General features: G+C 34.2%; 7 protein-coding genes across 9 annotated transcripts in view; 5 read left to right on the forward strand and 2 right to left on the reverse strand.

The window, feature by feature from the left end:
- The window catches only part of LOC112528604 (E3 ubiquitin-protein ligase At1g12760), a 2,668-nt gene extending 1,530 nt beyond the window's left edge, over positions 1 to 1,138 (reverse strand). Inside the window, exon 1 of the mRNA XM_025139626.1 lies at positions 669 to 1,138. Within this exon, the coding sequence (XP_024995394.1) occupies positions 669 to 1,138 (470 nt within the window). The remainder of the gene's footprint in view (positions 1 to 668) is intronic.
- A 2,801-nt stretch (positions 1,139 to 3,939) lies between these two features.
- On the forward strand, positions 3,940 to 8,635 carry LOC112527708 (replication factor C subunit 2). Its single transcript, XM_025138482.1, has 7 exons — positions 3,940 to 4,158; positions 5,856 to 5,962; positions 6,052 to 6,153; positions 6,358 to 6,553; positions 7,437 to 7,565; positions 7,656 to 7,850; positions 8,428 to 8,635. The coding sequence occupies exons 1-7, from the start codon at positions 3,997 to 3,999 to the stop codon at positions 8,536 to 8,538; spliced, it is 1,002 nt and encodes a 333-aa protein (XP_024994250.1). The 5' UTR covers positions 3,940 to 3,996; the 3' UTR covers positions 8,539 to 8,635.
- A 2,208-nt stretch (positions 8,636 to 10,843) lies between these two features.
- Positions 10,844 to 14,772, forward strand: LOC112527724 (RHOMBOID-like protein 2). The gene is made up of 5 exons (XM_025138502.1): positions 10,844 to 11,438; positions 12,735 to 12,898; positions 13,025 to 13,188; positions 14,083 to 14,333; positions 14,428 to 14,772. The coding sequence occupies exons 1-5, from the start codon at positions 11,128 to 11,130 to the stop codon at positions 14,540 to 14,542; spliced, it is 1,005 nt and encodes a 334-aa protein (XP_024994270.1). The 5' UTR covers positions 10,844 to 11,127; the 3' UTR covers positions 14,543 to 14,772.
- A 2,324-nt stretch (positions 14,773 to 17,096) lies between these two features.
- Positions 17,097 to 30,544, forward strand: LOC112527806 (protein HAPLESS 2). Its single transcript, XM_025138616.1, has 18 exons — positions 17,097 to 17,282; positions 17,364 to 17,507; positions 18,506 to 18,594; positions 19,342 to 19,381; positions 20,709 to 20,766; positions 20,876 to 20,936; positions 21,588 to 21,666; positions 22,868 to 23,002; positions 24,110 to 24,304; positions 25,021 to 25,101; positions 25,195 to 25,295; positions 26,362 to 26,479; positions 27,362 to 27,394; positions 27,500 to 27,593; positions 27,701 to 27,789; positions 28,553 to 28,665; positions 29,602 to 29,702; positions 29,951 to 30,544. The coding sequence occupies exons 1-18, from the start codon at positions 17,100 to 17,102 to the stop codon at positions 30,493 to 30,495; spliced, it is 2,259 nt and encodes a 752-aa protein (XP_024994384.1). The 5' UTR covers positions 17,097 to 17,099; the 3' UTR covers positions 30,496 to 30,544.
- Positions 30,545 to 30,645: 101 nt separating this feature from the next.
- LOC112527807 (cytochrome P450 87A3-like) lies at positions 30,646 to 33,221 on the reverse strand. Its single transcript, XM_025138617.1, has 9 exons — positions 32,943 to 33,221; positions 32,519 to 32,840; positions 32,287 to 32,436; positions 31,924 to 32,175; positions 31,742 to 31,831; positions 31,564 to 31,642; positions 31,367 to 31,473; positions 31,153 to 31,280; positions 30,646 to 31,062 (listed from the first exon to the last, which is right to left on the reverse strand). Exons 1-9 carry the CDS (start codon positions 33,140 to 33,142, stop codon positions 30,879 to 30,881), a joined length of 1,512 nt encoding a protein of 503 aa, XP_024994385.1. The 5' UTR covers positions 33,143 to 33,221; the 3' UTR covers positions 30,646 to 30,878.
- Positions 33,222 to 53,589: 20,368 nt separating this feature from the next.
- On the forward strand, positions 53,590 to 60,950 carry LOC112527133 (plant UBX domain-containing protein 8). 3 transcript variants are annotated; one of them, XM_025137570.1, is made up of 10 exons: positions 53,590 to 53,765; positions 55,884 to 55,945; positions 56,055 to 56,688; positions 57,073 to 57,188; positions 57,283 to 57,493; positions 57,595 to 57,801; positions 57,914 to 58,045; positions 58,747 to 58,890; positions 59,260 to 59,316; positions 60,602 to 60,950. In XM_025137570.1, the coding sequence occupies exons 1-10, from the start codon at positions 53,682 to 53,684 to the stop codon at positions 60,707 to 60,709; spliced, it is 1,755 nt and encodes a 584-aa protein (XP_024993338.1). In that variant the 5' UTR covers positions 53,590 to 53,681; the 3' UTR covers positions 60,710 to 60,950. The 3 variants fall into 3 exon arrangements, with proteins under 3 accessions (XP_024993338.1, XP_024993339.1, XP_024993340.1); XM_025137571.1 differs by having other exon boundaries at positions 53,596 to 53,765; positions 56,058 to 56,688; positions 60,602 to 60,709; XM_025137572.1 differs by lacking the exon at positions 53,590 to 53,765 and having other exon boundaries at positions 55,890 to 55,945; positions 56,086 to 56,688; positions 60,602 to 60,709.
- A 1,236-nt stretch (positions 60,951 to 62,186) lies between these two features.
- LOC112528713 (lysophospholipid acyltransferase 1-like) lies at positions 62,187 to 69,263 on the forward strand. The gene is made up of 8 exons (XM_025139739.1): positions 62,187 to 62,518; positions 63,975 to 64,030; positions 64,956 to 65,176; positions 65,310 to 65,715; positions 66,610 to 66,695; positions 67,770 to 67,833; positions 67,931 to 68,049; positions 69,123 to 69,263. The coding sequence occupies exons 1-8, from the start codon at positions 62,187 to 62,189 to the stop codon at positions 69,261 to 69,263; spliced, it is 1,425 nt and encodes a 474-aa protein (XP_024995507.1).
- The last annotated feature ends 1,958 nt before the right edge of the window (positions 69,264 to 71,221 follow it).

The raw sequence follows: 71,221 nt of genomic DNA on the forward strand, positions 1-71,221 counted from the left end.
AAAATTCAATCAAGATAGCAACAAGGTCATGTGATAATCAGATACATTCCAAATTTTTTTACAAACAGTACAAACCTCATTCAATCAATCATAAATTTTTATTTTATTCATTTTTTTTTGTAATTATGAGATGATGATTAATCATTTTTATTATGTAGAGTGTTAGTCATGGATATTATCATCTTCATTATGAAATCGACGGATGAGGGTGGCTTGCACGGTTTGTACAAAATTGGGTGGTTTGCATTTGATCGCTCCTCTATATATACACACACAAAAATTACAGAGAGGCGATGATGAGACATTGTTTATGAAAAACTGTAAAATAGGACCCATAATTTTGAAGGCATGTTCAAAATCAAACGTTTAACATGCTAAAAAAACGGCCCTAGGTTTTTTTTTTGTACGACAATATAAGAATCACTACAAAATAATTAACTTTTTCCCCATGAAATGAAAATTTGCCCTACCCATAAAATACTAACGGTTCTGGTAGAATCCGATATTTTGCAATAAAATACCAACAGATCACCTAAAAAATACTTGGGTAATTTGTATATGATTTGAATTTACCACCAACAATTTACCTATCAACTTTTATAACCGTTATGTGACAAATCACCTATTTAGTGACATATTTTCTAGAGAAAAATCCATAGGTAACATACCGGCTGATACTTGTACTTGACCCTTCTCCGCTCTCACTAGCTTCACCCGCTTCCCCGCCCCCGTTCCACCTATGACCATGCGTGTTCTTATACTCGCTCCAAACACACACCATATGAACAACACACTGCACCGCATACCCTACAATCCACAACCTCAACCACGTTGTCGGTGTCTCGTCCCGGCTCAAAACCAAAACGACAACAACCGCAACAACAAAACCCAAATTCCATATGAGATCAAGTATCACCACGGGTTTTGAATGCGCCCAGTCGCTTTGCCGCTCCTCAAGCTGCTCGGCGGCCGTTTCCCTCACAAGCATCGACGGCTCCCTCATCATCCGCCGACTACTCGCTCTCCGTAGAAACCGCGCCACATCACGTACGCTCTGTCGCCTGAGTGACCGTCGAGCTCGATCATATTCCTCCGAGTAAAGCAACGGGTTGTTGCCGGATGAACTCTGAGACAACATTTTCAACCAATAAAACCTTATTTTGTTAATGAGATTAATTCATAATTTATGAAAAATCTTGGGGAAGTTGTCAGCAGATTTGAGCGATTTTTGCAACTGATTTGGGGATTTTGGGGTGGGATTAGATTCGAAATTGATGGGATTTTGAATGTTTTGACTAATTGTTGGTGAAGAGTTTGATATTTGAGGGTGAAAAGAAAACCCATTATGCAACAAACACATGAACAACATGTGCCACGTGAATATGGTTGGGGAAATACTTTTCGGAGTCACCGATCTAAAAATAATTAAACTTTTTTTCTTTTTTTTTATTTGAAAAAAGTATATTTATAATTTGATGTGTATTTATGAAACTGAAATAGACATTATTTGAATACTTGTATAATGTGTGTTACGGTTAAAACATGATATAAACAAGCAAAATTTATGGGAAAATGTTTATATTTTATAAATTTTTGATAAGTTACTTCATTCTAACAGTGGTGGATGCAGGATTTTGGTGTAGGAGAAACAACAATTATAAATAAAAAAAATTATTAGAATTATACTTATCTGACATAGATGATGAATCATCGATAGTTTTTCTCTTTATTAAATACTTATCCATGATTATTGAATGTTTAACTAGTTGGTACATAAAAAAAACTAAAATTAATAGCAGTTAGTAATTAACAGTTAATAACAACTACTGACATTTTATAATTAACAATGACATATTCATTTTCAACAAGCCCAAACTTAAAAAAAATGTTGACATATAATAGAAACAAGTCTATTTTTAACAAAATCCAATTACAATCAACAATTTTCTATTTAAATGGGAAGTCATTTAAAATGTGCCACACCTAAAATCCATTCAATAAACCAAAAGGGTGGTGTCTGATTGGTTTGAGCTTCGCTCCAAAGGTCAAAAATAACAGGAGGTCTTAGGTTCAAATTCAATGAGAAATAAAAATTCTCTTGTGGCCACGAAGATTCAAATACGGTGACTCTGGGTTATCTGCAAAGCAGGTGACCGTCCTGGGATTAGTCGGCTTGTATAACAGGTTTGATATCCATGCTAATAAAAAAAAAACCCATTGAATAAAAAACTTTCCAGCATAAAAAATGTTATATATTATTATAGCAAAAGAAATTGGAAGTTTGAGGGTTAGCAATCGATAATTATCGTGATGTCAGTAGCTTCATTCTTGTCATATAATTTATTAACTTATTCTGATGTGTTATCAGTATTAATAAGTTTTTAATGATTATATGAAAAATATATGTTTATCAGCTTATTATGCTTTGATACTGTCATAAGACAATTTCACTTAAAAAAAAAACCATAAGCTGTTATAAATAACAATCACACCCCCCCCCCCCCAAAAAAATAATTTAGGGAAAATTCAATTGACCAGCAACTGTAACAACCCGTCCCACATCGGTTGGTGAGGAGAACTAAGCACTCCTTATAAGGGTGTGGATACCTCAGCCTAGTRTGACSSGTTTTGGGGYTTGYGTTGTGCGGCTGTCAGAAACAAAACCGTGCGACTACTGCTTTGTGGTTGAGCGGGCAGGTTAGTCAAAGCGGACAATATAATGCTACGGGGTTCTGGGGGCGTTACAAATGGTATCAAAGCCAGACCCGGATCGATGTGGCCCAACGAGGACGTTGTGTCCTAACGGGGGGATGGTGTAACAACCCGTCCCACATCGGTTGGTGAGGAGAACTAAGCACTCCTTATAAGGGTGTGGATACCTCAGCCTAGTRTGACSSGTTTTGGGGYTTGYGTTGTGCGGCTGTCAGAAACAAAACCGTGCGACTACTGCTTTGTGGTTGAGCGGGCAGGTTAGTCAAAGCGGACAATATCATGATACGGGGTTCTGGGGGCGTTGCAGCAACCATCACTAAACACACGTCCAATGATGGTCGACTTTCAACTATAGGCCATATTCAATGATAAACTGAAAGTTCACTTTCAGCCATAGATGAATACCTTCAGCGACAACTTAACAGAACGATTTCATATGACGTTTGAGGGAGGATCAAATTCATGCAAAAAAAAAACAATACAATAATCAAAACCATAATTAATGTAACGTATAAAACAAAAACAGAAAACCTGTAACCCATAGGTCCTAAAATATAATTTACTGTAATATTTCATTTGATGCTACTGTTGCCATTGGGATTAGAGGTGTACAGAAACCGAGCTTTTGACAAGGTACTTGAGCTCGAGCTTGATAAATCTTGAGCTCGAGTCGATCTCAAACACAAAATAAAATTCGTTTAATTTAACAAGTCGAGCTTCATACCATTAATGTTCGACTCGACTCGTTTGAAAAGTCGATTAAATATTTTTGGATCGAACCGAGCCATTCAAACGTATACTTTTTTCGAATAAAACATACTGATATAAAAAAATTAAAATTATCAACCTGAAGCTCATAAACGAATTAATCGATCACGAGTTTGAGCCCATAAACGAACATCAAACTCAAACTCGATAATTCACATAATATTCGAGCTCGAGCTCTATATTAGAAAAGTTATCGAGCTCGAGGAAAGTATTGCTTTCTCGAACCAAGTATTATTTTCTCAAACCAAGCTCGAATAACCTACCACGACTCAGTTCAACTCGTTTTCACCCCTAATCGTAATTTCAAGTTAGGACTAAAAAAAGAAATAAGAAAGAATCATGGGGTGAAGCCGAACAAAACCGGAATTCGAGAGCCAAAAACGAAAAATCTTCAATTAAAAAGGGGGAAAATTGGGGTCCATTTTGTCCCGTCAATTTCCATTTTCCCTCCAATTTGAAATAGCCCTAGGGTTTCTTACAGTCTCGAAGTCGGATTTCCAACGACGACAACTTTCTATGGCTTCTTCATCATCTTCTCTATCTAGCCATGGATACGAGATTCCGTGGGTTGAGAAGTTCCGACCGACAAAGGTGGCAGACATTGTCGGAAACGAAGATGCCGTCTCCAGGCTCCAAGTAATCGCACACGATGGTAACATGCCGAATCTCATCTTAGCTGTAAGTAATCAACCCTAATTTCATGACCAAAACGATGATCAATGTGAACTCATGTAAAGCGGCAAAGGAACACAATATGAGATTGGTATTATTATTTTGGTTTATTAACTAAAAATTAACGCCATAGCAAGTTAAGCAGAGAAACGAGGTGGAGTGAGGAATATAATCTGGTTTTTACATTTAATATGAATCCAAATTTTGCAATAGCAAACTTGCTGTTGCTGCCGCAAAAAGGTCTTCCCCATTTAGCTTAGATGCGTGACACTGCTTGTTTTTATCGTACCGTGAAACGAGGTTGTGCTTGTAACTGTTGAAGAACATGGTGGATGAATCAAAGGAAATTTTGATAATCTAAAGCCACTAAGGGCCTGAACATTAATGGGACTCACAACTTATTATGCCAGCAATACATGATTGTTTGGTAGTGGCTTAATGATATAGAAAGCGACTTATTAATTTTTTAGGGTGGAGTTTTATGTAAAAAACCAAGTTTTTCCATACCTGCTCTCTCCTTCCATCTATGAAAAATCCTCCCAAACAAAAACCTTCCCAATATATACACATAGATTAATCCACACAGGCAGTTTTATTAATACATGACTTAATGGAAAACCAGCCAAACAACCCCTAAATCACGAGGAGATGAGGATTATGCCTGTTGATTGAAATTCTGATGCACGTAGGAGAAAATTTTCAGGAGCATTTGACTTGACTCTGATTTCTTTTTGGGTGAGCCTAAACAAACTCGTCTCTACAAGGATGTTTTTTCTCTGGTGTCATTTAAGTTGATCTACACTTATTTTGTGGTTTCTACGGCGCTACCAATATCGAATTCTCTCACCCTAACTTATAAGAAACATAATTTAGTATGGCCTCCTCAACAAGCTTTACTGAACATGGTAATAGTATTCACTTTTCGGGTATTTACTGGAAGCTCTAGCATCACTAACTTATTGTGTTTTATCGCATTCAACCTTCCAAATTATCTTTAGCTTCTTTAAGGTCCATTTGACAGTAAGCAGATGTTTGGATGTGACAATCACTCAATCAGAATGGAGAAACCAGCTATATTCAGAGTTATAATCATTATGTGGTTGTCTTCTCTTATGTGTTCATTTAAAAAGCTGTCTATCAGATCCTAGTAATGCATCGTTCAGAAATTTGTATGCATCTGAGGTGCCTTCCAGGCTATTATTGTTTCTTCTTTTAAATAATCAACTGCAATATATCAAGAAGCATGCTGCGCTATGAAGTATACTGTGATCGACTTCTCTGTCATGTGTTTCCTAACCAAAAATTAGAGATTGAAAGTAGAGTGATTTGGTACATAGTGTCAACCAGACACTTGCAAAGTTGTTTGTCTGTATTGTGTAATATACTTGAGGCATATATGAGACAGGGTCCGTTTACTAAATGCTTACCGGGTCACTTTACCTTATTGGATGAACATGACAAGGATTGAAAATCTTATCCAGTAAGCGCGGTGACAAAGAACGAAAGTCTTACTTGGTAAGTGAGAGTGACGGCTCTAACCCAATAAGCACTCACCGGATAAATATGTTGCATATGATGCCGTTTTTAATAAACTAAAATCTTACTCGGTAAGTTAAATAAAAGTATTTGACTCTTACCGACAAACGGCCCATTAGTGTCGTTACTATTCTGTCTTGGTTATAATTTTGTCTTTGCTATTTCAGGGTCCTCCTGGAACTGGTAAGACCACAAGCATATTAGCTCTTGCACATGAGCTACTAGGACAAAATTACAAGGAGGCTGTTTTGGAGCTGAATGCATCAGATGATAGGTCTGCAGACTGCTAATTGTGTTTCTATCTCTATCTTTTAAGTCGTTTTGTTTTGGAATCTCACCATGTTTTGCACTTTCCCCTCCCAGAGGCATTGATGTCGTGAGAAACAAAATTAAGATGTTTGCACAGAAAAAAGTCACATTACCCCCCGGCAGGCACAAAGTAATTATTTTGGATGAAGCCGACAGGTGACCGGCAACTACTAGTTTCACTCTTTATATATCATTTTATCACATAAACAAGCTAATCATCATCAAACCATATTCAACTGTGATATTTTTACCTTTTTTTCTTAATCCCCTTTTCTCTGGTGTTTGATCTGTCATCTCCTTTTACTGAACTTCCAGTTTGGGACTAATTGGATTATACTTGCTGTATTGGACGTAATTCAGCATGACATCTGGAGCACAACAAGCATTGAGGAGGACAATGGAAATATATTCAAACTCTACCCGTTTTGCTCTTGCATGCAACACATCTGCAAAAATAATTGAACCCATCCAGAGTAGATGTGCCCTTGTTCGGTTTTCCAGGTTGTCTGACCAGGAGATCCTTGGTCGTCTCATGATTGTTGTCGATGCAGAGAAGGTAATTTTTGTGTTACTTTTATTAAAATAGTATCTAACATTTGAAATGATACTGCTACTGATAGTGTCACCCTTTCTGATCGGTGAACTTATTGGTCATTATATGTTGCCTGACAATCTTGAGCCATAATCTCTAGGACATCATTGACTCAGGCGGCTTCCATTGCTTCCCAAAAGGGGTTCATTTCCATTTCTGATTTTACGACTATCATAATCAAACTGTCACTTGAGTTATGCCTGTCTCTTATAAGTTTCTTAACTTCCTATACCGTTGCTTAATTACTCTAGTCTTATACCATATAATTTATCTTCCAATCTCACCTGTTGTATTCATTTGCCCATTGATTGCATAATACTCCCTATGCACTTCTCTATTCACCCAACCTGATCGTTGAGATATGACCGATTACAAACATCTTCTCCACTCACTCCCAGACTGATGATTAATGAACAACCTAAATAACATCATCACTTGCTTCGTGGCTTGGTACAACTGTAATTCCCTCTTCCATGTTCTCCTTGTTTATTGCTCCATCTTGCTGAATTTTGAAGGTTTTCATCATGTTTTTGCCAAGTATTTTTTCAATTAGACTGATGCTCAGAACCAGCAGGCTGCTTCTTGGCATCAATTATCTTTCAAAGTTAAGCTTTTACCTTTCCGCTATGTATATTTCATCACCATCTTGATTAGAAGAGAGAGATAATCAATTACCCACTTCATGTCTATGAATTATTTTTGGAATTCTTTCTGGATAAAAGGAGCTTTAATGGGCACCAATCGTCTAACGAGAAACGACTCTCAAGAACAAACTTGCATCCGCCGTTCATGTGTATAAAGACTTCTCATAGATACATAATTGGTTCATGTTTTATAACTGATGTAGGTGCCATATGTCCCAGAAGGGCTCGAAGCTATAATTTTCACTGCTGATGGCGATATGCGACAGGCGTTGAATAATTTACAAGCTACTTATACTGGATTTCGGTTCGTCAATCAAGAAAATGTTTTCAAGGTGACAAAGTTACCCATGTTATTTGAATTTGCCACAATCATGTATTCCATCCAAAGTCTATTAGACCATGTTATTTGGTTGGGTTTTCAGGTGTGCGACCAGCCTCATCCCTTGCATGTGAAGAATATGGTTCGCAATGTCCTCGAGGGAAAATTCGATGATGCTTGTTCTGGTCTAAAGCAACTTTATGATCTGGGCTATTCCCCAACTGATATCATCACAACTCTTTTCCGAATCATAAAGAACTATGACATGGCAGAGTATCTGAAATTGGAGTTCATGAAGGTAACATCTACAATTTTGCAATGTTTTAAAAACCGTTGACGTTGAATAACAGTCAGACGGGGTACCAGGTCAACCATGATCGGACTACTATTGACTTGTGATTCAAACTTTTAATAAGTACTAATACAACACTACAATTTGGATAGTTTCTACAAAGTGAGAGAAAAAGTCTCCAATCTTTTCACAGGTTTCGAACATGGTTTTTAAGACCGGGTTTTCAGGATAGATACATGCCAGTGTTCTTGTGGCATACAGTGCTTTCAGGCCTTTTTTGAGTCTGTTGGTTTGGTGTTTAGTTTTTTGTTCTGTGGACCACAATAACAATGACGGGGATAACTATTGAAATGGGGGTGAAGGTAGTGGTTGTGGGTTGAAAGATGTTACGACAAAGGGAATGAGCAAGTTCGTGGTAGTAAGGTTGGTCATAAATTACCAGCCCCTTAATCATTTCTTGGCTGATGATAAATTTCCTCCTCAAAAGAAGTCATTGTTCCATTCTCTAGCCGATGCAAAAGTTTTGTCTCGTATCTCCAAATCTTTCACTCACAAGTAAAACTTTGTTGCGGTTTATCTGCAGGAAACTGGATTTGCCCATATGAGGATCTGTGATGGAGTTGGTTCGTATCTTCAACTATGTGGTTTGCTTTCTAAACTCTCTCTAGCTTGTCTGACTGCTAAAGCAGCATAAACTTTAGCCTTTTGTAGAAAAATATCTATGCTTTTGAAACTTGTTAGAAAATTTGACACGGGCTTTTTCTTCTGTAAGATAATTTAATTTATATTTTGTTTTATTTTGGTAATCATGGTTGGCCCAATTAGCTAATGGGTAAAGTTCTGATTATAGATGGCCAAATGGACCTTGCCCGGCCTGGACCGGGACTAGCCGGCCTGAGACCGATTTGTGTCATCTCTACTTGTGATATATTTACATGGAGCATACGTTAGGTCTATCCTTCTATGTAGATCTTACCTTTTTTAGACCCTGCCTTTAGTATCCAGATACAGGGGCAGATCCACATAGGTAGATGCCATGGTTTCGTCGTAAGGGGAAAAATTACATTTCCGAGGGGTGCCACCATACCATTTGAAGTTTTTCCTGGATCTGCATCTCTCCAGATGAGTTATATTGGGTTTGTTTAGTTAATCACTGTTTACTCATCTAAAACCTTCCAAACAATGAGAGGGTATTTTTCTAAAGAAAAATAAACTTGAGTATAGTTTTAAAATTGTAGGAGACGACGGTATAAAAATGTATTCCGGATAAATTGTTTAAGAGGTGTTGGTTTTACATTGGATGTTATCCATGTTTTTTTTTTTGAATAAAATATGATTGAAATAAATTAATGGGCTCCAAAGGTCAAACATCGTTTATATAACAAGAAATAGAAGATGATAAATTAGAGAACGTAAAAAGACAAGATGAAAAACGAGACACTTGGGCAAGAGCATGAGTTATCTCATTCGTTTGATGAGTTGATAAACCAAATGAAAGTTGGGGGCTGTTTTTTTTATACAGTTATTAATTAAGCATTTATTGATAAGATTTAATACTATTACTTATCTTATTGGGCAAAATTTTAGTCTATCAAAATGATATCGTATGCAACACATACCCGGTAAGCGTTAATAGGATAAAAATTGTTACACTTAATGTATAAGGGTTTTTTTTCATCACTCTTAACGGGTAGGTTTATTGATTATTGTCATGTTCATCTGATAAGATAATGTGACTTAACAAACATGCATTTCGTAATCTGACCCTTGCTTGATGCAAACACCTTTCTTAAACTTGCAAGCTTTTATCTTACCAAATACATGACGTAATCAATGTGTACAAATTTAAATAAACAAATAATAAATTTTATTCGATATCAAATCCAAGTCGGCACATGCGAAGCCGCATAAGCACCCCATTCGTCGTTAAAAAGGAGAAAAATGATATATCATATGTTTCAATTTAAGTCTTCGAGTAATAATAAAAATATCTAAAAATATATTCATCATAATAAATTTAAGATGTTAGGATAAATCAAAAAATTCTAACTGATTGAAAAATTAAAATTTAGCCTTCAGAAATTATATAGAAAACAAACCTTTCGCTTTTTGTGATACACATATAGGTCTGGGTTCTTAGGTTAGCACCAAGTGGAAGATGAACGTGTGCTCGTGTGTGAATCAGGCGATCGGCTATAGAGGAAACTGTTGTTTGTTTTGTAGTGTCATGTCATATACTTGCTAAATCTATAAAGATATAATTCTAAACACCTTATTATGTGTGATTTAATTAAAATGTATCATTGAATACGATTGAGTTTTAATTAAAAAAAAATTATGATTCATTTGTAACCAAAATAATTTAATTTTACATTGAGAATAGATGTAATAAATTTGAATTAAGATGCACATTTTAACTAAAAATCCATGAATATTTTGATATTTGGTTGATATTTTATGTGGTTGACATTATAATAAGACCCATTTGAAAGTCAAAGGGTTTGTCGCTCAACTTGAATTTATTGTGCTATTAAAATAATATGTTAACATATAATTCAAAGAGAAATAATCATTGTGTCGTTAAATTTAAAGATGTAGTATCTCATTTATGTAATAATATATTAAAATTTATATATTAAAAACAAAAAAAAAGTGTCGATTTTGACGTGTATGACAAGTATTCAATGGTTGTTTATCAAACGCTTACTTAGATAAACACTTATCATGTTAAATTATCTTACCGAATGCATTTGATAAGGATCAAAGGTCTTACCCGATAAGAGTGGAGACCATGATTGAGAGTTTTACTTGGTAAGTGAAGGCGATATCTTTTATTATAATTAATGCTTACCAAATAAATTATTACATTCATTACTGTTTTGATGAACTAAAATTTTACTGGATAAATAAATAATAATATTAAATTTTATCGGTAAACATTTATTGGATAAAGATGTAATACCAAATATGTGGCAGATGCCTTAACCTGTTTCTAATCCCCAAATACGGCAAAACATATCATATTCTATCCAAATTACATCACCTTTCACTTTACTCTATAAAACGAAAATGGTGTTAGCAAATGGACAATTAGGTATTGATTTACGCGGATTACCAGCGGATCACCTAACGTGAAATCGACAGATAAGCAACCGACTCCATCCACCATTTCCATTTGCCTTCGTTTCCGCGTATTCATACTCTTCTATATTTACTTCCAACTTCTTACTTCATAACAAGATCATTTCAAGGAAAGAAATTGGGTTCTACACAAGAAAAAACCATGGGTAATGGAGATCTAGAGAGCAGGGGAAGCATAAAGAGCAGAGGTGCACAACCACCGGGGCCGCCGCCGGCGTATTACACGTCGTCTTCTCCGTTCCACACTGAATCGTCGGAGAAACAATGGACCTCGTGGCTGGTTCCGATGATTGTTGTTGCAAATGTGGCCATGTTTATTGTCGTCATGATTGTTAACGATTGTCCTAAGAACCATAATTCGAGTCTCGAGGGGGATTGTGTTGCTAAATTTCTTGGTAGATTCTCGTTTCAGCCTCTTAAAGAGAATCCCCTTTTTGGTCCTTCTTCTTCTACGTAAGTTTCTCTACTCATTTATTAGGGTTTCTCTTATGTTAATTGGAAATTAAAGCTATAATGTGTTTGCCAATGTAGTTAATTTTGTGAAGGTTGATTATTGATTGATTTAGGGTTTTCCTGTAATAGATGCTCCACACCCATCTAGTTAATCTTCGATTTGGGGATTTTCTACTTTGTGGTGGTTTTGTCTTATGAACCCATTTAGGGTTTGTTTTAATTGATGATTTGGAGCTGTTCAGTTGTTCAGTTGATATGGGAATTTTTTTCTTACATACCCAATAGTCAATTTATGTAAGAAGGTGATTCTTTATCATGATTTAGGGTTTTTCCTGTCAAACGATGATTTTAATATTTTATTTTATTTCAGTCGAAATAGTAGAATCTCATGTGATTTTGAAAAAAACAATGATGTTTTTATTTTTAAATAAAATATAAATTTGAGGATATTATAAAATTTTGATAAAAATATATTGATATTAATATCGAATTAAATATTTAAATTTTTTATTTTTTGTATACTTTTTAATTCAATTTTTTTTGTTATAATTTAATTTAGGTTTAATAACGAAATAATTTAAATTTGGTTTAATAATATACTTTTCTTATAAAGATAATAATTAATTATTTTGTTGAAACTCGATAATTATTCTAATTATATTTTATATTTTTTACATTTTAAAATAAGATGTTTATTCTCTATTTGATTATGTTTATCCGTAGTTAGTTACACGAATTTAAACATGGATCTTTAATAAGTTGTACTTACGTATAATTTACTTGTAATTTTGAATTTTAAGTAATATGCATCAATATACAATACTTCATGCATAAAAATGGTTTTTAAGAGTTTTTGTCAAATGTTTTATAATATAGTATAGATTAGGGCCTTTTGTGCACATTAAAAGGAGCTCACATATATAATTTTCTGTTGATATGGAGCGGTTTTTTTAAATTGTAACAACTCGTCCCACATAGATAGAAAACGGGATTATGAGCTTCATATAAGCCTCAAGCTGTGGGCTACAAATAACTTCCATCATGGTTTTAAGTTGGATTCGAAGTTATTGGGCCAGACTGTTGCTTCGGGTTCAGGGTTTTACATAAAAGGAGTAGTTTTATGAATATATGAAATTATTAGTGTAGACTTCAAAATAAGCAATCTTAAGCAGATCTTCAAAAGTAGATAACAAGTTAGAAAAATAATTATGTGCTACTTGATGACAAATTAGTAGTTGACACGATGAATCTAAATTATGGAATGCTGGGTTTTACGAACCCTTTTTTGGATTGTAGATTGGAGAAGTTGGGAGCTCTAGAGCGGAATAAGGTGGTCGATGATCATCAAGCATGGAGACTAGTTTCGTGTATTTGGTTGCACGCCGGAGTTGTTCATTTACTTGCAAACATGTTGAGCTTGGTTTTCATTGGGATTCGCCTCGAGCAACAATTCGGTTTTGGTACGTTTTTTTTTACATAGTTGTTTTGGTGTAAACAACGAAACTTGAACATATTGATAGGTATAGCACGTAACCATGTCGTTAAATGAGTTTTTGATGGCTGATAATTTTTTAAACATACAACAGTTCGAGTTGGGTTGCTGTACATGGTGGCCGGGATCGGTGGGAGCATATTATCAGCACTTTTTATAACAAGTAATATTTCCGTTGGCGCTTCTGGTGCACTTTTCGGACTTCTTGGAGCAATGTTATCGGAACTTCTTACCAATTGGACTATTTATGCTAACAAGGTGAGTGTTCTCCCAACCTCATTATATTTAAGATTTGGTATAACCATGTTCATGGAAACAACTGTTATGCTCTTTGGGGTAAAAGATAGGTTTGCATACATCTCACTTTCAAAGCCTATATCCTAGTTTTGAGTTGATATACTGTGTTCCTTTAGGGTGCGTTTGGTACACTAGACAGAACAAAACAAGAATCACCATTCCATGTTTGGCAAGACTTTTATGTGGAAAAGATGGGAACAGAGTGGAACAGCTGTGTACCACCCCCATCCCACAAGGTGGAACAAATCTATATTTTATCATTATAACCTCAAAATAAAATCTAATTCTCTTCTAAAACATTAAATATGCCTCGCTCTTTAAATTTTATTTATTGTATTTTATGCTTTTTAAACTTTCATTTTACGGTTCTTCAAATATTATTTTCTTCGGTTTCTATATTTTGATTAATTTATTAAATATTAATAAACAATAATATAGAGAAGGTATAATGAAAATTGGGAAGTAAACAAACTTTATCTTCTTGTCTTTTTAATCTTGTTGATGAAAACATTACAATGATATATTTTGTTATAAGAAATATTTATTTTATTATAATTTAGTAAATTACATAAATTAATTAAAATGTATAAACAACTCGTTAGGGGTAAATTGGTCATTTTATATGTTATGTTCTGTCCATTTTTGTATTACCAAACGCTAAACAGTTGTCTTGTTGGATAACAAACGCACCTATAATAAGTAGTTCACAAATCTATTTTTTATTAACGTGAGAGGAGTTGTTACAATCAGCCGTTTTGGGTAGATAACAAGTCTGTATACATCTCACCCTTTGGCTCTGACCGTGCTGGTTAGCTTGGTTAACGATTCCTAATGAGTAAACCATCGATCTTGTAGGCCGCAGCGTTGTTTACACTCGTGATCATCATCTTGGTGAACTTGGCTGTCGGAATGCTTCCACACGTTGACAATTTTGCACATATCGGAGGCTTTTTATCGGGTTTCCTTCTTGGGTTTGTACTGCTTATCCGTCCCCAATTCTCTTGGCAAGAACGCCGCAATCTTCCTGTTGATGCTCGTGGCAAATCCAAGTTCACCGTCTATCAATACGTTTTTTGGCTCGTATCCATGATTTTATTGATTGTCGGGTACGCTTTCTTTAACAACAATTGCAATTTATACCACCGATTCGACAGTTAACCGATTATAATTGATAAAAAAATCGACTAAATCATTTTGCAGATTTACCGTGGGACTGGTAATGCTTTTTAGGGGAGAAAATGGCAACGATCATTGCAGCTGGTGCCATTACTTAAGCTGTGTTCCGACTTCGAGATGGCGATGCGATAACCGGTGAAGAGCAATCGACGATATTGATTGTTAATATGTTTAAAACTTTGATTTGTACTTTTTATTTTATTTTTGGTTGTGTAAATTGGTATTTTTGAGATGTAGTTAGGATATGATATTTGGTTGTACATTTATAAACTCTGAAAATACGGAATTGTAATCACCGGTATATATATTTGGGATCGGGTTTTGTAACGTTTTATAGAAATTTTAAGGTCTGTTTGGTTTGCAGGATTATTTTTGAGGGATTTGGATTTAAATAGATTTGGTTTTGTTTGGTTCATAAGATTTTGAATGAAATTGGATTTTATCATCTATAAAATAATTTATAGAAAAAAATTATAAAAAATTATAAAAATAAGTGAATTACATTTTTATTAATCGATTATTATAAAACAAATATTTTTAACATTTTTTAAAATTTTATTGCATACATTCTTACAAAATTCGGTGAAATTTCGAGCATTTCTTAAGGATTTCAAAATCTTATATTTGAAGAATTTCAATTAAATCTAAACATTTCAAATCCGGACAATCCGACAAAACAAACATGATATTGAAATAGATTTGAAATGCAAATTCCTTCAAATCCATTTCATTCTTTCAAACCAAACGGAACCTAAATGTTGTATATAAAAACGATAATTTTTAAGGTCGTTTGAGGTCCGGTTTATAACCAAAATCACAAACTAAACTGCATGCACGATTTGATATTTTCCCAAACCGTAAGAAGTGCATCACAAGATACAATATGGATTATTTCTGAATATAATAGTGTAAAGAAAGCTTACAGTCTACGCTATTTATTTGTACATCAAGGTAAAATACTTTAATTTGTATATGAAAATACAAAAAATGAAGTTGATAATAAATAATCTATATTATATTGTAAAATATTTAACAAAAACTCTTGAAAACCAATTTTTATGCATAAAATATTGTTTATTGATGTATATTACTTAAAATTCAAGATTACAGGTAAATTGTACGTAAGTATAATTCTTTTTAAATTCGTGTAATTAACTGTAGATAAACATGATCAAATACAAGATAAACATCTCATTTAAAATATTAAAAAATTAAAATAAAATTAGAAAAATTATTGAGTTATAATATAATACTTAATTATTATCTTTATAAAAAAAATATATTATTAAACCAATATCAAATTACTTTGTTATTAATCTAAATTAAATTATAATAAATATTTTGAAGTAAATAAATTATACAAAAAAATGAAAACTTTTAAATAGTTGATAATATATTTTTTTCAATTTTTTATGATATCTTCAAATTCATATTTTTATCTAAAAATAAATTTCTCAAAACCACATAAAAACCATATTATATCGACAGAGACAAAAATATAAAACGAAACATTGACAATCGAGATTAAACAAGTACCTTTCTAGTTTTAAAAATAAATACATTACAATAATAAATGATATTTTCAATATTTTTATAAAATTGCAAATTACTTTAGGAATTGGTCACTGCTATTAGGAGATAAGCGAACAGGGGGACTCATGTTCTTGCCTAGCTGTCCCGTTCTCTATCTTGTCCTGTTACGTTCTCTAATTTACCGTCTTCTATTTTCATTGAATGAACGGTGTTTGCTTCTTGGAAGACCATTAATATTAATTAAGATGCAAGGCACATAAAAGAGAGAGACATATCTTAATGTCACTTACATATATAAAAATTATAATTGAGTTGTTAACAATCTCAACCGTAAGGAATTTGCTGGTGGGTTGTATTAATATCCTTGTATTTCTTTGCAAGACCAGAGTCACTGATGTAAACCTGCATGATAGCAGAATGAATATTACAAGGTTATCATGACGAAGGCTCCAAATTGATAACAAAAATGTATGATCAGCATCTGCTACCTGATTTGCACGTTGTTCCAAACCCATATGAAAATAGGCTGGTTTGATATAACTGTGTATAAATAATTTATAAAGAACAAATTCAATAAGGTTGATATGAAAGGAGTATCATGATCTGTCAACATGGATGTGAAGAGCTAAAACAAATGCTTTACAAGTTGGAGGTTTTAAATTTCATAAATTTTAGGAGCTTAACCTTTAATATGCGTTGGATGACATATCAAGCAAGTATAAGGGGTCGTTTGTAAAAACGCTTACTTGGTAAGTGCTTACCAAAAATTTTCTTATTGGATGAATATATTTGTGGAGTCGTTTAAATATGTTAGATTTTAAATTGTTATACAAATTTTTCATCAATAGACTGTAATAGGAACCATAACTCTTATTTATTCAAATCATATTAATATGTAAAGATCAAGTGTAACTTATATCATCGTTAAATCTTCTCTAATAAAATCAATGAAATTTCAAAATGGTTAAAATTCACGACTCCTGCGTAGTTGCAAGGTCCACAACCAGTAACTCGTTATAAAAATCTCGTAACTTATTTTGTATTAATCTGATTGGTGGTTTCCCGCTCAGATATTCGGAGAACTCAACCGCTCAAACCAGCGGCAGTTACCCCCAACATAAATCTCTCCTTCACACCCAAAATTCACACACAAAGTCGCCGAAATGAAACACTGCATACGGGTCGTCATCATCTCTCTTATTGTATCTCATCGTATCGTCAATGGAGGCGTCCAACTCCTCTCCAAATCGAAGCTCGAAAAATGCGAAAAGGTTTCTGATAAGAACGAGGTTCCTCTTAACTGCACCAGAAAAATCCTCATCAACATGGCTGTTCCTAGTGAATCAGTAAGTTGTTCGTGTGTGTGATTCTGTGATGTGTGTGTTTGATGCGGACTAATTCTTATTTTTTGTTTTTGTTTGTTATAGAGCGGCAAAGAAGCATCGATTGTGGCCCAAGTGGTGGAGGTGGAGGAAAATTCGACTGATAACATGAGAACGCTCCGGGTTCCGCCGGTGATTACTGTTAATAAGTCCGCCATCTATGCGCAATATAAGTTGACGTACATTAGAGTATGTATCTCAGAACTTGCTTAGGGTTTTTCCCATTGCATCTGTTCAACAGTCCAAGTTATTCTACCTCATGTGCTAATTACACACACATATTCTTCTTTCACGTGGTGACTTTATGTGGTATGATTATTATCCTTATAGCCATACAGTTCCAACTTCCAAGTATACAAACTCTCCTGTTTATGTAGTTATCTTGTGATTATGCTTTTTTCGGTTACGATTTGTTTTCTCTTATTCCAAGGCTCTCTATTCTATGTATTAGAGCTTGTATCAGGTCTTGCTTTCAATTAATTTAGGTTTTCTGTTTTTGTCATGTTGTTCGAATTTCACTTTTACTTGTATGTTTTCTATGACTGGTATTTTTGTCTTCTTTTTGTGGTGATTATATTAAAATTTTCCTTATGTCAGCATGTTCTCTGATTTTTTGGATAAGATGTTCTGTGATTCTGTTACTTTGTGATTATACTTTGATGGAGACCTTTACAAGGTCTTATGTGTACACACCTCAGGGTATCAGCTTGTTTTGTTCTTCCCCAGCCCCCTCAACGTTTTTAAAATTTTAATCAAATTATTGTTGTTAATAAATTTCTGTAGGTCAAACTGAGATTTTGGCATCTACATAATAGCCACAATTCAAAATAACTTATCCAAATCCATCAATTTCTACTTTGATGCACACTAGCAAAACCATTTCATTAATTCATACCATAATCATTACATTCTGTCTGAACTCTGAAGCAACAACTGATGCGGAGCTCTGTGTATTTTGGAAAGCCCTACCCTTCCCATCATCACCAAAGAGAACCTGTCAAACCCACAACGTTCAGGATCGGTTAAACTGCTGTACTTCAGCTTTTAATTTTAATGGGGATGGGATAAAACATATCTGGCAATTGATAATGTTTCATCTGCTTTATCAACCTTAAATTCTGGATCCCCTTGCCATCCCACTTTGTAGATTTTTGACATTTAAGATTTGAATCTCGTTCTCTTTGCAGGATGTTCCTTATAAACCTAATGAGCTATATGTTAAGACACGCAAGTGTGAGCCCGATGCTGGTGCTAATGTTGTGCAGTTTTGTGAGAGGCAAGTAATACCATGTTTCTAGCAAACAGAAACTTCACTTATTAGTGCATAGCTGGAAAGATACACTCATCTGCAATGGAGATAATATATATATATATATATATATATATATATATATATATATATATATATATATAGGAGGGTTCAAATGAGAAAGACAAAAAAGTTGAGAAGGTGAGAAAGTCAAAAAAATGGATAAAAAAATATAGCAACATGGATGTCAAATTGAACATAATAAAATGCTCGTTTTTGGGTATCATTTGTTTGGTTCCAACCTTTGTAATATTTAACCCATTTCAATAAAAAATAGAGCGTGTGTGTTTTTATTTAAAAAAGGGTGGTTGCAACCATCTTTCTTTAATCTGGTCTGCTGGATTGTCTCATCTGACGGTTGAGATCTTTTCTTACCTTCTCAACTTTTTTGCCTCTCATTTGAATCTCCGCGCGCGTGTGTGTATATATGTACTTGTTAGGAACAAGGTTCAAGTCTACGGGTCTGTTAGGATGCCTCGGCTGCTTTTTTTTTTGGAATTGAGAGAATACCCCAAATGAATTATTGTTGGTAGACATATACATACACACATACATATTTATGTATGTGTGTGTATTCTTAGTAAAGACCATAGAACATATCCTAAGTGATATAGTGTGTTATCTTTTGGCAGTTCAATGCTGTATTTTTCATGTTATAGCTGCAGTGTATGTAATATTGACTGGAACTCTAACCAAGTTAAGGTGTGATCATAGGTTACGAGATGAGGAGGGACACATTATTGAGCGCACTCAGGTAATATTTCAGAGATATTAGCTTTGTTGTAACCTTTTCTTATTTCCAGAACATATATGAGCATCATGTTCATCATACATGATTTTTTTTCCGATGTTGAGATGAGCAAATTAAATCCAAAACTCCAAATACATCATATGTGCATGACTCTTGCATCATCATTAGATTTTGAATGTCATAACAGGTTGCTTCAAGGCCCTTATGCAACCTTCTTTGGTTGATTCCTGTTATGTACTTGACTTTTTCATAGTTGGATGTAATTATAAAATCTATCTGATAGAGCATTAGTAAATACATGCAGCTGACTGTTACACTTGTCTCTTGATGTTAAAGCATGCCTCTTTCTGACCAGTAAATACTTAGAGATGGCGACATAGTTTGCCAACTCAAGACCTTGTTCATTAAGGGTCACCGTACGATTATTCTTTTCCCATTGGCAAACGCAACAAACTGAAAATAACAATGATTACGTATTTCCAAATAAGCATCATTATATGTAGTGGTTGTCTTCCATATGATAGCAATAACTTTCTAGTTATGATTACGTCTTACAGTTGGAGTTAAAGCCTAGAAAGGTGTGAACAGACTGCATATAGTCATATGTGACCTGTCTTGTTCTATTTTCTGGGGCACTTTCACCTTCTCTGCCAAATTCAAATTTGAATGTCACTTAGTTGGGAAATATTTGTAGAAGTAAAATTATAGCCTTTATAACGACAATATGTAAACCCATAACAGCAATCAGTTTGCACTGATCAGCAAATTAAGAACATCTTTTCTATGTGTACACACTTAAGAACCATTTCTCTCCTATTCCTTGAGTACTTTCCATTCTATTTATTTTTGGTGTGTTTGGGAATTTAAATTGATCCACAAAAAAATAAATGAACATGATACTTCATGAGTGTATCTTACTGATAAGATGAATGAGTCCTCATACCTGCTTCACCTTGTAGCTGTCCTGGTTCATGTCTTGACCCATATCCAACTATTGACTAGCATCTGAAAGGTTGACTTTGGTGCATCTGTAAGGTTTCTGGACAGTGGCTTGGGATCACATGATAAACTTATCAAAACGACTGCTTTGCGATACCCTTTTTGACCATCCAATGGTGGCAGCCTTGAGCACTAGACTACCTTTTTGTTAACATCAAATCATCAATCAGTCACCTAAAAGATATTATGCCACTGTGCCAATGTGTGTTATGTATTATATAAATGTGCATTGTTTTAAGCGTTGATTATAATATTTCTTATCTTCACTGACATCATTTCTAATAGAACTTTCATGTTCATTTATTTTTTATTTCTTGAATCCTCGGGATAGCCAGTTTGTTGTCCTTGTGGCAACCAGCGTAGGGTGCCTTCATCGTGTGGAAATTTTTGTAAGTGCTGTCAATGTAGTTGTTTACCTTGCTTTATTACTGTATATTCTCCCTATATGTTGCAGCTTACATATGCCTAATATTGAATCCTATTTTTTATTCAAATCAGTTGATAAGATGGTGAAAGGAAAGGTCAATACAGCACATTGCCTCCGTTTTCCAGGTGATTGGTATGGACTCTGGTATTGTTTCAGCATCTGTTTTTAATTTCTGTTTCTTCTGATATCATGAGTTAGATGTAGAGAATCAGCCCACATAGGAAAGAGTAACCAATGATGTGTTTCAAGCCTTGGTGATGGCATCTAATACTCTACAATTTAATGTTCTTGTTGTGAGCGATTACTGCTGCCTGCTAACTTTGACATGCAATCATATCAAGTACCAAGGAAGCTTGACATTATATGAAAACTTAATGCTCGATTTTTTGAAGTTTCATGACTTCTAAGGCTCCAGAAGATTTAGATGTAGCTTTAAATTCATTGTAATTTGCCCTGATGGGCTTTTCAAAGTGGTTTAGACTTCCTCATGATAACCTGGAGGTCATGATTTCGGATCCCACCCTTGGCAGGTATGGTGGATTACCAGGGGTGCATCAATGGGAGCAGAAAGCGTTTCACCACCTGGGGAGTTGTTTCCCAAGAAGTTCAGCTTTCATATTAGTAGCATACTAACATGTATAGATGCTTATATACTGTGAGGAACAGACAGAGTTCAAATATATGCATATACTCATGCATCAATGTCTTTCTTTTCTTGCATATTTGCTTGTCTTACAGTTTTGCTTAAATTGTTACTAACTGAAACTAGTTTCTGGCGCTTAGGTTCCATGTGTTCGGCATTGGGCAGTACTCAGTTGGGTTCAGTATACGGGTCGAAGTCAAGACAGGATCTAGAATCTCTGTATGTGGTTTCCAACAGCTTTCCACTTAGCATGCAAATTTGTTGTAGCCGCTTGCAAATTTGTTATAACCAGGATGGGATGTTTGAAGCTGCCTGTTGTTTAATTTCAGTAATTTCTTATAGCCGCTTGCAATTTTGCTGCACACCAAATATCAATTTCCATAAAAACATGCAATTCAAGAAGGGTCAATTTCCTATGATATTTAGACACATACAAATCAGCTTGAACCGAAGATGGCATGTTCAACTGAAATTAAACAACTGACAGCTTTAAGCATCCCATTCTGGTTATTACTGTAACTGTGCTGTGTCTCTCACTGATTGAATCATGAAAGGTGGTGAATTTGTCCTTCCGCTTGCTCATTCTTTTGGGTTGTAATGATCTTCTTGAGTCGCCCCAACTACTTTGGATGGATGTAAAGTAGTTTTCCGCAATTCTGCTTTATCATCCAATAAATAATAACTGATTTCATGTTCACTCCACACTACATCTCATAAAGCTGTTTCTGAGCTTTGGTACTGCATGTGTAAAAGGATAAGACAAGATTTCTATCAATTTTTTCTGAGAGCTATACGCTAATACGGTTTTCCCTCCTTGCTTAAATATTATATTATGGTTGTATTCTGTATTTAAGGGTCTGTTTGAAATCAAAAGGGGAAAAAGGGTTTCACCGCCGAATGGGGCAAGAGAGTTTCACGTGCTGACCGAATCAGCACTGATAAGGAGGCCAAATGCATGGCCAGAGGCTCATTAAGAACTTATCAAACAGTGAGTCAGAGACTCTTAGTGAAAATGCTTGTTAAAAGCTTATCAAACATCCCCTAATTCAAGCTTTGTAAAGCATACGCTCGTCGGGTCTCATACCTACAAGCCTATGGATACCAACATTTACTATTTCTCTATCTTAATGCTACTTTATGTTAGCTTAAACATTTAAGTGCCTCCCTGTCTGTGTTAAGTTCCTATTCTCAAATGTGACTATTTTTTACATCATCAGTGGTGTACTAGTAAGACAGTTGTCTAATTATTTTTACTTTTGTTTACAATAACTATAGTCCTTGAAGATGTTAAGCAGTTTATTATTGGTTTAAACAATACTGATGTTTCCATTTGATATATTAGCTGTGAAGACCACTCTTGAATAACCTTCTTTTTTCTTTTTATTTGTTTTGCTTATTTTGGTCGGTTATGCTCTAACAGGAAGTAATCATCAGTCCTGGGAATAGAACCGCCACGTCAACTGATAACTTTTTACGAGTGAATCTCATTGGGGACTATGTTGGATACAGTGACATACCATCTTTTGAAAATTACTTTCTTGTTGTTCCAAGACAGGTTGTTAGATGCAATGTTTCTGTAGCTTATTGATATTAAATTCAGTGTTGTTGGTCATCATATAATATCTTGCAACTGATGAGATTCCCCCTTGTTAGTTAGTTCTCTTGTTTTTTGAACCATTAAATACATTTGACTTTTAAAGCACCAGACTGGTGCAATATCCTTGAGCTTGCAAACATCCTTCTGATTGAAGTTTTAACTAGTAAGCCAGAAACCATTGAACCAGTATAATGTTTTCATGGTAGTCACTTTTCTTGGTTTTTCCATAAACCAAACCCACATCTACACCCAACAGCCAGTCATAAATTCTTTCTAGGAATAATAATGTGACAAATAAAGAGAATGCACTTTGTAAGATGAGAAGTGTATGTTGCATCACTAATTCTCTAAGTACGGCTTCTAGGAAGGACTTGAACTTGATTTGTTATTATGATGATATATCAACTTCAACTATCCTGAGTTATTGGTTGATAATGTACTTTCTGTTTCCTTTTTTTTGTTTTTCTATCCAACATTAAGGCAAACACAAATGAAAGAATGCTTGAAACAGATAATATGTATGTGTGTGTATATATATATATATATTATATCATGGTGAAATAGTGTTCACTTTGACTGTTTAACATTCTTACTTTATAGGTCCCATCTACGTGTGGTGGAAGTAAAGATGTGATTTGGATCTCATATATTTGATGTGAGGATAAATGAATATGAAACCCACAAATGGAGAATGTAGCAGAATTATATAAACCAATGGAACCTTAAGCAAAATTATATAAAGAAATGGAACCTTAGATATTTGGGCTACTCGATTTTCTCGGAAGTGTTCCCATCATATGCTTGAAGTGAAGGACAATAGATACATGGATCATACTAGAAATTTGTAAGTCAGTTGCCGTTGAATTGAGATTCTGGCACAATTTTTCAAACAAGATGTAATGGAACGCGAATCACTCTCTATTCTGAAGGTTTGTGGGTAAAGTTTTAACTCACATTCATTTAGTATTATTTATTAGCCTTACTGCATATATATTAAAAACAAAACGAATGATTGTAACCTCAGTATACATCTTGTGCCTTACATTTCTTTAATTATTGATGAAGGGTAACAAAGGTGAACCACAAGATTTGGGAAGGAACTTTTCTATGTGGATGCTTCTTGAGCGAGTCAGGTTCACATTAGATGGCCTTGAATGTAACAAAATTGGTGTCAGCTATGAAGCTTTTAATGGGCAGCCAAATTTCTGTACTGCTCCATTTTGGAGTTGTCTGCATAATCAGTTGTGGAATTTCTGGGATGTGAGTAAATCCATCTAAATTCACCACAAATTATGATTAGCTTATCTACCTATTGATTAAAGTTGTTTTTAGATCACAAATTGTAGTTGATAGTTATTTGTCCATATCAGCATTAGATTAGATTCTTTTGATAAGCATGCCAGCTCGAGAAACCAAATTGGCCACTTAATCATTCTATTGAAGAACTGTAGCTTCAAATTTCAATATTGATGAAAAAGTAAAGTGATCTGAGTAGCTATTAGTCAACCAGGTTCCTGTTTATGCTTTAACCAACTATGCTACCTTAGCATTTGGGATCCTCGAGAGTGCTAAGTCAGCCTGAAATGCTTGAGAATGGGATTGGAAGGAAGAACGAAAGTAAGAACTTCTAATGATTTGGTAGAGAATGTTAGTAAGATGTTTCCTTTGAAACTCTATTTGATCGATTACAAATGTGGGATGCTCCACCTATAGGGGTCTCCACCTCTAAGAAGTACTATTGAGTGAACCCATATATTGATATAACAAGGTGAAAGCATGTTCCTAGTCTAGAAAAGAGGGAGTGCCATCTGGATTTGGTAATTCTATTTTCCTCTCCCTCTCAATATCGGTTCCCCCTAAATTCATATAGTAATTATGATTGTTAACTAATAATCTCAGTTTTCCACCGTGCATTTTTTCTAATCTTTCTTACTTTGAACATGCTCTAAAGTGTTCTATTACTAATTTTTTTACAGGCAGACCAAAATAGAATCAGACAAAAGCAGGTTCCTCTTTATGATGTACAAGGGAGATTTGAAAGGATAAATGAGCACCCAGTATGGTTTTGATGATTTTAGATTTCCATAAAATACCATTACCTCCTCTCTCTATCGCCCGTCTAATTTTGCATCATTGACAACTGTATACAGAATGCAGGAAGTCAATCATTCTCAATTGGAATCACTGAAGTTCTTAATTCAAACCTTTTGATAGAACTGAGTGCTGATGACGTAGAGTATGTGTATCAAAGGTTGATACTACCTTACCATGATTTTTGATAGAAATGAGTGCTCAGGATTCTAATGATCTCTTTGCTGATTGGCCACTTATTATCTTAATTTATATATTCATGTGCATCAATCTGTGATTTTGTAGGCAGATTAAGATGATAATGTTGGAGCCTTTGGCTGTATAAGGCCTTTCATGTGGTTATATATGAGAGAGAGAGATAACAAGTGCAGTCAACATCTTAATACAACCGTTCAGAGAGATTATAGTGTATGCCTAGGAAACGATAAATAGAAATACAAGGTGACACAACAGATTCTTGTGTGCTAATTTTTTGTTTATCCACCCTCTCACTAAGACTAACTCCTTGGCTAAGATTAATCCTCCCCTACCTACTGTCTTGCCGTCCTGAGGAATTTTGCATCCACAAAATTCTAATGTGAAATAATGATAAAAAATACACTTTTACTCATGACACAAGGCACAAATCATTTGTGGTATTGGTAATGACTTTCATTCATGGCTGATGATTAATTATGGATTTTAGCGCTCTTAATGGTGTCTTGGAAATATTCCATACCCTGTAAAATGTCTAGTGTAAAGCTGCAGAGCTTGATGCTACTTGAAGAACTACAACTTTCGAAATGGATGCATCTTGCAATTCTTAGTCTTCATTTCTTTGTTACAATGTTGATTATGTTTCAGCTGTATATTTTGTTGAATTCCTTTACCTTTAAACCTTCTTGTCTTTTTTATGATTCTTATTGATATGCATAACTTTACATCATTTATTGAAACAAGAAATATAAGTTGTCTGTCTCGCACTATATATATATATATATATATATACATCTTGATAAAACAAAATTATAATAACCTTTTCCCTTCTGCAAGGCTACTCTGGAAGATTTTGAAATCTAGAAGTAGAAATCTAACAATTGTAAGGTGTATCAATTAGCTTAATTCATTGTTTCTAGACATATACATAGTTTTAGGGTTGACCGTGTTAAATGCATATGGGCACCAGAACCTTTCATTATAAAATCTAAGTCGTGGAAAGTTAACTAATTTGTTTCCTCGTATTGTAGGAGTCTTGGAAAGATTGAAAGTATCACAGCCCCAACTTTTGAAGCTCTTACTCAGTTCGGGACTGCCACGATCACAGCTAGAAATATCGGTCAAGTGGAAGCATCATACAGCTTGACGGTAGTTTGATAACTTGTCATACTTATTATTCTAATGTTTGTACGTAGATGGAGCTGAGCCATTCTTTTTGTAATGTAAGTTTTTGTGTAGATTCATTGTGTATTGCTAACCAAGGTTTGCTGTAGTATATAATATTTAATTACTTTCAGTATTTACCTTTCCTACCTACTTATACTCTTCCACATTTCTATTAATCTTAATTGTTTGTACTTGACCATTTATGAAAAATAGGCATTGAAGTGCTGGCATTGCTATACCACTGTCATAAATTCAGCCCTTTTATCCACTCGATCAGATGTCAAATTGTAATTCTTCAATTTAGTGAGAATCCTTGAATACCGAAACAAATTTGAGTGCTACTACTTGTGAATGAATTCAAGAACATGATTGCGATAACTAATGTAACTCAATTATTAATGTAATTATGATAGAGTTCTCTTTTTAATGTAACTGATAATGTGTTTGACAACTGTTGTCTTCTCTTGATACTAAGAAGTGTACTATGTTCTTGATATTAAAGCATATTCCTCTTAATAGTGAATGATTATGTCCTGATCACTTGGTTCAAAATATATTTAAGGACTTTTGGATTATTCCTTGCCCTCTCAGTGCCAATTTTAAGCAGGTATGAAAGATGAAACCTGTAAGACCTATCAAATACCAACATAAAGAAGTAGTGTATAGAAGGACTAAGAAACTTATTCTCCATCATTTGGATAAGATGTAATAGGAATTGTGCAAATTATGTATGAATTAAAAAATTAACCTTTGCTATTATAACTGTTAAGCTATGCCATGAGCTTCTAACAACTGTGTGTTCTATTTATTCTAGAAAATTATATGCACCATTTTGCTCAACCTTTTTTCTTTATATCGTTGCAGTTTGACTGCTCGGTAGGTGTGAGCAAGATGGAGGTATGCATTTTGTTGAACAATTTATCATAGGTTAAAGTACCGTACATCAATATGAAATCTTTGGTGAGGGAGAATAGTGAATATTTTGAATGTTCTCTTATGTAGGAACAATTTTTCATTATGAAGCCTAAAGAAGCTGCAACCAGAACTTTTAAGTTGTACCCAACGACTGATCAAGCTGTGAAGTATGTATGTGCAGGTAGAGGATAATGTTTGTGAACATACTATGATAATAGTTCTCTTAGAATATTGCGCTTTTTGAATATTTAATTGGATATATTGTGCTTGAAACACATCTTATTGCAGCTATATTGAAGGATTCTGATTTTCATGAAGTTGATAGAGCAGAGTGCCAGTTCACAACCACAGCTACAGTTCTTGACAACGGATCACAGGTATGGCAAATAATCGACTATATCTTGGATGCAGAGAAACAAATATCAGGGGATGGTTGTAATCACTTGAAGTCTTGCTTCAGATTTAGTTTGTTAATGTCTTAACTATAACATGCTTAATAGAAGGTCTCTGCAGATTCGTGCTTTAGTTGATTGGTCCTAGCACTTAGATCCCGTGGTTCAGCTAGAAGCTTATTTATGCTACTTCTCTATTATGATGTATTTGTGTATCTACGTGGAGTGCTCTTATGGCTCTTCCGATTTAGATATATGGCGTTGTGATCCTGGAAGGTTCTTGTCAATATAAGGATCTGTAGAGTTATGTATATTGGATTGTTTCCGCCCTTCCTACTCACTGTTAATTTCTTTCGAAGCTCTTAGAAAAGTTTCTATGATTCAAGAGATGATAAAAGATGTAACTTTCCTTCTGAAAACAGTGAAGGTAAAAGATGAAGAATCCTTTATTGTACTCCCAAAAACTAAAATTTTGGTGTTAGAAACTGAATGCTCTACCTTCTGATTTTCTGCACCATTAATGCGTCATAAGTTTACTTGTGAAATCTAAATCATCCATGATGCTAGTATTCTTTTAAGAATGCTGAGGTATGCTTGATGCCAAGTTAATATGGCATACTCTTTTCTTTTTGTTACTTAATGAAAATTCTTTCAAATAAATGCCGGGAAGTTATTAATATGTATTATTACCATGAAAGGTTTTGTTTGGCACTATTTAGTTAACTCTTGAAACTTTATTTTCTTACAGATTCCATTTGAACCACCAAAGAATGGTATTAAAGGTTTTTTTGAATCTATTGGAGAATTGTGGCACAATCTTTGGGAGAATATGATCGACTTTATCACTGGGAAAACTTGCAGGTTATGTGCTGTTCTACCAATTGAGCATTTACTTCAATATATCTCTCTAGACTCCACATCAAAATAAATGTTGTTTAGAGTTCGTTTTACGAAGCTAATTTAAACTTCATAAAGTCTCCTCATAGGCTCATCAACAAACTTCTTGGAGATCAAGATTTAGCTCTCTAGTTCTTATATTACTTCCATGTCTTCTTATGAGGAAATGGGTTTGAACGATCTTGGTTTATGCTTTTTTAATAGAAAAACCATTTATTATGTTGTGCCTATCATTTTGCATATGTGATATCCAACTCTTTGTTATGATGATATCTGGATCATTCTTATACGGTTCCTTGATTCCACATGAATAAATTTGAGTTTGCGATTCCTCTGGTCTTTAAAGTAGGAAGTTAAAAAAATAATAGCACAGTTCAGTTTGCTTATGGTGTATCCGAGTGTCGCTTTGTGATTCATGCTTGATGGATCGGTTGTACAATGTTCTCATGTACAATAGAGGATCTGCTAGTTTTATTTATGGCAAAACAGGTGTAATACAATTTACAACCCATTGATCTACATGACTTATTTACAATGTTTTAAGACAACTCTTGGATTTAGCTTTAGCATCTGAGTGCCAATTCACCCAAACCTACAAGGGGGAGAGGGCGAATTTTTTGGTCAAAATTTTTTTTTGGGGGGGGGGGGTGTGGGAACGCCATCCTCTGGAGTGCTCCCACCACTCCAGTCCCACAGTCATCATGGTGGAGGTAAATCAAATGTTCTATTTACTACAATAACAAAACATAAGACAAACCTTTTTAACATTTTCTAAATGAGCTTTCTAGTGTGAATTTACTTCATGTGGATTGTTTGCACGTATCACTAACATCTCTGTACAATTTTTTTTAATTCTTAATTCATTCACTTGATGCCTTTTCCTTTTACTTGTGCTCTCAGAATGAAATGCTCTGGGCTTTTTGACTTCCATTGCCATATACAATATCTCTGTATGAGATGGGTGTTGATGTTTGGTCTGCTTTTGGCAATCGTCCCCACAGGTCAGTAGGACTTTCGACTTTATCGGGAGAATCAATAAGTAAATCTGTTTGTCACCACCATAATAACCATCAACAGACCCTCTTTTTCCAATTTTCAGAGAGGGCGAGAGAGTGTGTGTGACAGGTAAGAGATTGTGTGTTAACACACATGTTCTACAAAAAGAAGTTTTTTGGTGAATTTGCTAGTGATTTTGGTTGTTGATAAAGATTTCTTTCTTGACAGTTTTATTTTTATTTTTGAGTTGCAGTGATTGTCCTGTTCTGGCTTTTACATGACAATGGACTTTTTGATCCTTACTATGACTCATGGGAAGATCAATTTTGGGATGATGAGCGAAAAGTCCGACACATTAGACACCATCGTTATGATGACTTCTTGGAAGTCCATTCTAGGAAACATCATAGGGGCAGTGCTCATAAAAGGCGAAGAAGTGTACATCAGGAACATAGGCAGAATCATCTTAGCCGGGATAACGACTATCATCATCATCATCCTCATCATCCTCATCATCATCACCACCACCACCATGTTAAGAAAGAAAAGCACAAACATGGTCAAATTAAGGGCTCGGATATCATGCAACCACTATATGTTGACAAAGAGGAAGATGATTTCATTAGTAATCGAAGACATAAAAAAGAAAGAGATATTATGGAAGAACTAAACAAATCTTCTGGACATGATGATGAGATCCTGAAGGAGCATCACAGGCACAAACATGTTCTAAGAGATGACAGACCCCATAAGCATCAGCAATCTAAGAGAAGGAATCAGAGGAATCAGATATCATGAATTCTTGTTTTAATCAATTAACATGTCGACTCCTGCTTCATTGTTATGTTTTATTTTCATTAGAGTCTTTTCGGTTGGGAACAAGTGTGTCGCTGATTCTTTCTGCCTCCGAACAACTCGAGTAAAAAATCTGTATTTGGAAAGTGTGTCATATATAACCTTGTACATTTCTCATTTCTTCTTTCTGTAAACTTATACATTTTCTAATATCAAAGCACTTGAAAAGCATTGAGCTTTACATGATCCTGAGTAAAATTATCCTCAGCTTGATTACTGTTCCAAGAACTTGGCAATTGTCTTGCCAACTTTTCTACGCAACAGGAGCCTATTGTCTGCTGTCAGCTTTTCTGCAACTTCAAGATACAAATCCTGTTTGGAAGTGTCTAATTTGTTGGTATTGTGGAGCTAGACATATCAATAATTCTCTCTTCGTTTGTCGGATTAGTATCAGATTCTGATGTTGGACCTTGATTCTGTTTATCTTTCACAGTGACCTCAACATGGAAGCCATTTGGGAACTGTAAGCCAGGTGTACGTAGAATTTCGCCTCCTCTGACTGTTCGCCACCTGACAATTTAGAGGAAAATCATGTTAGTATCTCTCTCTCTCTCACACAGACACTCAAACATACATAGTGACATACATTTGAATTTTTACCTGTATTTGGTAACTAAACAGTGGAGAAAGACGGCCATCTGCACTTTAGTGAAGTCAGTTCCAACGCAAAACCTCATACCACCTCCAAAAGCCATAAAATTCTTCGATGCACCTTTCTGATCCATCCTCTGTTTGGCACGATTGAAGAGTAAGTCAGAGGTTTATTAGATTTTATTTTATCTATTTGACTGAAAAGCATGCACTAATAGTATACCTCCCATCTCCATGGATTGAATTCTAGCGGATCTTTATAGTTGGCGGGGTTTAAGTGGACGGCTGGGGGACATACCATTACTGCCCAACCAGCTGGAATCGTGTAGTCTGCATCCAGCCAGCGTCCATATCAATGTACGTTTATAAACTTTACTATTTGTTGCAGTTAATAAGACTGTAATAGAAATGCATATCTACCTTTAAACTTGATGTCCTTTAGTGCTTTTCTGAATACTCCTGGAACTATGTTAGCCAGCCGAACTGTTTCATTTATAAGCTGCAACATCATGTAGTTGGCATCAATGAGGGACTGATTTTTGGAATTCTGTCAAGCAGTTTACGTACTACCTGTGAAATTTAAGAGTATTCAACACACCTGAAACGTGAATGTCATCGATTTGTATTCTTTCCATGTAAGTCCAGTCTCCTTATTTTCCCTGTTTCTTAGGATATTCTCATGCTCTTCCTGAGTGCAGTAGCAAGAGCAGGTAAATGGGTTGAAAAATATTAGGGAGAAACAAATCATCTTTCTTTTTGAATTACATCCTCTTCACTAACCGTTAATGCCTGCAATACCCGAGGATTGTCACCCAGAAGCCTGATTGCTACTGTTATAGCCAGGGAAGTTGTTTCAAAGCTTGCAAACAATAGTACAAACATCAAGTCCAGGGCAATTGCTTCTGTAAGAATTGAATCACCTCGGTCGAGTTCTTCTAGTACGTAATCAAAGAAATCACTTTTGACCTTCCTAGGCTTAGCTCTTCTTTCTTCTAGCATGTTCTTGAGCATCGCCATCGCCTTCTTTCTTCCCTGGTTAAGTTGAAGATAATGAAAATAGAAATCAGGATTACCCTTGTTGAGAAATCAGAATTCTTCTTTAATTGAACAAATTATGCATGTTGATTCTAATCATTTCTGTACCTGTAGACACTTGTGGTAAGCTGTCCCAGGAATGTTCAAAGGGAAGGAGATTAATCCCTGTATAAAAGCCACAAAGTTCTCCCTCAGATTCTCCGATGACTTCTCTGGATCGTAACTTATCAACTTTTTTGCAGTTAGATCAAATATCATCTGTAAAACAGGCAAGGTCGATTAGAAACTTGGGATTTCTGGGCAAGTGTTCATTAACCAAAACCGTTGTCCTTTTACTTACATTTGCTGTTGCTTCCTTCAATTCCACCGACTCCTGGCCAGCCCATTTCTCCAAGTTTCTTGTTGCCACATCTTCTACTTCATGAAGCATTTTTTTAAGGCTTTCGGGACCAAATAGATATAGCACCATGTTCTTAAGATACTTATACATGTAACCATGCAAAGATCCTACATTCTGTCTCCCAAATACCTCTGTGAAGCTATCTGGGTACCAGCTTTCAAATAACTGGCCCTCTTGTTGGAAGATCATATAATTAAGATCCGAATTGGTTGAGACTATAACCGGTCGCCCAACCAAACTGGTTCGGAATATTGAGCCATATCTGAAATGCAATGGTTAGTATAAGAATTCAATCATGAGGATGTAGATGGTGATATTTTACATAAAATAATGTAAAAATGATTTGGTAATTAATTGGTTTCACCTTTTCATCCTCTCTTTGACAAAGGGAGGGGTGTCCCAAGTTCGATTAGGGGCGAAAAACTGAATAGTTTCACCTAGTAACGGCCAACCCATTGAACCAGGGGGAAGATCTCCATTGCATTTAGGATTCCTCCATCTGTACAACCAGTGTGTAATGGTGACCACAACCATAGCTGCAATGCAGAGACTAACAGGCCACATACTTGATTGTTAAGAAATTAAGAAAAGCAATGGCAACCAGAGAAGGAAATGAGAGACTTAAGGAGGCAGAATCGGAAAGATGGTGATGAAAGAGAGAGTGTGAATGTGTGTGAGAGAAGCAAATGCTGGAATGTATTTGAGTATCCACGAGGAGAAGTATTTATATAGACAATGCCAGAACAGAAGTTGAAACTATTTAGATATTATTATAATGTTGGCTCACTTCGCTTTTGGTATAGTTAGTTGCTCAGAAAGCTGTACAAGTGGTTGGTGATAAGTAAAGAAATTATGCTGATAATTTTGTCTTCAGACCATCCAATTTTTTGTCAATTTAAAATTAGAGCTTAAGCTTTGCATTCAATTAATATGAGGTTTACATGATGTTTCCTCTCTCTCTCTCTCTCTCTCTCTCTCTCTCCTCTTTGTGTTTAAAAACTTGGCATTCGCCCAGACTAAAAATATTGATTTAGAAAACCCATATCCATAATGTTTTTCTTATGTATATATTTTAATATATATGTATATATATATATATATATATATATATATAGGTCAGGCTAAACTGAGCAACACCCTGGTAATCATTCATTTAAATGGTATGCACATGTGCATACAAATAATTCATAACTAATTTGTTTGGTATGCACACATGCATAAAAACCAAAAACAGCTTCTACTACTTGTATGTGCATTTACCATCTAGATGAATGATTACTAGATGTTTCTCAGTTTTTCATTTTTGTTATGGGTTTTCCATAACCCCCCCCTCTCTGTATATATGTATATTTCTTAGTTTATTTAGTTTGTGTTGTGGTTTAACACTTAAATTTCATGTTTTGGATACTATGGTTGCATTTGGTACAATTAGCCGATAAACTAGTTGTTAAAACGTTAAGGAACTTGTTAGGAAAAAAACTAGCTTATGGTGTATCAAACATGACTTTTTTCTCCGGGCTATCTGCAAAGCAGGTGGTCGCCCTGGGATTAGTCGGCTCGCATAGCGGGTTGGATATCCAGGTTAATCAAAAAAAAAAAAAACATAACTTTTTGTATAAGCTCAGTACCGCAGTTAGCTTATGGCATGCCAAACATGCCCTATATAAATGTTTTTTTTAATTCTCACTTTTTTGAAATCTTGCGGTAAATATCTGTTTGTAATTGAACAACCCTCTTGTAAAACTTTTCGAAATCATTATACGTAATAAGTATTTAGCTAAAACCGTATGTGATTGTCATAAACATGTGCGTTTGCTTATGCTTCAATGCTTTGAGTTTTTGAACATTGTTTTCTCTCTCTTCCCCTTCCCGTATACGTGTGGTATTGCATCAGCCTTGAGTTGTGTGACAGAAAAAGAACATATAAGTTTTCTTTCCTAGATTCTAGAAGAGAGAGAGAGAGAGAGAGAGAGAGAGAGAGATAGAATCTGTTTGACTATTCCAAGTATGAAACCAATCATCAAGAAGATCATTAAAAATACTAGAATTCCAGATGTGTTTTATAGTTTTAACTAAATGCATAAATCTTCCCCAGTATCTCTGCTAAATACTCTGCTAATTATATGGCATTAAGACGATGAATATGTTGTTTATGTCACTTGTTTGTTTTTTCATATATGGATGTCATCCTAGATTTTCATTAGCTGTACCGATTATCTCTATCCATTTTCGGAATCTTAATTGCATCACCATTGATTTCGAATAGACGGCTCTAGATTTGAACACAACCACTGTAGATTCTTGTGTACCTAACTGATCTTTGTTCTAATATATTTTAGCAAGACTTCAGAACATCATATCCAAGTGAATAAATTTTTTGTTGAGTGTTTATTTAAGTTTGTAGGACCCTTGATAATATTAAAAAAAAAACAAGATTCGAAATCAGAACTTGTAGATTATCTTAAGTCATTCTCCATCACTTTGTCGTATTTGACTTTCTCTCTTTATCACAATTTTCATAAGAGGTCTTCATGGAAATAGTCACCTTGATAGAAGCCAGGTTTGCGTACCCCCACCTCTAGGTGAGATATACTAGGTTTGTTTGGTTTGGTCTAATCTCAATCACTTTATTATATTTGACTTTCTCTGTCTGTCACACTTTTCACAAGTCAGAGGTTTTCATGGAAACAGTTGCCCTAGTCGGTGGGGGTCTAGGCTAGATTTATGTACCCTACCTCTGGGTAGGATATACTAGGTTTGTTTGGTTTTGGTCTAATATCGATCACTTTATCATATTTGACTTTCTCTATCGTCACACTTTTCACAAGTTTGAGATTTTCATGAAAACAGTCGCCCTAGTCATAGGGGTATAGACCAGATTTACGTACCTCACCTACAGGTGGAATATACAAGGTTGGTTTGGTTTAACATTGATCATTTTATCATATTTGACATGCTCTATTTGTCACACTTTTCACAAGTCAGAGGTCTTCATGGAAATAGATGTCCTAATCTTACGAGTAGAAGCCAGATTTACATACCCCACCTCTAGATAGCATATCCTAGGTTCATTTGGTTTGGTTTAATCTCGATCCCTTGGGCAAACCCATCTGGGCTATTTGTTGTAGGATGTTATTAACTTGAAATTGGTCAAGTTCAACTCAATTTTCACATAGAGCACCACCCAGATTGCTCTTTGAGCCACGAGTCTTTTTACTAGGTAGGTTCCTGTACATTACTTGACCAGCCAATATAAATCACTGTGTGTGCATGTGCGAAATGCATGTGTGGGTGGGTGTAAGAGACAGAGAGATCACAATGAGTATATAGTATAAAAGCACCATGTGACTGAGAATTAGAAGAATGGAATATACAAAAATTGATGAGGTTTTAAAACAAGAGCATGGGTATTTGTAATCATTGTCTGCTCCTTTAAGTTTTTACATGTCTTGTAGTCAAAGTGAGCTCTAAACTCCAGAAAGTTTCCTTTTGACTTGGAACCAATTATTACTATTTGTTAAAGGATTTTAATTTAATTTACTCATATTTAATTATATTTTGCTTTGAGATATAGTAAAGCACTTATTTAAAACTGAAGTTTCCAGGTTCATGTCATTCTTGATGATTTCCCTTTTTGTGGTAACCTGTGAATGTGATCAAAGGCCAATTAGTCTTTGATACTGTATTAGCTGTCCAGGATTTAAAGTTACTGTGATATCTAAAAAGACATTTCTTTTCCTTTCTAGCCTGCTATATGGCCCCAACTAGATTTTGGGGTTAGGCTGTCCAAATTGCATTGTATCACCACAATCAGTTTCTGCATTTTGCGGTATTCGAACGCTTGGATAGCTAAAACTATGATTGGCTGATGATTTTAGGGATCGTTACTAAACATTTTATCCGGTAAGTGCTTACTGCGTCACTTTATCTTACGGGATGAACATGAAATGATTAAGAATCTTACCCGGTAAGAATAATGACAAGAACCGAGAGTCTTACCGGTAAGTGAGAGTGACGACTCTTACCCGGTAAGCGTTTACTGAAATGTTGCATACGATGTTGTTTTGATGGACTAAAATATTACCTGGTAAGTTGAGTGAAAGTGTTGACAACGACTAAGCGCTTACCGGGTAAGCGTTGGCTAAACGGCCCCTTAGTATTATTAAGAGTTTTGGTGTAGTTGTGCTTTACATTAGATCGACTAGCTGATAAGACAAGTGTAACGTGAGTACGGAGATATGGAGTGCACACTCACAATTTATTACCTTAGATCGTCATCACGCAAGGGTCAAGGGAAAGGGGGCTGTGCCCCCTTGTGGGGTCCAAGGGGCAGCGCCCCTGGTGGAGGTCCCCCTAAGTGTATTTCAGAAGGCAAGAAGTCTGCTTTGGTTTAGAACGTCTGCGAAGCCTAACTAGAAGGTTCTGAGTTCTTGTTCAGAATCTTATGATTCTAAATATCCCCAGCCAATTACCTCGAAACTCGTGCAGTTATAAAAAACTGTCTAACCAACCCATTACTCTCGATATTTCGTATAAATATGTAAAAAGTTGAATCTGATATAGCGTGATCGTTGGATCATTTCAATACTCAATTCGTGATACCCAAGGCATAGGCTCGAATATGTATTTGGAAAACCAAACTCTAGCACAAAAAAAAAAAAACAGCAGATTTTTGGGGCTAGACACAAAAAATTGCTTCATCTCCAACCACATGCCGTATCTGCCTTTTGAACAAGAAGACAACGTTGTATGTGGTTTCTCTCCCCTCCGGCATTCTCTTTTGGCTGTCGGCCGAGTGTCCAAACCGGTAAAAGGGTGTTGTGGCGTATGATTGGAGATGTCCCTTTTATGGTTTGTTTATATTCTCATTTATATAGTTAGATCCAGATTTGGAGGTGCTTGCAGGAGCCGTTTACAAAAACGCTTACAGGTCAAGTATTTACCGGCAATAATCACCACCCTCACTTATCTTACCCGATAACATTCATTACCATCAAACTGGATTGTTGATAAGCATCTTATGCGGTAAGTACTTACCAGGTAAGATAATCGGTTCTTGCTATTCCCCTTACTGGGTAACTGGATAAGATATTCAGTTCTTATCATGCTCACTCAATAAAGTAACACCTGGTAAACGATTGCATGGTAAGTATATGGTAAATGGCCCGTATTAATAGACTAAGCATGTAGGAAGGTTATGTTAGGTTAGATTAGATTAGCTGGGGAAAATACAGGAACGGGAAGAATGTAAAGCATGAAAAAGGATCAAGTGTGACAACTCAACAACTTTCAGAGAGTTAATTAGATTAATGCATATTACAGCAAAAAAGAAGGGTATGAAGTTTGAGTGCATTGGACTGAATAAAGGTATTGGTGTGTCTGATGGAAGGCTGCATTAGAGGTCCTACCTGTCTGTCTTGCACAGATCTGAATAGAAAAAAGGGTCTTAAAAAGAGTTTGTTTGATGGCATGCCCCTTGGCCCTCTCCAACCCTAAAAATGGAACTTATTGGTCTATTTGGGACTTTTAGTCCCCTATTTAGGGTACCATCACTAGCTGCCTGCTTGCTGCATTGACCAAAGTTTTGCATCAAATCATCTTTTATTTGGATTTTTACTCATGTTTTCTTGGGTCAACTACTACTAAATTCATCTTCTTATTGAAATTTAGCTAAATATTTATAATAATATTTAGCTTCAAAATTAGGTTTATTTTATACATTTTTTTGTTGTTGGATATATGGTAAGATATTTTTATTTTTAATGGGTAACATCAAAGCCATAAAAAAATGGTATAAAATTGAATGTTTTTTTTTTTTTTTATCTTTTCCGGTTGGTGTAAATGGATTCGGTTGATTTAGGGCTTGTTTTTTAGCAGCATAATAAGCTTAACGAGACTAACAGCTTATTCGGTTATCTATACATGACTGTTTGGTAGTGACTTAATAATAAAGTGGCTAATTCAGTAAGCTTCCAGGGGGAGCTTTTTATGTAGAAAACCAAGTTTTTTTTTTCTTTTAAACTTGTCATTCCCAATTAAAAATGATTCTTTCATCTATGGAAAAATCCTTCCAAAGAACCTTCTCAATTTATACAAATAGATTAATCTATGTAGGACTTAGTGAAAAGCCAACCAAAAAGCCCCTTGATGTTTCCATTGGAACGATATATTAGTTTATTAAAAGATGAGAAATAATTACACTTCACTCGATATATAATAAATGAATTATCCATATATCATAGTAAATACTTTACATTTTCCAATTACATGATCATTTCTTTATCTATTTCCATATCCTTTAAAAGTAAGTAGCAGTGTTGGAATATTCAATGGACTGAGTGCTGATTCCACAAGTCAAGTTTCACCTGAATGAACCAACCTTCCCATTTGCCATAATCCTCACCTCTCTCAATTCATAATTAACTTTCTTTCATTACTTCTTAAATACCAAAAACAAATGTAACAAAAAGATATTATAACTGAGTTTCAATTATAAAATAACTATTTATAAATGATAAATATTTAATTTAATTAATAAATTAATTATTATGCATTCAATATATATATATATATATATATATATATATTAAAAAATGGATTTAGATGGTCATTGATCTATTACCGACACAAAGCTTTGTATTTAAGATCCTGGGGACTAAGCTAGAAAAGGATTATTATTTTATTATCTTATTTTAAAAAAAATTAAATTTAATATTAAAATTAAAATTAAAATTAGAAAAAGATTAGTGGATGATAAATAGCCAACGCGCAATGGATGATAATTTTATACAAATAGATCCATTCGCCGGTGGTCAATACCTTTCTTTACCATGAGCTTCGGGGAACGAGAAGGTTTTATATAAATATGTATGGTCAAACCGATAATAATAGAACTAAGGAATTAAAGCTTCTAATAACAAAAGCATTAAATTATTTATATTATATTAATTCTTTAAAAAAAAAGAAAATTTTAAGATGCATGTTTTTTATCATTAAGGTTATGTTTGATATAGTAGATTGGAACGAATATGACAAAAGAAATAATTATTATTTCATATTTGACATTACATGATACTTAAACAAAATAGCCTTTTTTTTAACCTATCATAGTATTTGGTTTTAATAGACATCGTTACCTCCATCATCCACATGCACCACCGACCATCTGCATCTCCACAACCACCATATCTATCTCTACTGCCGTGTAACTATAACCACCACCGCTACCTTGACCACCATCAATTCATAACAGTTCAAGCCGAATAAAACATAGTTTTTCCCTTTTACGAGTTTTTTTTCTTTTCAAATTACCATAAATTAGATCAAATTTCTCATTCAAATTTGTATTATTTGTATGAAGATTGTGTTAAAATATTTATAAATTAAATTATCTAAATAGGTTATAAACATTAACCAGGATATATGTGTAATCTAATTTTAACAGTTTTGTCTTATGATCTCATCTTGCCCAACTTACCATGCAACTTATTCAGTCATGTCTTACTCATGCTAATTAAACACTAGATAGGCAACTTATCTTATCTAATTCAGTCATGTCTGCATACCAATAATTACCTAAACTGAAGTACATAGCGGATCTACTTCATATTTTGGTATCCAAAACATGGTGTGTTAATTGATTGATATTTAGATTTTATAGTTCTAATTGTCAAATGTATTTTAATTAGTATTATAGACTAAAAGACATGCATGTGATTAGGATTGAATATGGAGAATGTAAAGCCTTAATTATCTTAAAAACAGTTAAATTAGATGTGATTATTCTGGTATTGAATGTTTTTATTTTTTAATTTTATTGAGAAATAAGAAACATGTTAAGTTAAAGAGTTGACTTCATTTTTGCTTCTCGTGGTTTGGCAACAAAAACCCTGATCCTTTAAACGTAAAAAACGGGATAATATAATAACATATTTTTAAAAATACGTAAAAAGCCAAAAATGTCCCTGTCTTAACGAATATTTATAGTGGTGTTAATGACCAACACTCACTTTTAGAGCAAAATGCAAACGATAAAGGTGATTTATAGACCTATCAAAGGTTATACAACTTGAGTGTCACATTCAGACTTTTGAGTAAACCTTAAGGACCGAAATTGAACTATATTCAATAATCAATTTATAACATTTATCCATTTTTACCAATTTTATGTGTGTATGTTATCAAAGATGGTTCTAAATAACTTGTTATGGTGCTATTATGCCGTCGAGGTGTGACTTTGTATCCAAGTTAACCCATGTGGAACACTTCAAGACGTGACTTGCGTTGTAACTTGTTATGACACGTTATTTGCAAGTCGTGCTAAGGTGTGGGATTTTTTTTGTTCAACTTTTTTAATATTCAATTTGGAGGATACATGATAATTTTGTACGAGACATGAGACTTTAATAAACATAAAAAGAAAACTTAAAAACTAAAATTTTATATAGGTAAATGCTTACTCTCATTCCCTTACAAAAAGAGTCAAACACGAGTTCCTTGCGAGTTGAAGATTGAAGAAGGTAGAGTTAGCTCGATTAGGGCCAGCTGCAAAAAATGGCATTGCGGAATGCGTTGCAGTGGTGCGGTTTATGCAGCTTATACTTTATACCTAACATATATTAATCCAATAACTATAAAATAACGACAACGAAATAAATTCAACGAAGACATTTCCATATTCCATATTTATTGAATTGTTTGAATTTTTATGTTAAAGATTTATAGAATTCCAAATATAAAGTAAGTCTCCATATCTTTTGGATGAAACTAACTACTTGAAGTTCAACAGATCCTCTCTTAAGAAAGAAGATCTTTTGTCTCATGGTAGCCTTACGTCTGAATTGTGTAATTGAAAATAGTGTAAAACAAACTAAAGAGTTTTATAACTAATCCAAATACATTTAAAAAGTAAAATTCAAATAAACTCGACGATGCCGCATGACAAAAGAAAATAACTCACATAAACACTACAAAAATAAAAGGCTATCACCGACGAAAAAATCCGGCGGTAATCCATCGCTAAAGTCGGATCTGCCGGTAACACTCCATCGGTGAAAAGGCCATGGGAAAAGGCATCACCGATGGATATCACCGACGACCTCCGATTCCGACGGATATAGTTAGCGACGGATACTTTTATCGACGGATTACCAAAGGAAAGTGTTACCGACGGATCACCGACATAATAAAAAAAATAGAAAAAAATAAGTTACCAAAGGATTTTCCATCGCTTTATGTCGGTAATTTATTTTTATTTTTTTTAAATATTTCAAAAAAATAAATTTCTTGTACAATAACCTGTCCAAATTTTTAAAATAAATTGCAAAATTAAAAAGAAATTGTTTGCACAAAAATCCTAAATATTACAAAATATCCCAAATTCAGATACTGGAAACTGAAAATTAATAAATAATAATAATTTATTGTTATTTTCAATTAGATAATGATAATTTATATATAAAATGTATTCTTTTATAACAATATAATGAAAGTGGTGTTTGATGCTTCAAAACCACAAACCACACCGCAAAGTGCAGTTTGATAAAAACGGGATCTGCATACCGCACCTCAAATTGCAAGTTCAAACCATGTCGGTGCGATATGGACATTTTTGCAGTTTGACGGTTTAGATGAGCAACCATAGAAGAAGGGAGCGAGTAAAGACTCAAAAAATCCAATCTCAATTTTACACTGTTGATATCATTTTTTTATAAGGTTTATATATTTGATATCAATAATTCTTCTTTATGTTTTTAATTTTATTGCTTTATATGTATTTATATATACCACCTTATAGCCGGGTTCAAACGAGAACAACGATCAAACAAGAAACAAGACAACGGCCAAAACATATATGATTACATTGCTTTATATGTATTTTATTGTGTTAACTGTGTTCCACAATCATATGTGATTTGACTGTCCTCGTGTTCTCTTATTTTGTTAGTGTTCTCATTCAATCATTCATCTACCTCTTTAAATCACACCTTGAAAAACGTTATGACCAAACCATAACTAGGGGTGAGCATAGGCGGGTACCCGCTCTATTTGACAGGAACTGAAACTGGATGTTCTAGAAATATTGGAACCGGAACCGGTTAGAGCGGTTCTTGAATTTTTGGAACCGGAACCGGAACCTCCGGGAACCGGTTCCGGTTCCGGGTACCCGTTTCCTAAAATATTAAAATTTTGTTATTTAGAAATAAGAAATAAAACATTGTCAAAACACTAAATAAATAAACAAGAATACAAATTATACAGAATAATGGTTATAAATAATGTTTAACGATTACAAACCATAATAGACTAATAGTAAATGTTGAAAGTTTAACGATTACATACTATAATTGTAAATGTTCAAAGTTTAACGATTACATACTAAAAATCCAATTAAATACACAATTTGAAAAAATAAAAATCATTTTATCTCAAATTTTGAATCTTGAATCTAGAGTTCTAAGTTCCTGACCTAATTTAAATTTAGTATTTAAAAAAATTAATTATTTTTATTAATTGAAAAATACCGGGTACCCGCCGGTTCCGGGTACCCAGTCCCAGAACCTGTCCCGGCGGATAACGGTTCCGAAAAATTGTGAACCAGAACCGGAACCATTCTCAATCGGTTCCGTATTTTATGAACCGGAACCACTCATATCGGTTCCGGTTCTAGAACCGACAGTTCTAAAACAGTTCCGATTCTACAAATAGGTATCCGGTTCCACTACTCACCCCTAACCATAACTCACAAGACTTAAAACTTTGATATGTGAATATATTATGGTAATGGGGGCAATTGGATGGACTTATGGTTAGCACGTCCATTTTGTGGTTCTTTTCTTGAATTATTAAGCCATCGTTGAATGGTTATTGGGATTAATAATAAGTTCAAGTGGGGGCTGCCCATCTTTCCAACTCAAATTAAATCTAATTTATTAAAATTTTAAACTTTTAAATTAAATTAAATTATTGTATTTAAACCCAAAGAATAATATCTTGTAAAAATGAATAATATCTTCTTTACACTTATATCATTTGTCTAAAATTGTTTATTCTAATCTGATGGGGCATTTTTTTTATTACTCATTCAACGTTGAGGCTAATGCCAGGTTGGAGGGGAGGGTTGGGATTGAACCCGGGACCTGTCTTGTATTTGGGTAAAGTCGTCTGATTACCAACTGAACTACATGTCAGAGGCTTACAGGAACGATAATTAGTGTACATTGAAATCATAGTAAAAGGGTGTTTGATTTAAATTTAATATATTCAATGATTTTTAGCTGAATTGACGAAACTATTTTAAATAGTTTGATCTTAATTTAGTATTAAGAGTTGGGCTTAACTTGTTAAGTCACCTAACTTTATTTTTATGTATTAAGTTAGGATTTTTTTTTCCCCAAAATTGTCGGTCTCGGATCCTACTTTGTAATTGCAAGTCTCGTTTAAAATAAAATGGAGTGCTAATAAGCATTCGAATTTAAAATTGTAATCAAATAATGATTTTTATTTTTGTCATTCAGATGAATTATTAAACAAATTTACTTTTATTTAACATTTATCTAACCAGAAGGTTACATTAATTCATCTAAATGTATTAATGCTTACAAACAGCTTAATTGATACATGAATTAATGGGAAAAAAAATAATCAACTGTTAAGATGGTTAAGATGCCATTCACTAGTCGATTTTAAATAGCGTTAAGATTTCAAACACATGCTTGAAAGAAATTGTACAAAGCATTTATGGGAAAATGATACGTTTAGTTACAGTATCAGTATGCTTAATAATGAATCAGCATACGAGATGTAACAGAATTAAGGTTTTTGTTATTTTATTGTAACTAATAACTTGATTAGGCGGATTCAAGAAGGTTCTAGAAATCCAATCATATAAAACAAGATAAGATAAGATCTTGTAAAAACGGTTACGCTATCGTTACAGGGTATTGTTTCGGGACACAAAACACTTGATCCATGTTTACAACCATAAACCAACTTATTTTACGAGTTTATTGAATAAGGGGCCGTTTACCAAATGCTTACTCGGATAAGCTTACCAATGAATATGGCAAGAACTAAAAATCTTACCTGGTAAGAGCGATGACAATGACCGAGAGTCTTACCCGGTAAGTGATGACGACGACTCTTACCACGGTTAGCACTTATCGGGTAACTTGTAACATACGATGTCGTTTTGGTAGACTAAAATCTTACCAGATAAGTAAGCGATAAAGTTGGATTTTACCGTTAAACGCTTATCGGGTAAGTGTTTAGGTAAACGGCCCCTAAATCTTGTTTGAACAACATTTAAATAAGCTTACAAGATATTTTCCCCATTTTTTTAAATCATGTCTCTCATATTTTTTTGATTAGACTTTTAACGTTTTTTAGCCAGGGTCAGCCCAACATTTTTTAAGGTCTTATTACAAATGTACTAAAACTATAAGTTGTCTGAAACGAATAATAACCAAAACAGAAATAAAAGTTCATGTCATATTAAAAATATTACAAATAAAGCAATAAAAATGCTTAAAATGGAAAAATAGGAAAATTATCAAAGAGTCGTTCTTGTTTTTGATCGGCAAATTCTAAAACTAAGGGGTTGTTTGGCAATTGCTGAATGGTTTGGTGCAGAATGATTAAGAGGCTCTCATGATATAGTGCAAAATGAAATATAATTGTTTGGTAATTGTGTACAATGAAATTAGGGCTCTTAATGGTTAAGGGAGTTCCATGATATAAAATCATTCAGAGGGTTTTAGAACCACTAAGATGCAGACTTTTTTTTTGCCAAACAAGATTCACCTCTTAACGATTCAGAGGTTGCTTCTTAATGGAACTATTAAGAGGTAAACAAACAACCCCTAAATAGTCGCTTTAGATTTTGAAAGAAATCATACAAATCTATATAAATCAGATCCCAACCACAAGTACAATTGGATCTCGAAAATTTGGAGGCCATGTTCAAAAACTCATATATAACATGTCAATACACGACTGTGTTGTTAACTCATTTTAGATCATGTTATTTTTGACAGATTAAAGTTTTACCATACTTAAATGCATTTGATCGTAAAATGAGGCCTTTTGATGTTGTGGTTGTCAGCAATATCATATGTTCTTTGATAACATTATTTCTAAATTATGGGTCCAATTGTACTTATTCAACTCGTTCATATATTTAGGTCTGTCTACCATCCAAATTACCAGAAATACGTCAATGAGCATGAGGAAGATGTCAAACCACCTCTAGTAACTCAAGGTAAATAAAACTTAAAGTTGATATGTAAATTTCAAGTCATAAGACTTTTAACATTAACTACAAGGGTGGTGTCTGATTGATTTGAGTTTGACTCCAAAGATCAAAAGTGTCTGGAGGTCTCAGGTTCAAATCAAAAAAGGAACAAAAATCCCCTTGTGGCCACGGAGGTTCAAATGCGGTGACTTCGGGCTACCTGCAAAGCATGTGGTCGTTCTGGAATTAGTCGGCTCGCATAGCGGGTTGGATATCCAGGTTAATAAAAAAAGACTTTTAACATTTGTTACTTTACAACAAAAAGATTTTGATGTGTTTTTTCCTAATAAACTTACGTTGATGAATCGTTACATATGGCCCCGACTCAGCGTCACACGTTCTCGAGGTCTGAAGGGATCCAGTGCCCAACTACTAACTCCTTACGGAATTGCGTTAAGACTGATGATTCATATCCTCATAAATTTTATTTTAAAAATTCTTAATGAATATTTGTTAAAAAAAATAATTATAACTTTGACAAGCATGTGATTTTTTTTCTAGATGTTTGTGAGCAGCTCCAACAAAAGATCCTCTAAAATGAAGGAAATAGTGATTTTGAGCAAGTTTTTTGCTCCAACAAATTCTTCAAAATGAAAAAAAAAACACATGAAATAATGTTTGTAAAATTCTACAAATTTGGAAAACTACCCGAAAATGATTTTTTTATTAACCTGAATATTCAACCCGTTATGCAAGCCGACTAATCCCAGGGCAACCACCTGCTTTGCAAATAGCCCGGAGTCACCGCATTTGAACCTCCGTGGCCACAAGGGGAATCTTATTCCTCCTTGGATTTGAACCTTGGACCTCAATGTACTTTTGATTTTTGGAGCCAAGCTCAAACCAATCAGACACCACCTTTGTGGTTCTACCCGAAAATGATTGCCGTGAGAGAAAATAATTTTTTATTCTGTTTCTATTAATAAACCTTGAAGTTAAAACGTAACTTTTTTAGAGATTTTGAATTTTGATTCTTCGTGTTAAAGAAATTTTAAAAGAATCTGTTGAAGATGATATTTAAAAATAAAAGCAGATGAATATAATATTATCATACCAAAAAGAGTTATATATATATATAAGGTAAATAATTACCGTGATTAGTATAATAAATGGTTGTTCGATTTTGTTCGATTTAAGTTGGTCGATTGTTGTTAGAATTGCATAATGTTCGATTGCCCGAATTCAATTGGGCCTAGGCCCGTACCTAGGGTCAAAAATTGAAGTATTTAATTAACACGGGTTTTATAATGTTAACTCTTAACTGATAATTGATTGATTGACCGGCCTCATAAAGGTCGATCACTTTTTTTGCTTTTAAATTTTTAAATTTTTGTTTGATAATTATCTTTTATAAAATTAATTTATGTAATGTTTTAATCATTTAAAATGTTTTAAATTAAACAAATAAAATATAATTTAAAAAGTAAAACTTTTAGTAATTAATTAGTTACACAATTTTCTTCTAAACATTCAAGTAAAGTTTATGAAGAAGATAAATACATAAACTCAATATCTAATGCTATAGTATAAAATATTTGACAAAAACTCTTAAAAATCATTTTTATGCATAAAATATTGTTTATTGATGCATATTACTTCAAATTAAAGATTGCAAGTTGATTGTGCGTAAGTACAACTTATTAAAGCTTCATATTTGAATTTGTGTAACTAACTACAGATAAACATAATTAAATACTAGATAAACATCTCATTTTAAATATAAAAAATCTAACATATAATTAAGATAATTATTAAGTTCTAACAGAGTACTTAGTTATTATTTTTATTAAAAAAATTATATTATTAAATAAAAAATAAATAAATTCGTTATAGATTTAAATTAAATTATAATATAAAAATTAAATTAAAGAAATTATTAAAAAATGAGAAATTTTAAATTATTAATTTGATACTAATATCCATATATATATATATATTTCAAATTTTTATGATATATTCACATTTATATTTTATTAAAAAATAAAAAAATTATTGCTTTATTAAAATCACATAAAATCGTATTATAACATCGATAACGACATGATAAAATGAAACATTAAAATCAAGATGTATTTCACTGTATTACGCGAGTAGCTTCTAGTATCATTAACATATTTTTTATCAGTCTTATGGAACAACTAAACCAGAGACGCATAAGGCCGTTAAAAGTTTGGGCCTAATAACCCTAAGTTTAGGTCTACGCTCGATCTTAAAGTTCGATCAAGCCAACTTTTTTTCCAGGTCGAGTTAAAGCGCGACTTGAAAAACGCCAAATCAGAGCGTCTTTCAACCCAATTTTTTTGGGGTTAGTTAGAACGGGCATGGAAAAGGCCTGTATCCATGTCCGAAAATGGCGGAATCTTATGCATCAATAGATTGAAATTTATCTATTAACTTTTCAGTATTTTTTGTCGCTATTTAAAATTTACTATTGTATATAAATCTATTAATTAAATCATATGGTACAATATTAACCATTTGAAGATTAATACATTTTTTTTTGTCAAATTGCTATTTCCTACTTCCCTCACCCAAAATAATTATTTTAATTAGTTGACTTTGTTAAAATAAAATATAATTAATTAATATAATTGATATGTGTGTGATTAGTTAGAATATAATATGTTATCTATACTATATTATAAAATATTTGAAAAAAATTATTAAAAACCATTTTTTATACATGGAGTACTATTTATTGATGCATATCACTTAAAATTCAACATTATAAATAAATTGTGCGTAAGTATAACTTATTAAATCTCCATATTTAATTCGTGTAACTAACTACAAATAAACATAATCAAATACAGGATAAACATTTCATTTTAAATATAAAAAATCTAAAATATAATTAAGATAATCATTGAGATATAACATAATATATAATTATTATCTTTATAAAAAATTATATTGTTAAATAAAAAATAAATTACTTCGTAATTAAACCTAAATCAAATTATAATTAAAAAAATACAAAAAAAAAATAACTTTAAAATAGTTAATTTGATGCTAATATAGATATATTTTTTTTCAAAATTTTATAATATCTTTAAATTTATATTTTATTCAAAAATAAAAGCATTATCTTTTTCTCATAACCACATAAAACCGTATTATAATATCAACAATGACTGAATAAAACGAAACATTAAAATCAAGATATATCATGTTGCATCGTGCGAGTACTCTTCTAGTTAAAAAATAAAGGATAATCACTATTATACATTTTCTTCTTAAGTACTTCAATATAAATAATATTTTTTAACTACAATTGCAAATAATCTCGACACCAAGATGATTTATGAAAACCACAATATCTTTTGACAAATATTAAAATTGCGATTATTTATATTTTATTATTATTTTCATCAAAATCACGATTTTAGTTTGTGTGTATTAGATATTTTATATGATAATTATTCAACCAATATTTAAATACTTAATTTTAAATCATCAACTAATCTAATGATTATTTTTCATTTAAAAAGGGAGTTAGTTTGATAAATATTTAAATATTTTTTAATAAAATATTTAATTACTGTGAGAAAGGAATAAAACATATGGTTAATAAATATTTTTCATTATAATTTTCTAAATATTTAATAGAAACAATATAAGCAAATTTTGTAAAGAACTGGAATGGTACTCTTACAATGCAACGAGATACATCTTCATTTTAATATTTCGTTTTTTTAGTCTTTATTGATATGTTATGTGGTTTTGAGAAAAATAATGTTTTTACTTTTGAATAAAAATTTATTTGAAGATTATCATACAAGTTTGAAAATATATATCAATATTAATTATTTAAAAGTTTTTTTTTGTACAATTTCTTTAATTAATTTTTTTTATTGTAATTTAATTTAAGTCTAATAGTGACATAATTTATTTTTGACTTAACAATATAATTTTTATAAAGATAATGATTTTATTAGAACTCAATGTCTTAATTATATTTTAAATTTTTTATATTTAAAATGAGATATTTATCCTATATTTGATTATGTTTATCTGCAGTTAGTTATACAAATTCAAAAACTGAGCTTTAATAAGTTATACTTATGCACAATTGAGCTTTAATAAAAAGTAATTGACGGCTTGAAATCATAAGTGTTCACACAGTGGACACAAAGTCCCTCCAGTGGCGGTGCAAGTGCACGCTGACACTATGATCGCTTCAAGTAATAAAGTGGTATAGTACCAAGATAGTTTTCACATGGATTGGACTACTGAGAATCAGAGAGTTTCATGAACTTCTTGAGCATGTTTCGTTTTGTGAATAAAAGTTGAGTTTTGTTGGTAAAAAACTTAGAATACGAAATAAACATTTTCAAATTAAAAGATGGGTATGGGTGTAAGTTTTTCTTAAGAAGATTATAGGAACAGTATGGTCAGAAACTCATGGGACTTCTATAAAAACTCCAATCTCTCGAAAGTGAATTTTTATATATATGCCCACGGGGTGCCCACCATCATCAGTTTTAAGCTTGCCGAATTAGCTAAGTGATAAAAAGATATTTAGTTCCACTAGCATTAAGATTTATACTCAATTCTCTTTGTAGTGTAAATCTCGACTAATATTTGAACCTTAGCTAAAAACATGCAAAATTTGTATCTCTATGTGATTATCAAAGACTTTTTCAAATATTTGTGCATCACTTAAGTTGTATTTCGAATCCGTACATCTCTGGATCAATGATATAATATTAACACTTTTAAGTGATCGACTTATCCGCATTGAGCTTAAGTCCCGACTCCCGACTTAAAGTGACTAAACTTAAGAATTAATAACAATGACAACACTCAAGTGTGCCTTCAAGTTCTTAAGCTTGACTCACATTCACACTCACACCCAAAAATGGGTAATTTGCTCATAATAGACATATGAAACATAATATAAGACAAGAAATAAAGCTGAAACGTGATTTTCATTAAAATAAAACAAAAGTCTGCTACCTACAATGGTGAAACTGTGGGCAACAGATTACAATTAAGAAGAAAATTACATGCTAAAACTTAACTTAAGAGAAAAAGAAGAAGAAGAAAGATTTCAGCTGAGTTGTGCTTCAAATGAATGATCTTTAAAATGAGAGCAAATGCTTCAATTTATAGGTGAAAGGGAGAGATGGATATCCCTTTTATCCGAAGGAAGAAAACATCGTTCTAACTTGATGGTAAAGACTTCATTTCACTTCTTGCAATATCTTATGGCCTTTTCACCTTTTTTTGGAAAGGATGAAAAATGTAGAGATAGTCTTTTCCTTAATTTAAAGGAAAAAGAGAAGACATTTTTTATACAACAAGGCTCATCATTTTAAATATTGTGAAATTTTCAGAATGAACTCCGTATATTGTGATAATCGTGAGAACTTTTACCATAGAATATTGGTTTTTTACTTGAATTATCTAAGACTAGCATTTAATATTCATCACATGTATTGGTTAACATATGTTTATTTCACAATGTATTTGTTTCATATGTATTTCTTTTACAATGTGAAACATTTTTACGTGTAATCTTTGTGTCACAGACGTGCTTCACATTGTGGAACAAATACATGTGAAACAAACATAATACGAAATAATACATGCTAATCAATATTCTAAATTATAATTTTATAATGAAAAAAATCATATGAAATAACACATACTACACTGGTTCTCAAAATTACCAAAATTTCATTCCTGAAAGAAGGTCTTCCAATAAATAATAATGACATAAAAATAAAAAAAATAACCAAAAAGTATAAGATTTAAATAAAATTATTATTTTTAAAGTAATTAAAATTATAAAGTAATATTAAAATAACGATAATTACAATTGTTAAATAGTGTTTAATGGATAAAAGCAACCTACTTAACTCCTCTCCCAAGATAACCCCAAAGTCCCAAATATGGGAAACCAGAAACTTGTTAACATGTGTGCATGCTCACAACATAATGCAATCTCGACCGCTGATCATATCCAAATACTGACTTTCCAACTTCTTGACTATCATCCAACGGCTGTCTTCTCGCTTGTTCATCTAACATGACACGTAATGTAACAATAGAGTATCGTAGCCGAAACCCGAAAGCAAATTCCAGAAGAGAGGCGTGCGAGGACGGAGAAGCAGCAATCGCCATTCTGCTTCAAATTTGTTTCATCAATACAAAATAATAAAAGTAACATAATTGGTCCCTGTACTATGATCAAATGACTTATTTGATCCATGTATTAGTATTCATTATCTTTTAATGTATTTAGGTCAAATTTTGGTTTTTTTATTAACCTGGATATCCAACCCGCTATACGAGTTGACTAAACCCAAGGCGAACACCCACTTTATAGGTAATCCGGAGTCACCGCATTTGAACTTTCGTGGCCACAAGAGGATTTTTATTAATATGGATATCCAACATGCATGTACGTGTTGAGGATATGAACGACAAGTAATTGTTTGTTAGAGTGTTAATAAGGAGACATGTTGAACATGCAATTAGCAAAAAAGATTCACATATTATCTTACAGCTTACATATCTATTCAATAATAGGTGAATTTCTATAGCTTTAACTTCACAATGTAAAAAAAATTCTATATAATGAGTTGTGTCTATATGCATCAAAGGTTCTAGATGTCAAAAAATACTGGACCACTGCTAGGTAAAAACTGATAATATACCTGATGTAACGTCTACTGCTAGCAAGACATGGATTTTATTTTTGGAAGAAACACCTCTTAGAGTATCTCCAACAGTTTTTTTATAATTTTTCTAAAATAGAGAACCAAAACATAATTTCTTTAGAAAGAATTATATTCATCTCCAACAGTTTCTTTATTTTAGAGATTTTAACATTAATTATATTACTATAACATTCTCTAATTTATCATCCCAATACATTAAAAAAAAACTTTTTATAACAAAATAATAACTCAATCTCATTGGTGGAATTAAATAAAATAATCATTTTTCTCTCCCAACATCAAATTTTAGAGAATTCTCTATATTTAGAGTTTCTCCATGATTCTCTATCTTAGAGAACAAGATACTGAAACTGTTGGGGCATATTAGAGAACAAAAACTCACTTTTTTCTATTTTAGAGAAGTTATTGAAAGATGCTCTCAGTGAACAGGGCAAGTGTCCATTTCGGAAGGTAGAAAGTCTGTATGATTCATGTGAAGGACAAATTTGCATAAGTTCATAATCTCGATCAAGGGGGAACCCTAGGTTTTGATCCGATACTAGGGTTGCACATGAGTTGGGTACTTGGGTTGGTCGGATTGAAGACATTTGAACAACCCAACCCAATGTTTGCAGTTTAAAAAAATCTCAACTCAATCTAACCCAATCTAGCTAAACGTCTGTGTTTAAATGAAGTGAAAACAAAATGTAAACATACAAAAAAGATAACAAACTCAAAAAAAGAAAAAAAAAACTTGAAGGTTCATGCAAATAAGAAATTAACATTAAGGTCAAAGTTGTAATATAATTAATTACGGGTTGGTCTGATGTCTAATACATATATATTAATTAAAGACTTAACAATCATATTAAATACATAGTATAGAAAGAAATCGGGTTCAAATGAACCTAATTCCAATCCAATAGATATGATTTGACCTAATTTGATATCAATTAGGGGTTGGTACTGCCAAAAAGAAAGTTCAAGGGACCAAAAACGATACTTTTGTATACATACTATACCAATATATTCATCCAACACGAAAACTCATCATCTCCTTCAATTTATTTTGATCCTATATATACAAACAGATTCTGCGTGCATCCTCTCTGCTAGTGAATCAGTTGGTTCTTAAGATTCTTCAATGGCAACACCTGATCAAGAATCAATCGAGACTTTCATGAGTATTACCGGTTCATCTGAACTTGTGGCTATTCAGAAACTCACGGTAATTATACCAATGTTCTGTTTTCAGTTACGCCACAAATCATAATTTACTGTTTTCCATTGATTGTTAGTATTGCTTCACTGATTAGTTTCTTTATTCATGATCGATGTTAATTTATGCCTTTTTTTTAAGTTCGCATTTTGATTCTTAATGGAATGTAGGGGTTTTAAGCTATCTCCACCCAGCATTTGGATCCTTGAATGATGTTTGAATGTAGATGTTTGGAATCCAAAAAGTGATATACCTGGATAATTGATTTCAAACCTGTAATTTTTGAATACAAAATTAGGGCTGCACATGCTCGACTTGAAGGTGTTGGTCTTAGCACAAACACGATTGATTGCTGAAACGAGTTAGCTTGTGGAAGATTCAAGCTTGATCGAGAACTCAAATAGGTTAAAATTATCCATGAGAACTATGTTCGATAACGAAGCTCGAAAACATTCATCAAAACTATATTCAATAAAGCAATATATAGATAGGGCTCAAAAAGCTCGATAAGAATCAAGTTTAACAAATTCAAACTTGACACATCAAATTTTTGTATTTGTGGTTGAACTCGAACTCAGTCAAGTTCTACTCGATCAAGCTCGAATTACTTGATGAAAGTTCAATTCGTTTGCTGCCTTAATTGATATGGATGTAGTTGCAAAGTTAACCCTGGTTACTATTTGTGGCAGCCATTATGAAGTTCAAGTCCTTAAGATTGATTGATTTTTTTTTGATTAACCTGGATATCCAACCCGCTATGCGAGCCGACTAATCCCAAGGCGACCACCTGCTTTGCAGATAGCTCAAAGTCACCGCATTTGAACCTCTGTGGCCACAAGGGGATTTTTATTCCTCATTGGATTTGAACCTTGGACCTCCAGGTACTTTTGACCTTTGGGCCAAGCTCAAACCAATCAGGCACGACCCTTGTGGTTAAGATTGATTGATTTTTTTAATCATCATGCATGGCTCTTCGTTACCATGTACCTAAATTCTTGTGGAAGTGCTTAAAAACACCATAGATTGCATGAACGAGCAGTTTTGGATAAATTATGAAAAAAAGAGAGAATGGTGCTTGACACCATATCTTGTTGTGATTCACAGTTTTGTTGACATTCCTTCTCTATGTGTCTGTTAAATTAATAAAATCTCCAAGAGAAATACGACAGTTCTCCTTGAGGCCTTGACTGAGGGGAAAACTTTCTCCCCCTACACTTTCACAATCTATCATTTATATGTTCTGAATATATATATATATATATCTATATAAAATTAGTTGTATACTTATATATATATATATATATATATATATATATGTATGTATAGTCTATATATTAGCCTTCTGTACAAGATATCTACAGTAGCCTTTGCTCAGCAGCACACCCTAATTTCACTAAATGGATTATAAGCTTGATCCCTTTGATATTTTGTACAATTTAAATCTCTTCTTGTTTCTTGATTGACACCAATGTACTATAGCCCTTCATTTATCTGATGACATACATTTGTCTTGAGGATAACATTAAATACATTTTGGTAACACTTTCATTTTCCGTTTTGTGTTTACGCTTTCTGTAATTGAAACATTGTTGCGATTTTGTTTGATAATGAACTGAAGAGAAGGTTTCCTCTCACCTAAAGAATGGATCAGCGAACAACAAATTTCACGCTCTTCCTAAGGGAGGATTTGGGAAATCCTATTGATTTCAGCTAAAAATGCATTTGGCAAGATCATTCAGTTTAAAAAAGGATAAGATATGGGAAATTCAAAAAAAATGGAAATGTGTTTTATTGGATTTGAAACTTTAATCTCATCAAAGCAAATACTCAACATGGTTTTTTTCTATAGTTTTGTTTTGTCAACTGTTTAAACACCAATGTCAAGTTTATAAGTTATAACCAGTAACCCAAAATGAAAGTGTTGCCACAAGATACCTTAGTAAGCTGTAAGTGTCTGTCTCCCTGAGAGTGCTTCGAATCTCTTAACTACTATACGTCCCTAAGGCTTTGCTTCTTTCATCTGCTGCTATTGAATACAGCAATTGAATTTTTTTCAAGTTATTTCTATTTTCTATTAATTACCATTTTGCTGCCTGGGCTAAACTGCATTTGTCTTTTTGGTATCAGGAGCATGGTGCCAATCTCAATCAAGCAGTTAATGCACATTTTACTGAACGAGATGCAAACATGTCAGTTTCTTTTAATAATTATGTCTAATTACCAAAGGAGAAAGAAAAGGATAATAAACCCCATCTTGTTTTTGCTTTCCTTTTTGAACATGTGATTCCGTTATTTCAGCAGACATGAAACAGATGTTGCTGCTTCACAGGAGGATTTGATGGACATAGATGAGCCAAGTGAAGTTACAACTCACAGACCATCATTTTCACCTTTTTCTCCTGCGAGAGATATGAACCCGCTTTCTCTTCTTGATTCCAACTTCAACAGACATATAATTGATAGTGGTCAAGGGGCTGGACCATTTGTTTCCCATCCAAGAGAGGTGAGGCAAGTTCCCATTGAGGTAAAGGACGAGAACGGTTCAGATTCACATCACCCTGATAGTGCTCCCAGAATTGAGGATGTCAACGAGACCTTACCAGAAATCGTCCCAGAAGCTCGTGGGACCCTGAGTATTGATGATGAAGTTAATGATCATTTGCCATCTCTTCAATCTTCTCATCCAGCAGGGCTGAGTGAACCAAGTGAAGGTGTATTGGTTGGTACATCTCAAGGCACACATTTGAGTCCAAGTGCTCCTGGACTTGATGATTTACCCGACTACGGCATAGAAGAACAGATGATCCAAGCTGCAATCGAAGCTTCCAAACACGATACTGAAATTAGTCGACCAGATGCTGCTGTACCTCAGCAAACACAATCTCAGTCTGAGGATCCTGAACTCGCACATGTAGTCTCATTATCTTTGAAGGTTTGTGTTCAGTTTTCATCATAACACTAAGGGGCTGTTTGGTTGATTTTCCAATAAGTCATGTTGGATAAAGCTGTCTGTGTGGATTAATCTGTCTGTATAGATTGGAAAGGTTTTTCTTTGGGTGGGTTTTTTACATAGATCGAAGGAGCGTGTTTTCAGTTGGGAGGGGCATGTTCCAAAAAAACATGGCTTTCTGCATAAAACTCCCCCTAGAAGCTTACTAAATAAACTACTCTTTATATCATTAAGCCACTACCAAACACTCGCGTATAGCTGATCGAATAAGCCGTGAGTCCCAGTAAGCTGCTAACGAACAGACCCTAAATCCTAAATCACAAACCTCATACTGCCTTCTCTCTTGTAATGTTAATCTTTTTTCAGACAGCTGAGCAAGAGAGGGCCTCACGTGAACTAGAATCTGAAGCTGGACCATCAGGAACAGCTTCTAAGTTGGCCGAGGTTGAAGAAGTGGCAGCATTGGCATCATCAAATGGAAGGTACTGTTTTATTTTATTTATATTTTATATTAATTCCTTAAACCATTGAGACAAGTGGGAAGTTCTTCTGACAAGAGTAAACAAGGAAATATAGGTTGGGTGTTGGAGGCTCGTCTATCCAGGATGAAACGGATGATGCAGACAAGCATCCTCTAGTTAGGCATAGGAGTAGACATATGCCCTCAAGCTCTACTGACACTGCTAAAAACATGGGAGAAGTAGATTTGATCTTATCTGCAGATCCTCTACAACAAGAAAATGTCAATCATCTGGTGAACGACAATGATGACTTCCCATCCGATGAAGTATTTCTCTGTCCTTTTTTTCTAATTTCCTATTATAAGTTCAGTATATTACTTATTTTGGTACACATATCTACTTATTTTATGTGGTTATTTATGCGAAGTGGGGAGGCATCTCGTCTGTGGAACATGATGAAGCAGTCATGCTTGAGGCTGCACTCTTTGGTGGAATTCCTGAAACGGCTGGATATCATGTGCGACGTGGTTATATGGAAAATGGTTTGGATAGAACTTCCGGGGCTTACCCTAGGCAGACACCACGCCCTCCATCTCCATCTCTCACTGCTCAACGCTTGATAAGAGAGCAACAGGTGAATGTTTTACAAACGTAACTGTGGCTGAGTTCATAACGGGGGCGTCTCCCTAAACAACACAATATGATTGTTGCAATCGTTGTTCTTGTTCCTAACACCTACTTTGCAGGATGATGAATATCTTGCATCATTGCAAGCTGACAGAGAAAAGGAGTTACAAGAGCAGGCAGCTAGAGAAGCTGCTATGGAAGAAGTAAGGCGAAAGGAGGAAGAAGCACAGAGAAAATTGGAAGAAGAACAAGTAATGGCTGATTGAAATCTTTCTCTAACAGATGATTAGTCATGCTTATAAAAGTGCACCAATGCCAATATGTCTTCATATCTATCTTTTTGGCATATAAACTATTTGAAACAACTTTCTCATGTCTATAATTTTGTGGAGATAATGTATCACTCCATGCCCTGGCAGATGATCCAGGAAGTGCATAGAACCATTTTCCATGATTTGCCAATGGTTGAGGTGATGAATTTTTAAATATTGAGTTGGACTTGTTATTTGATATGCATCTCCACCTTACATTGTGCTGTTATTTGGAAATTGGAAATTGGAAATGATGATATATATAGGTGTATATAATGTGATAATCTTATATCGGTTTAATGAATGTCTCTTTTCATAGCAACCAACTATTTGCATTAGGGATGGCAAGGAGATGGAATATGTGGCGGGGCCGATTTCCCGATCCAACCTGGCCTTGTTCCCCTCCGATCCCAAATCATTAGTCTTGATCCTTCATATTCCTAAAGGGTATTTTAGGTGTTTGACTAGTTAACCACATCCACTAAACTGTGCCCTGTCATCATTTCTATTACAAATACTTTGAGGCATAACCCAACTCAAGGAAGCAAGGACCAACCTGAATGCCCTTTTCTAAGTCACTTATCCAATCTAAATTCTAGATTTGAGTATATTTTTCAAGAATTTTTACTTTTTCTTTGCAGGAAATTGAGAGGCAGTTAGCAGCAAAAGAAGCTTCACTTCCTCAGGAACCTACATCTGATGATGTAAATGCTGTGACCCTCCTCGTGCGGATGCCCGATGGAAGCCGCCGTGGTCGCCGGTTCCTGAAGACGGACAAATTACAGGTATGGTTTTGGCAGCAAGGATATTGATATGCATTTTGTTATTAGCCATGTGTTTAAGGGGTTGTTTGGTTGGTTTTCTTCTAGTCCTGTATGGATAAAGTTGTCGGTGTGGATTAATCAACTTGTATAGATAGGAGGGTTTTTTCATAAATGGAAGGAACATGTTTTTTAATTAGGAGGGGCAGGCTTGGAAGAAACTTGGCTTCCTGCATAAAGCATCCCCTAAAAGTTTACTGAATAAGCCACTACCAAACAATCGTGTATAGCTGAACAAATAAGTTGAGTTCCATTAAGCTCATTAAGCTACTGACAGACAGGCCCTAAGTCTCATTCCTTAAATTTACTCTTTTCTCTTCCTTATCCTGGCAGTATCTTTTTGACTTCATCGATATTGGCAGAGTGGTCAAGCCTACTGCATACAGATTGGTAATTACTCATTTTTTTTCAAGTCACCTTCAAATTTATGTTTATGCAATGTATGTGCTGGTTGGGACGGTTTCTTCAAAAACTTTTTAAAGCATGTAGAATGCTGTATTCGGTGCTTTCGCGGTGCAGTTTCTGTGGTACAATGATGTGCTGACTAGGTGTGGCTTGATTGAAAATTCCAAATTGTTGGTCATATGGGATATGGGAAAAGGGTATTTTGGGTATTTTGGTATTTTAAAAAATGAGGTCGAAAATTCAGAACTCAAGAACAACAAAAAAATGTCTATGCTTGAGTGAGAAGTGAGGCTAGGCGAGTTGCAGCTTCTTTTTCCTACAGTTTTCGACTATGCGTGACATTTAATGCATGTTCTTTTATTGGTTTGATGTATATGGGAAAGTTCGTTTTGGGAACTGAAAGTACTTAATGAACATAAATATACATGATGAATGAACATAAATATATTAATATTCATGATGGTTATCATGAATATTTGGTTCTCACCTCAAAATATTTATGGAAAGTTGCCTAAATGACCAAAATACCTATACTTAATTAAAAAAATAACCAACTTTTTTATGTATTTACCTAAATGACCACCCATTTGACTTTAAGTATTTTGCCAATTTGACTAAATGCTAACATAGGGCCCACTGGCCCGCATTTTGCCAAATTGGCTAAATGCTAACATAGGGCCCACATGTCATAAAAAGTGGAAAATATTCCATGCATTTAGCCAAAAAAAAGCATGCAATTAGCCAACTTGTTGGGTTTTTGGCGAAAATGGATACAAGTTTTCAAGATGGGTCCCACTTTTTCAGAAGTGAGTCTCACTTTTTAGGTATTTCGCCAAAAACCTCACAAATTGGAGAAATACATGCTTTTTATGTATGAAGTATTTTTCACTTGTTATGACATGTGGGCCCTATGCAAGTATTTAGCCAATCTGGTGAAATGCTTTAGTGAAATGGGTGGTTATTAAGGTGAATACACATAAAGTTGGTTATTTTGTTAATTAGGTACATGTATTTTGGTCATTTAGGCAATTTTCCCAAATATTTATGGCTCTCAAATGAATCAACCTTGTGCATTAACGAATATTCATAATTTGAAAAACAGTCACATCCTGGTGTCCTCCACTCGTATCCTTGTTTCGTAGTGAGTAATTGCACAACTTAGCTGTTCATAGATGATGAATTAAGACCGACCTTGGAATTAACAAATAGCTAATTGATCGAGATGCTATAACTAAATGTAATCATTGTTGCTCTCTTATGTTTGACACAGGTAAGACCATACCCTCGACGTGCTTTCGGTGACGGAGAAAGTGAGTTGACCTTCAACGAACTTGGTTTGACTAGCAAGCAGGAGGCGTTATTTCTTGAGTCGATATAACCAATACCCATCTTGCAAAATAGAAACAATCCATCTTCCCATGAACATAGGGTCATTGGTTCAAATATATGCACCTGAAATACTTTTTTTGTGCCGTTTGGTCAATATACGGTTCTGCCCGTCTGGTCGACCGGCTTGATGGGCACAATTGATTGTCTGTTTATATTAGCAGGATGCAACCATGGCAGGCTGAAATGGTACCTTTTGTATTTAATAAAGTTTATATGGCATTTGCAACTTAGATCTATATGCTTTGTTTGGTGATTGATCATTAATTAGCCCAAATGTGGGTTGGAAAAGTTACTCACTTTTCTTCAAAAAAGATCCGAACTTTGAGGTCCTTTCCAAGTTCCAACACTGACACAGCTTGATATGATGGGCTTTAACTTAGGCCGTCAGATAATTCAGGGTCTAGTTAAAAGTTAAAACCCAATTACTTTGGAGGGTCGAGCTGGTTAAGGTTTTTGTTAATCGTGAATGTCCGAGTCAGTTTGTAACCTTGATTAGTTTCATAGAACCTGGAGAACAATCAAGAAACATTTGAGCTGGTGATCTACATCTTATTGTCAGTAAGCTAACCGTTCAAGTTACAAGCAATGAGATTTGGCTACAAACTAAAAATATAAATAATGTCTATGATCTTAGATGGCTATTTGGACCAAATCATGCTCTTGGATCCAAGAAACTATTGAATAGGATTTCATTATTATTTATTTAGTTTTTCCGGGCAGATAATGATAAATAAGTATAGAAGTTCCGGGCAGATAGGATCCAAGAAACTATTTAGTTTTTCCGGGCAGAGTTGTGGAAAAACTTATCAATAGGATCCTTATAGAAGTTCGATATCCTTAATAAAGTTCAACATCGTTGGAATTTAATAGTGTCTTGTACATGTCCGATACATACCGGATAAAGTTTGATGCATGCTTGATGGGGGAGATGAAGGTGAAGATGGCGACGATGATGACATGAATAGGCCGGGACCAGGACCGATTCTAGGGACCAGGGTTTGTACATAGAGTACGGGTCAGGTATTTTGGTTGGGGCCGGGATTGGTTACGAAATGAGAATCTCATACCGAGACCGATTTGGGTTGGATCTAACCCGGCCCAAGACCAAACCATCTCATTTAGTTGGAAGTTCCCGAAAAAACAAGACAGATCCTGAATTTGATCCTTAGACTTTATCAAAAAGATTTTTAAAATAATGATAAGAGGGAGGATCATATTCATATGGGAATTATTATCCCAATTTATTACATTCCCTCCTTTGCAACTACCTGCAGAATGGGCAACTCCCATAATCCAATCTAACATCCAATTAGGGGTAGACACGTGTCAACCTACCCCATGATCCTTCGTCTTGTTCCATTTTATGAACCGTTTTTTTGTCTCCATCGATGCAAGAACTCGTTCCCAAAATCCAAATCCCACAACTCTCAACCAGATCTTTCATCTGATTCGGTGTGCATTTCATCATGTGTTCGTGTTTGACAAACGAGATTATGGAAACGAAGATGAAAGAAATGGCGTATCTGATCGGAGTATCGGTTCCGGTATTCCAATTCCTTCTTTGTTTCGTTGCCACTATTCCTGTCAGCTTCTTCCACCGTTTCGTTCCCGGCGGTTCCACCGGAAAACATCTCTACGCCGCTTTTACCGGTGCCGTGCTCTCCTACCTATCGTTTGGATTATCCTCCAATATGCACTTCCTCGTGCCTATGATTATCAGCTACGGGTTTATGGTATTCTATAGGAAACGATGCGGTTTGATTACATTCTTGTTAGCAATGGGTTACCTCATTGGATGGTACGTGATTAACATTATAATTTGAAGATTGTTTTTATCCGAATGATGATGTTTTAAGATAATTCACGGTTAATTTTTATAAATTTTCGGGAGTTTTTGGTGACTTTTATGAACAACTATTGCAGGCGAGCTATAATTATCTGTCAATGCTTTCTGGTGATAAAATTTTATTTTCTGATACAATCTAGATAGTGATTGTAAAGTCTGAAATTCAAAATGCTTTGAGAAATAACAGTTAAAGTTGCTACAAGAAAAGAACTATACATGTCTATAAATCTTAAATTTGACTTTGATTTTATGGTCAAAGCAATAGCCATAGCAAGTTCAGAAATCACCTTTTTGGAGATAGAAAACACTTCTTCCTGTAGCCTATAACCATGAGTTTTGAATAGTTACACTATAGTCTATATCACAGATGTGAGAATACATGGAAAGTGTTGAGAGGGGGCTAGACAAGTATAGGTTGCCTCGAGTGTCAAGTCCTTGAGTGGTAGACCCTGCCTATGATACCATGTGGGAGTATGTGGAACCCCATCAAATTATCCTCCAAAAGAACTCTTGAGAAAAGAAACGAAGTTCCAACATATATTGAGAGAAATGGTCCAAGTTTAGCCGATATGAGACACTAGCAATAGACATAGGGTCTGCTGGTGATATGGGTAGCATTTGAAAAATTGTCCAAGTAGTTGGATTTTCTCCTACAAACTAAAGGTTATCATTTAAATCTCAATTTATCAGAGGTTATGAGTTTAAACCTCAGTGACCTATTATAAAATCACAGTCTTTCTTATGACCACATGTGTCTCCATAAGCGACTTCCTTTCCATTTTAGTTGTTAGGATATGTGTGGATGTGAGACTCCGACATGCCCCCTCAAATGGATGCTAGATGGTGCCCCCATGAATGGAGGTGAAAGAGCGTGTTCCTAGGTGGTATTAGATCCTGGCTCTGATGCTATTTTGGATATGTGCAACGCCTTTGAATCTTTTTCCCTACATATAGTATTGGAGAAAACGGCAGGTGAACATTATTGTCTCCTAATTAGATTAGAAGTAAATCAACAAATTCTCTCTCCCTGCCCTAAACTCAAGGATAATATCATTTAACTTTGAACTTCTCTAAGGGAAGTTGACTGTTAACTATTATATCGCCAAGGCCATAATTTACGGAAACATATATTTTATTGTAACAAGAAGTGATATTTTTGTTCTTTTGTTGAGATTCTTATTTCTGCATTCACATATTCTCTCTTATTAACTTTCCAACTCTACTGCAACCCCCTCTCCTGTGGGTTTAATATATAATATGTCATGCAATGCATGTCTGATCTTCCCTTTATCATTTATAAAATTCGAAGAATCTTCTTCCTGTTCTTTTGTTTAAGATATGCGCTATCTAAAAGTATGGAAGCTTCATAAAAACTATTGATTTTTGTCAACTGCTGGCAAACATGTAGCCATGTATACTACATGAGTGGGGATGCATGGAAGGAAGGAGATATTGATGCTACAGGTAAGCACCCTCTACAGCATTACATTTACTAACAATTGTAGTACTCTCTTATTTCTAATAGGAGGGTCTCTTATTTAAAACATCCAAATTTCACATGAACTTTTTTGGACAAATCTTTCATGGTTTTGTCCAAAATAGAAACCTTGTAGAATTTGTTCAGTCTGCAACTATACGAATCAGACTTATGGTTTAGCCTATACCCTGCATTGAAGTGCTGCTTCTTTTAGGTAATGTTTACATAGAAGTATTTGGTTGCTTTAATCCCAGCATCTTCATATTTGATGTTTCAGTGTCACCTCCATGGAATCATTTATTCCTCAGAAGTAAAAGAAAAGAATTAGAACACTTCAATGTACATGCCATCGAATTGAGCATTTGGCCATGAGAAGTTTGAGATGACCACAAATAAGTAGCACTTCTCACTTTCTCAGTTAAAGATGAAGGCTGATGTCCATAAAATTGATTCTATAATCTATACCACTGTAAATATCATCAATGTACTTTTTGTTATCATATAGATATTCAACTTGGGTGTGAACATACCAGCACTAATGCACCGGATCCCATCAAAACTCCGTAGTTAAGTTGAATATTCAACTTCTCAAACAGTGAAGGTTCGAACAGAATAAGTTGAACTATAGCAGAACATCACTTTTAATGGGAATTTGCTGAAAAATGAACACCCTCCATGGGGAGAAAGGGCTGAACCACGGATCCGAATGAGAAATGGAAACACTTGACCTTGAAGTTGTAACAATTTCATATTTGATCTTGGAGACTTTGGCTTAGAAATCATAAATGTTTGATCATTTTAGGAGCATGCTGCTTTTTTTGGGCCCTCTTGTCTTAATTCTATGAGTATCAAGTTTTCTTTTTGTTATTCCGTTTTAAGGCAATTTTCTTATATTCTAATTATATTATGTAGGAGCCTTAATGGTGATTACATTGAAAGTAATTTCATGCACTATTAACTATAATGATGGGTTGTTAAAAGAGGAAGATCTCCGACAAACCCAAAAGAAAAATCGGTTGCTTAAGTTGCCCTCTTTCATAGAGTACGTGGGATATTGCCTCTGTTGTGGAAGTCACTTTGCTGGTCCAGTTTACGAAATGAAGGATTATTTGGATTGGACCGAAATGAAGGGGGTAAGTACACCAAGTTTTGGTGTTTTTATTTTTTATTTTTCCCCTCTATTGTCCCTTTGTTGTGGGTTGTGTGTGTGTATTTCCGTTATTTCTCAAATCTGTGAAGGATTTATCTTTGACCTTTATTTGCCAGATTTGGATGAAGTCTGATAGACCTTCACCATCACCTTTAGGGGGAACAGTTAAAGCTATTCTTCAAGCTGCTTTCTGTATGGGTGCGTATATATACCTGGCACCGCAATATCCACTGTCCAGATTCACTGATCCAATATATAACGAATGGGGATTTATGGAACGGTTGATCTACCAATACATGTGTAGCTTTACAGCCCGTTGGAAATATTATTTCATATGGTCCATCTCAGAAGCTTCTATGATTCTTTCTGGCCTGGGTTTCAGTGGATGGACTAATCGTTCTCCACAAAAAGCACGATGGGAACGTGCCAAAAATGTTGATATCTTGGGTGTTGAGTTTGCAAAGAGTTCAGTAGAGATACCGCTTGTATGGAACATACATGTCAGCACATGGCTTCGTCATTGTGAGTCCTCATTACTTGCCTCCCACTTGTTCCCTTGTGTTCGATTGAACAATTGAAATAGAAAACCAAGTGATAACGACACTGTAAGATGCTTTAATTAACAAGGAAAACTAAGAACTAACCAGCATTTGAGAGGCTAGAACTCTCCCATATAGAACCCACTAATTTTCTGCATCTCTCCACTCTCCCACCTCAACCCTATTTATTAACAGCCATAACAGACTCAATACTAAAACTAAGGGGCTGTTTGATTGGATTTCCATGAAGTCCTGTATGGATAAAACTGTCTGTATAGATTGTGAAGATTTTTGTTTGGGAGTGTTTTTTCATAGATGGAAGGAGTATGTTTTTTAATTGGGAGAGACAGGTTTAGGAAAAACTTAGCTTTCTGCATAAAGATCTCCCCTAAAAGCTTATTGAACAAGCCATTTTCTATATCATTAAGCCACTACCAAATAGTGATGTATAGCTAACTAATTAAGTTGTGAGTCTTATTAAGTTCATTAAGTTGCTAACAAACAGACTCTAACCCTTCTAGAATATGCATCCTATTAATGGTCTTGGGCTTGGGTCAGTGCATAACATAATCTCTTTAATGCTTGAATATGTTCAATTTGTTGATTGACTTTGAAATCTTTATGGGAACCTGGTAGTTTCAAAATTCAAAATATATCATTCCTCACATGCATCTTTAGTTGGCATGTGATTGTCACAGTCCATAATGTGCCAAAGAACATTTAGCAAAAGAAGATCATTAAATATCGCACAAGTTCTTTGATTTGTATGTACAACTTCCAAAGTGTTTGCGGTATTTCTTATATGTAGTAGTTGTTTATTACGAAACTGTGAGAAACTATGTTCATCCTCTAATACCGTATCCATATGTATGTTCAGATGTTTATGACAGGCTTGTTCTAAAGGGGAGGAAACCTGGTTTCTTCCAGTTGCTGGCAACACAGACTATAAGTGCTGTATGGCATGTAAGATCTGAATTGCAGTTCTGAAAAGTTGTACTAAAAATGTTGAATACTATCTTAACATGAATACCTCTGTTTTCTCCAAATCAAAGTACATCAATGTCAAGTTTGGATCCTACTTTTGACTTTTGCGACAGCCGAAACTTTCTCTATTCAGACAGAGGAAGGAGGTTTTAGAGGTCAAATGACATGTAACCAAATGATGATAATATTTTGGTGATTATTCTTTGTGTTTAGACATTATAGTCTGTTTATCACTTCTCCTTTGGAAAAAGAGTTCACATTTGAATTTAAAAGTGCATATTAGCTTACCTTTCAACTTCAAAATTGATAGAAATTGTGATTGGTTGAAAATCAAAATTTTGATAACTACACCAAAGGCTAACCATAATGCATCCTGCTCATCTGCTTTGCAAGAGTCTAGGAGAAAAGTCTATCAAATAGCATTATAATAGACTTGATAGTCTCACTTTTAGAGCTGAAGGAACATCTGTCAAAATTTGATTTTAGAAGTAACAGCCATGAGTTTCCAAATCCGAAAGTAGACTCTCCAAAAGAGCCCTGGAGGAGAGAGGGAGGTTCCGACATATATAGAACATAACTGGTCGAAGTCTAGTCAATGTGGAACTCTTAAGGGCTGTTTGGTTGGTTTTCCATTAAGTCCTGTATGAATAAAGTTGTCTGTGTGGATTAATTTGTCCGTATAGATTGGGAAGGTTTTTGGTTGGGAGGTTTTTTCAATGATTGAAGGAACTTGTTTTTTAATTAGGAGGGACAGATTTGGAAAAAGCTTGACTTTCTGCATAAAGTTCCTCTAGAAGCTTATTGAATTAACCGTTTTCTATATCATTAAACCACTATATAAAAGTAATGTATAGCTAAGAGAATAAGATGCGAGTCCTATTAAGCTCAAAAGCTGCTAACAAACAGACGCCTAAAAGTATCATTTGGTGCTTACTAACCACTAGTTTGTGATGCTTTATTTAATCCAGTTTCACAAAGAACTATATGATTTACTTGTCAAAATTTGGCAAAATTCAGGAACTTGAGTGTGATAAACATTTATTCCTGTGACAGGGTTTATATCCTGGGTACATGATATTCTTTGTTCAATCTGCTTTGATGATTTCTGGTTCAAAAGGTACGTAAATGATGATTTGCTTACATGGTTGAGTTATTTAACGTATACTACCATCCCGCTAACCGGCTGACTGTTTTCATATATTGTTTATGATCAGCCATTTACAGATGGCAACAATCCGTTCCAAGCGATAAGCGTGGGCTTAAGAAGATGCTTATGCACTCAAACTTTGCTTACACAGTTCTTGTTCTAAACTATTCTGCTGTTGGTTTCATGGTAAGTACTTTGGTGGTTGTTTATTTACTTTCATCTTCTTTATGTTGAATTTTTTTGGGTTCTTTTACTCCCTTCTCTTCACAAGGAAAGAAATACATATAGAATTTTAAGTAGTATTAATAATTGCCTTCACACAATATAATAGCGTGTTCACATATATTGTATGAAAGCGTATGAAGGTGTCCGCTTTCACAGAAACGGGTGGAAGGCACGTAAACATTCAGGTCCTGTAACCACCTTGTAACATGCACACAATATAAGTGTACCTTCAATACTTCTGACAGAAATCTTTTTTCTTACTTGATCCCAAGTCTATATATATATATATAGAGAGAGAGAGAGAGAGAGATGGAGGATCAAACGAGAATGTTAACTATTTAAGAGAATACGGAAACAGCCAAACGTGCAAGATCACATGTGATTTTAAATTAATGGTCAAAAAAATGTGTGCGGGCGACATTGGCTGCGCCTTCAGGTCGCGGGGCAAAATCGCATGAATTACATGTGATTTTGTGCGTGATGCTAGTGAAAATCATTTTATGATTCGACCATTTTCTTATCCTCTTAAATAGTTATTGTTCTCCTTTGAACCCGACCATATATATGTAGGTTCAGGTTCAGAGGAATAACGTAGAAAAATGAAAATTTGTTGAACAACCTAATAACCATTCTTTCTCTTCAGTATACACTTGTGCATACAAGTAATTTTCAGGTTTTCACATGCACATACAAGTAACGTCCAAATGACAAATATATGGTTATCAGTGTGTTTCTCGGTTTTTGTTTTTTTGGTTTTTCTCCGGAACCTCACCTCACCATGTATATCTACAGTTTTCTTTCTTTCCTTGTATTCAATCGATTTCATCATCATGGCCTAGGAATCCTACGAGTAATTTACTCCAATGGTAATTTTACTCGAATATGTGGACAATTTTATGTCAGAGTTAAAATTGGTAGTACCATAAAACATTAAAGTGAAGTTGTACGTACCTCTTTTTGTTTTCTTTTGGTGAATGAAGTTAAGAGATTTTAATGTATTGCGTATGTATATCTATATATTTATGATGTTGCAGGTACTAAGCCTCGATGAGACAATCACGGCATACGGTAGCGTATACTTCATAGGTACCATTGTTCCCGTGGTTTTTATCATCCTCGGCAACATCGTCGCTAAACCAAAGCCGGCCGCACCCAGAGTTCGAAAACAACAGTAATATTTAAGGTCTATATATACACTTATGGATTCATTCATGTTGCAAATTTTGCTGCTAATTAATTCAACAACCCCCTCCTTCCCTACCCATCCACCTTCAGTCATGTGATAGTTATTAAGCAAACAAGCTGGTTTAGGATGATAATTATATATATATATATATGTATATATATATGTCTGTGTTTTTTAAGCTCATGATCATTACCTTTTACTTTAGTCAATCATATGCTATATCTTTCATAGTCAAGATACTAAATTAGAGATGCAGACAACCTTTGACATAACTTAAATTAGGTGCTAAGTCATCGTTCACATGTATTATCATATGTGATAAAAGTGTTTTCGTATTTGAATCTCCACATATATATATATATATATATATATATATATATATATATATATATATATAGGTTGGGTTCACGTGAGACCAAGAGTTTTTCGTGAGACTACCAATTTATGTTCATTGATTAACTTTATAAGCTAATGATCTAATGGTCTAAAGTTGTACGGTGATAATTTTGTGATTATTGAGAAGTCTCGTGGCAATTTTGTGATTATGAATGTTCAGATTGTATATATAATCCAAAGGTTGAGAATTGGTATTACGGGTCTCACGAAAAACCCTTCGTCTCACATGATCCCAAGTATATATATATATATATATATATATATATATATATTCCAATATAGTTTTTATTGTTAATAACATCATCCCAAAAATCAAATTTGGAGTAAAAGAAAAGAAAAGGTCAAAATCAGGGGTTAAAAGTGTGAGGTTTAAAAGTTGTATGGGGAGAATGATATTTCTGTAAAGGAAGGGAGGCAGTTTTAATTGTTAGATTCTTTAGGGGGCCGATTTGTCGGTCTTTTAATATGATATCGAGATGGGTCACCAAATGATCCCAAAAATCGTGTAAGTTAAGCATTACCAGTAGGTGGTATATAAATGTTGGTAAGTTCAATTCAGATCTAAACCCTCGTGAAATTTCAAAGGGAAGTCTGAGTTTAGTGAGAAAAATCACAGTGGTTTAACTGAATGTTTTATTGAACGATTCAACGTAATATACTAAACCATTTTTTTTACTTTTATATAGTTATAGTCGACTTTTGGTTATCTATCGGATGGTATAAGGTTTAAAGGCAATTGTGCCCATGGTCCGTAGATTTTCACCATTATCATGGTGGTGACATGGTAAAACTTCAGTAAATAAGTAGACGAAGGATCGTGTAATAAGAAGAGTTAATGTGAGAAGCCTAAGAAGGGATCTGAACCTTTGATTTCAAACCCATATATGAATTGCGTTTGATACGGAATAATCTGGTGCATCTCATCCTAATATACATTCATGGATGAAGATTTCTTCTTACACTTCTCACCTTAAGTATGTTTCTCACCGGAACCTGACCCAAATACTTAATTGTAGATGTCGAGTTTTATACCAAGATAAAACTAAGAACAAGCATAATCTTTGGAGGTTTATAAGTACTGACTTTTAGTAGTCTTGCTCTGAAGTGTTTTGGAAGTTGTGCTCTTCCTCAATGGTATAACTATTTTTGGATGGAAATGGGTGTTTGAACCAACTTCCGTGTATTTCAACTAATTTTATTGGATCCTAAAGTTAATTATCTGATAAACCTCCAGTGGTCTTGATCAGAGAACTTGAAGTGGTTACTACTAGATAGAAACTGAACCTAAGGTTTTATTGGTTAAACTACCTTAAAAGGTTTATAACTAAAAAGTTTATGGTATGATCACTGTTGAAAAATATCATGGTGTTACATTATCTACTACTAATAGTCATTACAAGATTTTTATGACGTTAATTTTTGTTCATAACTTTACTCCATCAGTCCCAAAATATACGTCGACAATGAAAAAGGTATATTATATAAGTTTTATAAATGTATAATTATTGCAAAATTTAATAACCTACTTTTGTCGGCAACATTTTCCTGCGG

Source organism: Cynara cardunculus, assembly GCF_001531365.2.
Source record: "Cynara cardunculus var. scolymus isolate 2C chromosome LG 15, CcrdV1, whole genome shotgun sequence".
Taxonomy (NCBI): Eukaryota; Viridiplantae; Streptophyta; class Magnoliopsida; order Asterales; family Asteraceae; genus Cynara; species Cynara cardunculus.

What these genes read in the sequence shown, in the direction of transcription:
- LOC112527133 (XM_025137570.1), top strand. Translation starts at nt 53,682, where the DNA reads ATGGCAACACCTGATCAAGAATCAATCGAGACTTTCATGAGTATTACC. An exon ending in ATGACTTCCCATCCGATGAA is followed by an intron (nt 57,494 to 57,594) that starts GTATTTCTCTGT and finishes ATTTATGCGAAG; the next exon opens with TGGGGAGGCATCTCGTCTGT. An exon ending in TGAAGACGGACAAATTACAG is followed by an intron (nt 58,891 to 59,259) that starts GTATGGTTTTGG and finishes TTATCCTGGCAG; the next exon opens with TATCTTTTTGACTTCATCGA.
- LOC112527807 (XM_025138617.1), bottom strand. Translation starts at nt 33,142, where the DNA reads ATGTGGCCTGTTAGTCTCTGCATTGCAGCTATGGTTGTGGTCACCATT. An exon ending in GGGTATTGCAGGCATTAACG is followed by an intron (nt 31,832 to 31,923) that starts GTTAGTGAAGAG and finishes TACTGCACTCAG; the next exon opens with GAAGAGCATGAGAATATCCT. An exon ending in AAAGGACATCAAGTTTAAAG is followed by an intron (nt 31,474 to 31,563) that starts GTAGATATGCAT and finishes GGCTGGATGCAG; the next exon opens with ACTACACGATTCCAGCTGGT.
- LOC112527708 (XM_025138482.1), top strand. Translation starts at nt 3,997, where the DNA reads ATGGCTTCTTCATCATCTTCTCTATCTAGCCATGGATACGAGATTCCG. An exon ending in ATTTTGGATGAAGCCGACAG is followed by an intron (nt 6,154 to 6,357) that starts GTGACCGGCAAC and finishes GACGTAATTCAG; the next exon opens with CATGACATCTGGAGCACAAC. An exon ending in TTGTTGTCGATGCAGAGAAG is followed by an intron (nt 6,554 to 7,436) that starts GTAATTTTTGTG and finishes TAACTGATGTAG; the next exon opens with GTGCCATATGTCCCAGAAGG.
- LOC112528713 (XM_025139739.1), top strand. Translation starts at nt 62,187, where the DNA reads ATGTGTTCGTGTTTGACAAACGAGATTATGGAAACGAAGATGAAAGAA. An exon ending in GATGATTTCTGGTTCAAAAG is followed by an intron (nt 67,834 to 67,930) that starts GTACGTAAATGA and finishes GTTTATGATCAG; the next exon opens with CCATTTACAGATGGCAACAA. An exon ending in ATTCTGCTGTTGGTTTCATG is followed by an intron (nt 68,050 to 69,122) that starts GTAAGTACTTTG and finishes ATGATGTTGCAG; the next exon opens with GTACTAAGCCTCGATGAGAC.
- LOC112527806 (XM_025138616.1), top strand. Translation starts at nt 17,100, where the DNA reads ATGAAACACTGCATACGGGTCGTCATCATCTCTCTTATTGTATCTCAT. An exon ending in GTTGTGCAGTTTTGTGAGAG is followed by an intron (nt 18,595 to 19,341) that starts GCAAGTAATACC and finishes GTGTGATCATAG; the next exon opens with GTTACGAGATGAGGAGGGAC. An exon ending in TTCTTGTTGTTCCAAGACAG is followed by an intron (nt 23,003 to 24,109) that starts GTTGTTAGATGC and finishes TTATTGATGAAG; the next exon opens with GGTAACAAAGGTGAACCACA.
- LOC112527724 (XM_025138502.1), top strand. Translation starts at nt 11,128, where the DNA reads ATGGGTAATGGAGATCTAGAGAGCAGGGGAAGCATAAAGAGCAGAGGT. An exon ending in TTTGGTCCTTCTTCTTCTAC is followed by an intron (nt 11,439 to 12,734) that starts GTAAGTTTCTCT and finishes TTTGGATTGTAG; the next exon opens with ATTGGAGAAGTTGGGAGCTC. An exon ending in ATGATTTTATTGATTGTCGG is followed by an intron (nt 14,334 to 14,427) that starts GTACGCTTTCTT and finishes ATCATTTTGCAG; the next exon opens with ATTTACCGTGGGACTGGTAA.